The sequence below is a fragment of the Carcharodon carcharias genome, chromosome 25 (assembly GCF_017639515.1).
Source record: "Carcharodon carcharias isolate sCarCar2 chromosome 25, sCarCar2.pri, whole genome shotgun sequence".
Lineage (NCBI taxonomy): Eukaryota > Metazoa > Chordata > Chondrichthyes > Lamniformes > Lamnidae > Carcharodon > Carcharodon carcharias.
In genome coordinates, this window is record NC_054491.1 from 18,800,491 (window position 1) to 18,872,579 (window position 72,089).

Here is a 72,089-nt window from a genome sequence, read left to right on the forward strand (position 1 = left end):
CCAGCAATGGAGTTCAGCCCAAGCAGCAGTGCAGGACCGATGTCCTGGACCAAGGTCTCCGTGGCGGCTGCTTTCCTGCCGGTATTGACCTCGGTGCATCGGCATGCTGGCACTATCACCTCAGGCTGAAGGCAGACGGATTCCTCCATTATCCATTGCAATGTGAGGAGTGCAGCGGACATCCCTTCCTGATGTTCCCATGATTGTCTTTGCAGCTTCAACAGTTGATTCAGGACCGAGTCCACAGGCTCATCATCTGACTCGGACTCAGCAGATTCCTCACCTCCAGTCGACCTCCGAGTGCCGATGAACTAGGATGCCCTGCCTCCGCCTGCTGTGGAACAGAGCGTGTGCTGTGCTCACGAGATTGTGATTCCAAGGCTGCTGGACATCTAGGTCCCACGAGATGTGTGTCATTGCGCTGGTGGAGCATATGGATGTGTGCTGTAATGAGTGGTGGAGCCCTCAGGGTCTTCGTCCGAGGTGCTCTTGGCGCTGAGATCTGGGTTAAGGTTGCCTGAGGGCGATGTGTCAGATGTGCCTAGGAGAGAAAGTGGAGATTATTAGTGCTTGGCAGCTGCATTACACACAAAACAGTGGACTCAGAGCAACATTGAGAGAGGAATGATGTGGTGTAGGATCCTCACATGGATGCTCACCACCAACCTCACAATCATCACAGGAAAGGTCCATGTGCTCTCCGGCCAGCTCCAACATGTGACTCTCGAATGAAGTGAGGATCTTGATGCCTGGCACTCCACCCCACTGTCTGGGACCTCACCCAGTGATTGTGTGTGATCTTGTGCTGCATAAAGACAGATGGAGAGAGTGTCAGCAAGGCACATGCCAGGCCAAATGAGAAGAATGCCAGGAGTGCGTGTGTCCTGAGTGGAGCCTTGGAGGGGATGTGGAGGCAGTCTCCAGAGGAGATGAGGCCAGATGGAAATGTGAGGGTGTGTGTTTGAGAGAGTGAGTGGTGAAGTCCCTTGAGCTGGCAGTGAGTGAGATGCCAGCGAATGTGTGATGGGCCTGTGAGTGCGTGAGTTGATATTGATTAGATGGTTGACTTACCCTGGAGATCATTCATCTGTTTCCTGCACTGGATGGCTGACCTCTTATGTGCAGCATTGGCACTGACCATCTCTACCACCGCCTCCCAGACTGAAGTGGTGAGACTGAAGGGCTGAAGGGCCTCCAGTGGCCAGGGCAGGGGTAGAGCACATCACAGCGGGTCTCCACAGTGTCCAGAAGGCATCCCAGGGATGTGTCACTGAATTGGGTGGGGGTGAGCTGAACTCTTCTTGGCTTTTTGGGCCATGTCTTCACCAGAGCAGTCCTGGGCTACAAGCATTGAGAAGTGTGTGCACTGCTGCAGTTTAAATATAGCACCCGACATAACGTGTGGCAGTGTGGCAGGCAAATCGGAGGCCAGCGGCCAGTGAGCCGGTGTGTTTCCTGTTGCTGGATCATTTATGGGGCCGGAAAGGGACGATATGTGATGAAAATTTGCCTTTGCAGCTGGCAGGTAAATGTCTTTTCTCACACCTGTGACCACACTTCTTTAGACGATTGCACAAATCTGGGTATATGCTGCCCAAAGAGTGGCAAAATTTTCTGCTTTGGGGTCTGATAACCCCCAACCTCATGCAAGAGGAAGAAGGAATGTGTAGATAGCACAAAGGGAGCAAAAATAAAAAACAATACAATGAATGAAGCAAAATAGATTCAGAGCTTGAGGTTTAAGGAGAGCAGTAATAAAGTGTGAAATTGCAAATTTATTGCACTTGACTCTGTGCTCACATATCTAGCTGTTCTCCTATTGAACTGAAAAGCATTACATAACTCAAAAACTCAACCACCATCCTCGCCTCCTTCCCAGCTGATCAGTGTTCAATGAATTATTTCTAACTTTACCGAATCAGAATTCTAAGCTTTTACTTAGCAGCCTCTGGTTTTAGCTGTAGGGAATAGGACAGGCACTTTAAAAAAAATCAATAAAATCCACATAAATAATGCATTTCTCAATGGTCATATTTGTACAGTGTGCACTTTAATGTCTAGCCCCATAACCAGCACTTTTACTCCCAACTAGATATTTGTCCACAAGCAAGATGCTGGAAACCTGAAATAAAAATGGAAAATTCTGGGAATATTCAGCAGGTCAGGGAACCTTTGTGGAGAGAAAAACAGAAAAAGTTTCAGGGTTGATGACCTTTCAACAGAACTGGAAGATGTTAGATTGGTAACAGGTTTTAAGCAAGTACAGATGTGGAGGAAAGGTGGGAGGAACAAAAGTGAAGGTATGTGTTTGGGGTGGAGGACAGGAGAGGTTAAATAAGAAAAGGGATGATGCAGCAAGGCAAAAGGGGGTGGTAACAGAAGAAATAAAGAAACAAAAGGTGTGTCTAGAGGAGGTACAACTGGCAACAGAAGAAGCTTTACAAACAGCTGCTGTCTGAAAAAAAATGGGAGTTGTGGTTGACAATGTTAGAGATGCAAGTCCCTTTAAGAATAAACCAGGACAAGCTTCAGAGTGAATTGACAGCAGGTGATGCTCATTGAAGCCTGTATTTAAGAGCTGGGTTTCCCAGGTGGAGGGGGTTTTGCTTCTGGGATCCTGTGCCTGTGCCTGTGCCTGTGCCTGTGCCTGTGCCTGTGCCTGTGCCTGTGCCTGTGCCTGTGCCTGTGCCTGTGCCTGTGCCTGTGCCTGTGCCTGTGCCTGTGCCTGTGCCTGTGCCTGTGCCTGTGCCTGTGCCGAACTCTGTTGTTTTCTTTCTTGGGGTGTGAGCATTGGTGGCTGGGCCAGCAATTATTTCCCATCGCTAGTTTCCCTTGAGGAGATAGTTGTGAGCCACTTTCTTGAGCCCTTGAAGTCCCTGTGATGTATGTACATTCACAGTGCTATTAGGGATTTTGGCCCAGTGACAGTGAAGGAGCAGTGATATAGTTCCATGTCAGGATCATGTATGACTTGAATGGGAGCTTACTGGCGGTGGTGTTCCTATGCCTCTGTTGCCATTGTCCTTCCAGGTGGCAGAGGTTCAGAAGATGCTGTCAAAGGAGCCTTGGTAAGTTGCAGTGCATCTTGTAAAGAACCCAATCAAAAGGTGAGGTGCTCTTCATTGAGCTTCCATTTAGCTTCATTGGAATAGTGTATATGGCCAAAGACAAAGATCAGAGCAGGAATGGGACAGAATTAAAATGGCAAGCGACTGGAAGTTTGGAGTCAAGCTTGCAGACTGAACTGAGGTGTTCAGTGATAGATCACTCAATCTGCATTTGGTATCTTGACTGTGTAGTAGAGGGCATTCTTAGCAGCAAACACAGTATACCAAATTGAAAATAAATTGACTTATCCGGGTTCTACTCAAGGAATTCCACAAGGTAACATCTGTTGCTATTGTTGGGAAATGTTTCCACATTTCAGCCCATAGCTGTTGAATAAGACTCTGCTCTTCCCAGGGTTTGGATTTGGTAGATCCATCACATTAGGGCTTCTAATGGTCACAGGATAATTGCACATCAAATGATAGCATGAGAGCCCTCCAAGGCTAAAAAATAAGCAGATTTTATGGGAAGAAAAAATTATTTTGCTCTGTAATCAAACTTGTACTTAAACCCACATCTTTAGCTGGCTGCCCAATGTTTAAGTTAAGCAGTTGCTGGTCATGAGTGAGAAGTGAACAGCTGGTCGATTTTGGCAAGCTTACTTCATTGTCATAAAATAGTTGTCTAGTGTTCACCTGATCATTGCTTTTAAATAATTTGTCTCACACAATAATCATTAGACCATAAGACACAGAGCAAAAAAGCGTAACACCATCCACTGAGCAGGTTCCTTCCTTATACAATATACATCCTGTGTAATCCATCATTTAAATTTAGTTTTGGTTAGTTAGGTGGCAAACACGGATAGGAATCTATCACCACTCTTTAGAATTCCCATGTCAAACTTCTGAGAAATGCACATATGTTCATTTTCCATCTCCTCATATGGCATACAAACTTTCCTTCTGCAAGGACAGACTTCACTTACTTTAGATACAGGCTAAATAAAAGTTGAGCCTGAAAGGCTGCTAAGTATGTGTATGGATACTGCTAGAAAAGACTGCTATTTATCAGCACCGAGCACTGGTATGCTTTCCACTGCTTGTAGTCATCTGGGATTGAAAGAGAAAGTTCCTAGTCTGTAGTAGCAGGAAATACTACGGACTACCCTTTGTCCTGGTCCCATCAATCAGTAAAGCTGGGAGGTGATCAACCATTAATAACCAAGTGACATATTCTAGACATGTCTGGCTTGGGGATCTTATCTTGCTAAAAAGAATTGGATTGGTTCTAATCTCCCATTGCCAGATATTTCTTATTGGGGGCAACTCCCAATAATGAGTTAGTCATCCACATCTATCATAGACTCCAAGGAGAAAGCATTGGCAATATTCTTTGAGCACCTTTTCAATTGTTAGAATGGGATTTGAGATTTTAATTAAATAATTATCTTGCAGTCAAACTCAGTCAAACAATTGCCTCTGGCTTCTGTCAAAACAAAATAGCTTATGTCTTCTGTATGTAACATACACCTGTTTTTAAAAAAAAAAGTGATGAAAAACTGCAAAGGAACATGGAAATCAAACTCTACTCCACAGTCAAACCCCAGAGCTCAATAAAGCAAACAGACATGTTTGGTCTCCTTGTTGTTGATAGGTCATGTTGGGGGATTTTCGTTTGAAGGATGCCTTGGATATTTTTAATTAAATTACAATAGGAGCCAGGGTCTAGAATATGGATGACAGATTGTGCAAAATATCCTTGATTGTGGAACATCAATTATTTACAATGGCAGGGAAATGTATATTGGAATTGTGGCACAGAGCAACCTGTTTGACCAGACCTCAAACAGATACAGACAAACCACACAAGATAATTGGTCCCTCAATCAGTAAGCAGCTCAATATGAAGTGTAATGCTGAATGGAATGAAAATTGATTAGGGCAAGGGAAAATAACAAGATCTACAAATTAATTTGATAAATTACAGATGTTTCCAGCTAGATAATGGAAGACCACATAATGAAAGCAAGATACTTAACACCAAATATGGGAAGCATTATTACTCAAGAAAATCTAGGAACTTGCAGCGTGAAAGATTCTGATTCACATGGGGAAAATGTTAAAATCATCAAAACTTTCAGTACAAGAGGAAGCCATTCAGCCTGTTATGGCTGTGCTAAGAGCATCATATTACATCAAATAAGAGCAAGAGTAGATCATTGAGACTGTGGAGCCTGCACTGCTGATTGTGGCTGATCTTCAGCCTTGACTCCACTTTCCCACCCGCTCCCATATCCCTTGATTCCCTGAGAGGCTCCATGAAATGACAAGGGCACAATTATTAGCCAGGCTGAATTGTTTCGGCAATTAAGTATTGACTTCCAGTTAAAGGGGACTGCCTTTGCGAAATAGGATGGAGGATGCTATTATTTTTATTTGTATTGCTATTGTACCTCACTGCTTTTTAGAGCTTGTTCCCAGGTTGTGACCATGCTGACAAGGACACATTTATCAGCGAGTGCAAAGTTGCCTTGAGAAGCTGATGGTGAGCCTTTCCATTGAATGATGTAGCATCCAGGACTTTGACCCAGCCATGTTGAAATATCCCAAACTGCTTCTGAATTCCAATTACTGTTGTTATGCAGCAATGTCCAACAAGGACGTTGAGATGAATGGTCAGTTAATCTGTTTTTGGTGGCATTCATTTGAATGTTGGCCAAGACTCCGGGAGAACTCACAACTCTTACCATTTCATCATAAGTGTGTTATTATTAATAAAAGATGGAACAGCAACAAATACTTATCTATTTTCTATAAGGAATTTCACCTTTGAATTTGAATAATTTTATGATTGTGTTTTTTGTTTATAATTAGGGTATTTTCATAAGCTAAATATGAAAGCATTGAAAACTGAAGAGTTTTAATCCAAATTTGTATGAATTTGCCACCATGAAGAGTAGTTCAGACAGACTTCTTTAAGGGGAAGTTCAATAGGTACATGAGGGAGAAGGGAATAGAAAGATATGTAGATAGGGTGATGTGAGATAGGCTGGGAGGAGACTTATAACAGTTTATAACTGTGGGTGGAATAGTCCCAGATTTGCATTGTGGTAGCAGACAGGAAAAAAGATGCTTTACCCGCCAGCCACAATTGTGGGTTTTCATGCCAAATCATCCCAATGCCGGCGCATTTCGCCTCATTCATTATGATTTCGCAGGAAATACACCAGATTGCTGGCGGGGTGACCTCAGATTTGCCAGCCCTGCCATCACCTCAGGCCATCACTAATCTGGATGCCATATTTAAAAGTCATCCAAGCAAACAGCCAGTTCTCTCTAAGGGGTCGGAAGCTGCTGCAACGTCATGGCTACCAAAGGGAGGAAAAATGCTACACTCAAATTTAACGACGCCTCCTTTGGGCACCTACTGGAAGCAGTGGAGGCTTGCCATAAAATCACCTGAGCAAAGACCAGCAAAGAAGGTCACCAATCCAGCATGGGAGGCAGTGGCAGCGGTGGTCAGTGCCTTCAAAAGAGGACAGCCACCCAGTGCTGAAAGAGTATGAATGATCTCCTCTGTTCTGCCAGGGTGAATCATCATTCTCAAATCTCTCACTCAAACCCATCACAAATCCACAGGGCTCTCACTCACTGCAGGTTAAGGGACATCATCATTCACGCTCTCACACAAACCTTCATCTGACCTGTGGAATGTGTCCTCATCCTGTCCATGGCATCACTCACCACCCACACATGCCAGGCATCCTTCTTATCTGGCCTGGCAGGCACACTGCTTACACTCTCTCCATCTGTCTTCATGCAGGACAAGCTGGCACACAACAAAAGTGAGATGCTGCAGGCTGGTGGAGGAATGTCCAACATCAAGGTCCTCACAGACTTTGTAAAGAGAGTAATCCAGCTGACCAGCGAAGGTCTGGACCACTCCTATGCTGACAATGAGTTCGGTGACGCTCAACAAAGTGAGGATCCAGCAGTGCAACGTCCATCAGACAACCATGCTGAGAGTCCGTTCCCCTGTTCTGCAGCCCCCTGCCTTGCACTAATTATCTCTCTTTGCTTTTGGAGGCGCATCTGGGAAGCAGCCGAGTGGGTCCACGAGCCAGGCCCTCGACTCAAGCCCTGAAGACACCTCAGAAGAAGAATCTGATGGCACCTAATTGAAAACTTGTCACAGCGCTCACCCACACCCTCCTCCAATGCAGAGACACACACCTCAGTGGGGCCTAGGTCTAAAGTACCTTTTGGGGTCACAATCTGGTGAGCACAACACACTCTCTGATCCACAGCAGGTGAAGGCAGGACTTACCAAGTTTCTGGCACTTGGAAGACTGCTGAAGGTGAGAAATCTGAGTCTGACTCAAAAGAGGAGCCTCTGGACTCGGTTATACCTCAGTTGCTGGAGCTGCAAAGTCAAGCTTGGGAACAGCAGGAAGGGATGTCCACTACACTCCTCAGATTGCAAGGCACAATAGAGGAGTTCATCTGCCTTCAGCCTGAGTTGATAGCACAGGCATGCCAAATACACCGAGATCAACACTGGCAGGATGGTGGCCGCCATGTACACCTTGGTCCAGGACATCGGTCCTGCGCTGCTACACGGGCTGAACTCCATCGCTGACGCCATAGTTGACCGCCAAAGGTGTCAACACGAGAGGGGTGCGGGGCAGATTGATCTCATTTCTCCTTCTCCTCAAGGAGTCAGCCGGGGCCCTCGGGCACCCATAGGAAGGATGATCAGCATGTGCACAACCTGGGACCATCCACCCAGGTGACTCCGGGATTGTCCAGCCCATCCAAATCCCCTCTTCCTGTGACCCCAGCAGCTCCAGCTCCATAGATTGAGGAGTGTGCCACTGCTCAAAAGCAGACTGGGGCCCTCCAGGTCTTGGCCCTCCAGAGGATGCCCGCCAAGGTCATCGCAGACAGGGATTGGCAATAGGCTGCCTCCACCTCTGCTGTGGATGTCTGGGGAGCAGGGTTAGGAAGGTTAAGAAGATGTAGTTGCACAGCCTGAGCACGACTGTTAATCACTAGTTCATAATGTTCACTATTATAAATAAACTCCCAAGAATGTTTCCTTGCCTATGGCTCCTTGTTCTGATGAGCAACGTTTGTGTCACTCTCAGACGTGGGCAGTAAAGTGGCAGATGGATTTTAACATAGAGAAGTGTGAGGTCATACATTTAGGGAGGTCAAACAGTTACAGGGATTACAAAATAAATAGGAATATACTAAGAGGGGTAGATGAAGTGAGAGATCTTGGCGTACAAATACACAGGTCCCTGAAGGCAGCATTTCAAGTAAACAAGGTTGTAAAGAAGGCATATGGAATGCTCTCCTTCATTGGCAGAGGTATAGAATATAAAAGTAAGAATATAATGTTGGAATTGTATAAAATACTGGTGAGGCCACAACTGGAGTATTGTGTGCAGTTCTGGTCACCACATTACAGAAAGGACGTAATAGCTCTGGAGGGAGTGCAGAGGAGGTTTACAAGAACGTTGCCAGCGTTAGAAAAGTGTAGCTACAAGGAGAGATTGGATAGGTTGGGGTTATTTTTCCTGGAACAAAAAAGACAGAGAGGTGACTTGATTGAGGTGTACAAAATTGTGAGGGGAATAGATAGTGGACAGGATAAAATTGTTTCCATAATGGAGGATTCTAGAACCAGGGGACATAGATTCAAGATAAGTGGCAGAAGGTGTAGGGGGTACATGAGGAACTTTTTTACGTAGAGGGTAGTGGGTGTCTGGAATTCGCTGACCAAGTTGGTGGTAGAGGCAGAAACTTTAAACTCTTTTAAAAAGTACCTGGATCTATACTTAAAGTGCTGCAAGCTGCAGGGTTATGAGCTGGGTGCAGGAAGATGGGATTAGAAAGGGGTATCCTCAGGCTGGCATAGACAAGATGGGCTGAATGGCCTCCTTCTGTGCTGTAACTTTTCCATGGTCCGATGGTTCTATGTGAAACCTTAGTTCTTGCACCAGATAAAGGCAGGTGTCTCAGTCCAGGGCTGTGCAGTGTGCAGCCTTCACACTTACTGGACACATTACTGACGCCTGCACCTCAGTGGTGCTTGTCATTGTTGCCAGAATGTTGTGGACAGGTGTCGCAGAGTTCTCTCAGCACCTTTGAGCTGGAACTGGCCCCAAATCCCTTCAGCACTTGTGACTGGTGACACTCTGCTCCTGAAGGGGTCAGGTGCTGAAGACGGACAATGGATCAGATGCATCTAAAGTTTCACAGCTGCGTCTCCTTGATATGATCCTGATCACAGAGCACAAGCAAGCTGCCCTCATTCAGATAGGAGTCAGATGTTCAGAGGCAATGTGAAAATCTATGGAGTGTCCTCACTGCATGTCGTCATCATCCTCCTGGAATCTAGCAACAGTTAGGGTCCCTGCTTCATCTCCATACCATGAGCCTGAGAACTGAGGGTACGTGCGCTGCCATCAGCCATACAGGAGTCAAACGTTCACAGATGCCAGGTGAGGATGTCAGGACTGTCCTCACTGTAACTTGTCATCATCCTCCACGAATCTTGCGGCTAAGGGCCTCCTGAGAACAGCTGCTTCATCTGGCCAGTGTGATGTCCTCATCACTGAAATCCTTACCTTCAACGACCTCATCACCATCCCCTTCAACAACAACCTCATCGGAGGAGATGTGCAGCTCTTCCATCTCCTCATCAGCCAGATCCTTCCCCCCATTGCAGCGCTACGTGTGGAGCATGCAGCAAGCATGCTGATGAGCAACGCCCTCGGTGGACGGTATTGCAGTGCTCCACCAGACAGCTCAAGGCACTGGAACCTCATATTTTCAAAGTACCTATCGCTTGCTTGACCAAAGTCCAGGTTGCAGCATGAGCCTCTTTACACCGTCGCTCTGCTACAGCCTGAGACTGCAGCACAGGTGTCGCCAGCCATGTCCTCTGTGGGTAGCCCTTGTCCCCGAGGAACCAACCCTTCAGCCTCTCTGGACCCTGGAAAATGTCAGGGAGGACATAGGAGTCACAGACAGTCCTTGGGAATTGTGTGCTGACCTGCAGGATGTGTAGTTGCACACCAGCTGAGCATAAAGCAAGTGGAAGTCATTGCAGTTGATGTAGTTGACTGCTTTTTTGCCATGGAGATCTAAGTGAGAGCAGTTGATGGCACCCTTCACCTGCGCAAAACCAGAGACTTGCGCAAATCCCAACATTCTTGCTTCCTGGCTTTCCTGATCCCAGGGGAAATGCACAAAGTTCTGTGCATTTGTGAAGATGACTTCCTGAATGCACTTGTGCATAGAGGATTGCAAGATACTGCACAGGTCACCTAAGGAGCCACTGGCATAAATTGAGTGCCACAGTCACTTTCACAGCCACTGGCAGGGGATGCCCTTCATGTCCCCATGGTGCCAAATCCTGCAGCAGGCAGCATATGTGACTGACCAGTTCCCTAGACCTGCACAGCGTTTGGCGAGACTGGTTCTCAGTCATCTGCAGGAATGACAAGTGCTGTCTATTGACCCTGAGCCTATGAGCGACGGCTCTCTGGATCTAAAGCAGCGTGCACAGCAGGCCCTGCTGCCCCTTCATCTCAAGGGAGGTGCTTCTCCTTTTGCCAAGCCAGGTGCCTCCATTACTCTTCTTCTCTGCTTCCTGTAAGTCATGAGGCATACTGCTAAATCACCAGGTTCTGTGATCCTGATGTTTTTCTCCTGCAGGATCAAAGAGACACATGGGTTAGCATATGTGTCCTAAGAACCACTTTTGGTTAAATCTGAAGGCCCCTTCACACATGCCGCACCCTTAGCCAAGTTGTTCCAGCACAGCTACAACACCGGCATCTACCCAGCTATGTGGAAAATTGCCCAGGTATGTCCTGTACACAAAAAGCAAGACAAGTCCAACCTGGTCAGTTACCACCCCATCAGTCTACTCTCCATCAGTAAAGTAATGGAAGGGGTCATCAACTGTGACTTGCTCACTGATGTTCAGTTTGGATTCCGCCAGGGCCACCCAGTTCCTGACATCATTACAGCCTTGGTTCACATATGGACAAAAGAGCTGAACTTCTGAGGTGAGGTGAGAGTGACTGCCTTTGACATCAAGGCAGCATTTGACAGAGTGTGGCATCAAGGAGGCCTAGCAAAACTGGAGTCAATGGGAGTTAGGGGGAAAACTCTCCACTGGTCGGAGTCATGCCTAGAACAAAGGAAGATGGTTGTCATTGTTGGAGATCAGTCACCTCAGCTCCAGGACATCACTGCAGGAGTTCCTCAGGGTAGTGTCCTAGGCCCAACCATCTTCAGCTGCTTCATCAATGACCTTCCTTCCATCATAAGATCAGAAGTGGGGATGTTCGCTGCTGATTGCACGATGTTCAGCACCATTCGCAACTCCTCACATACTGAAGCAGTCCATATCCAAATGCAGCAAGACCTGGCAATGTCCAGGCTTGGGCTGACAAGTGGCAAGTAACATTTTAAGCTACACAAAAATGTCAGGCAATGACCATCTCCAACAAGAGCGAATCCAGCCGTCGCCCCTTGATGTTCAATGGCATTTCCATCACTGAATCCCCCACTATCAACATCCTGGGGGTTACCATTGACCAGAAACTGAACTGGACTAGACATATAAATACTGTGGCTACAAGAGCAGGTCAGAGGTAGGAATAGTGCGATGAGTAACTCACCTCCTGGCTCCCCAAAGCCTGTCCACCATTTACAGGGCACAAGTCAAGAGTGTGATGGAATACTCCCCACTTGTCTGGATGAGTGCAGTTCCCATAACACGAGAAGTTTGACACTATCCAGGACAAAGCAATCTGCTTGACTGGAAGCACATCCAGAAATGTTTACTCCCTCCACCACCGACACACAGTGGCAGCATTTACAAGCACTGCAGCAATTCACCAAGGCTCCTTCGACAGCACCTCCAAAACTCATGATCACTACCATCTAGAAGGACAAGGGCAGCAGATAGATGTGAACACCACCACCTAGAAGTTCCCCTCCCAAGACACTCACCATCCTGACTTGGAAATATATCATATATGTTCCTTCACTGTCGCTGGATCAAAATCCTGGAACTCCCTCCCTAACAGCACTGTGGATGCACCTACACTACATAGACTGCAGTAGTTCAAGAAGGCAACTCACCACCACCACCTCAAGGGCAACTAGGTATGGGCAATAAATGCTGGCCCAGCCAGTGAAGCCCATATTGCATGAATGAATTTTAAAGAGTTCTGGACACCGCTTGGATGGCCAGTGTGCAGTGTCCTTCATGGCTGTCCAGAACCCCATCCACCTCAGTTTCACACCACTTGACCGATTGGCAGCAGCTTCGGCCATTGGGCTGCATGCTGTGCTCTCAGCTCAGGTGCAGGCATTCTCCGAACCCGCACCGCAAGGCTTCACTGTTAGCTTGAACCATGAGGCATACTGGTCCAAACCTTAATGAAGACACTGCAAGCGGCTGTGTGCACCTCCACCAGTAACTGCACCATACAACTTGCCCAGTCAGGCAATTATTGTGCTGTCCCCTAAAACGTACATTAATTTGCAGTCTGAGCCCAAGGGGTGAAAAGTTCTGGAGTATTTGGTGGCACTTCCATGCTTTTGCATTGCTTGAGTGGGCAGAAAAGCTTCAGAGGCCCGACTTCAAGCGTGTCAATGGAGCTTCAGTCTCAGCTGCGGAAGAATGTTCACTTCTTTGACAAGCTTTTCCAAGTGCGGCCTGCTTCCCTCACTCGTCCCGACATGTGCTTAGGCACTTCCCATTGCCACTCCATGGAAGTTACGGACAATTGTATCTTGAATGTAGTAAAACGTCCCAAGGTGTTAGAGTAAAGGGTTAACATGGAAGCCTACATGTTGCTGATGTAATAATGATGTCAGATCACATGACTGAGAAATAAGCGAGATCTGACAGGAGGAGAAGCTCCAAACCTCATGTAGAGATCCAAATGGTAAATACTTAAATAAAAAGCAATGGTTTTGAGAAATGACAGACTTGAGCAGCTTGCTTTAGGAGAATAGACAATCCCCAGAACCCCTGCCTAGACCCTGACTACACAATAAAACACAGGAGTGTAGTCTGATAAAAAAATTAACACTGAGCCAAAGAGGGAGACAATAGGACAGGTGTCAAAAAGTATGATCTATGAGGTAGGTTTTAAGGAGCACCTTCAAAGGGGAGAAAGAGATAGATGTAGAGGTTTAGGGAGGAAATGCCAGAGCTTAGGACCTGTGGCAACATATAATGGGAGATTAAAGGAGATGCTCAAGAGGCTAGAATTGGAGGAAAGTAGAACTAAATGCAAGAATGTCGTTCTTCACTTTTATTTGTTTATATGGTGGAGTGGGTGGGGGGAGGGGGGAGATAAATAAAGGAAGTGGGAACTGGAACAAAATTCTAATCTTGTTCATAAATAATAGGGTCACAATTTTGCTACACTTGGTCACAGAATAAAATCGTTGTTTTGGAAACATGCTTTCCCTTTGAATATAAAGAAATATTAAAATTCCATTCAGATATTCACAGACCATCTATCAGCCCTAAACCTGTACAAGTAGATGGTTCATCTTAAATGGATATTACTGGCTTAATACTAATACTTAATGCAATTATCGCTACTATTATTACAGCACAGTTTTCCTGCTTCTATTTCAGATTTATATGAAGCTGATATGACTACAATACAATTCAATATCAAGCAGAGATGATACTGCCTGATAATGTCTCCTCCCAAGGTAAATTGCTAGCCCTGATTTTTCTTTTCAGCCAGAAAATAAGCTAATGAGATTCCACCAATTGGTTTTATAAATAGAGGTATAGAGTACAAAAGCAAGGAAGTTATGATGACCCTTCCTAAAGACTGGCTTGGCCTGGACTGGAATATTGTGTCCAGTTCTGAGCACCAGGCTTCAGGAAGCATGTGAAGGTTTTAGAGAGGGCACAAAAAAAGTTTTCCAAAAATGGTTTCAGGAATTATCACAGAATTGTGGATAGATTGGAGAGGCTCCTTAAAGAAGAGAAGGTGGAGAGGAGATTTGGTGGATGGAGGTGTTTAAAAAATCATGAGGGGTCTAGACAGGATGGATAGAGAGAAAGAGCTCTGATCAGCCAAAGAGTTGAGAACTACAGAACACAAACTTAAAGTCATTGGCAAAAGAACCAAAGGTGACACAAGAAAAAACTTTTCTTTGCAGTAAGTGCTTAGGATCTGGAATGCACTACCTGAAAGGATGGTGGAGGTTGATACAGTTATGGTGTTCAAAGGGGAATTGGATAACCACCTAAAGGGAAAAAAACCAAGGCTATGGGGGAAGGGTGGGGAGTGGGGCTAGCTAGAATTTCCTTGCAAAGAGTTGGCACAGACTCGACTGGCTGGCCTCCTGCTGTGCTGTAGTCAGCCTATGATTCCATGCTGTTATGCTTCGCATATCATTGCTGTAGCTATCAAAGTGCTCTGAGATTGGCACAGGCTACAACATGCTTCTCTTAGAAAAGAGACCCTGTTAGAATTTGTAAGTGGAGAACTGCTTTTTGGACCAGTAGTGTTGAAGTATTTAAGAGGAAGCTGGAGAAACACATGAGCAAAGAAGGAATGATGGGATATATTGTTAGGAATCTATTGAGCCAAATGGCCCACTTTCATGTTGTGAATGCTGTGTAACTATGAAATAAGCCAGGGTGATCCGATCATATGGAGATAAATATGTTAGTGTTTGTACATTGGTATGGTAATTCTATTAATTTTATCTTTAAAATCTGGGATTTATAACAGCTGAACTCAGGGTGATGCAACTTTATTCAAACCTCCTAACAACATTCTTAAAACTTTTGTTTTCCACATAAGACAACAAACAGAAGTATTTTGAAATATCAATCCTGCCTCTACAGGCATTTCTAGGCCTGGATTTTCGCCATGATGTAGAGCCTCTTCATTGTGGCAAAAATGGCAGAAGTGCCTGAAAATTGTAAATCACGCCCCCTCTCCCCACCAGCCCCCCACCACCTCACCCAACACAGCAGGGCAGGAATGGGGACCGTTCACATTTCACATAGGGCATTTCACAAATGCAGCTGTCCCTTTAAATCATCAGCTGTTTCCACTCAAGCCAGATTTTGGTAGCCCAGGAGTGTGAAACCTGAAGTGTGCAGATTAGGCTGGGTAAGAGCAAGTCTGAACTTTGTGAATTTCTTTGAATAGCCAGGGCATCCTTTTGGAGGGATAAGGTACCGGGACACCTTTAGGAGGAGGTGCACTTGATGGAGCCCTTTGGAGAAGATTGTGTGGCTTTTTGGACAGGTAAGGTGCCCTTTGAAATTGTTAAAAGTAGGTATAAATGTGTGTAAAAGCTGCATAGACTCATTAATTGTCAAGCTCACTGGTAGTCAAAATCAACTGTCAAAAGTCAAGAGGACCTGACAAAATGTCAAGAGGAACTATCAAAAGCACCTGTTAAAGGAAGCTGAAAAGCAGTTAAAGCATTTAAAAGTCCTGCCCTTTAAATATTTGGCAGTGTTTTTAAAAAAAAAATGCTTGTTATTTCACTCTGCCTGATATCATAAGCCTGGTGGCTTCCATTACTGGATTACTGCTGCATGACTGATTTTCCCAACCCTCCATTATCGTATCAAAGTGTATGCCATTGCACAGGCTGATTGACAGCTGCAAGTAGTTACAGACGCTTTGAAATGGGACTATGAATCCCAATGCTTGTTGTTATAAGGCTTTATGTAGTTAAAGGAACAAAAATGTAGTAAATGGAGTTTTTAATGAATGAGAGTCTTTTCAATATAGTGAAGCCTGCAATGGACACTTAGAACTTTATTTTATAGAACTTTATTTTATCTCATCTCTGCATGAATCCTGAGGTCTGCCCATGGATAAGTTGGGATGGTAGGTGTAAGGGCAAAGGGTTGTGAATGAGGGACATGGGTTGGCATGAGTTGGCACTTAGTTGGCATGGGGGCTATAAAGGCAATGGGGATGGGTACAGGGGTATTGGTTGGCATGGAGGATATGAGGGGCCATAGAGGGTGAGTACAGGGCATGAGGTGGCATGGGTTTTCATGGCTGGGGCATGGAGAGTAGGTGTTTTGGGGGGATGAAGGAGGTTGAGGGCTGGAGGGACATTTCATAATTTAAATCATTTTTAAAACTTTGGAAACAGTACCAGAGCCCCAAGGCAGGCCTTCTGCCCACCGGGCTGCACATCTGACATCACCCTCAGTACCTCAACTGCCTCCAACTTCTAATATAGACCATCCCGTCTCCTGACCGAAAATCTGACATTCCAGTAGCCATTTCTAAATGTCTGTTTCACGGAGCCAGGAGTTCTCCTGACTCTGTGCACCTACTCACATTCAAAAATCCAGACCCTGGTCTTTACACTGTCTACTGTGGCTCAGTTAGAAGCACCTCTGTGTCAGGAAATTGTCGATTCAGGTCCTATCAGAGACTTGAGAATATAAGCTAGGATGATGCTCCCAACGCAGTACTGAAGGAGTGCTGCACTGTAGGAGGTGCTTTTTGAATGAGATGTTAGACCGAGAACTTGTCTGTCCTCTCAGGTGACTATAAAAGATTCCACAGCATTATTCTGAAGAACACTCTCCCTGGCAATATTCATTCCTCAAACAATCTCAAAAACACAACATAGTGGCTTAAACATGGTAAAACATTCCAAGACTAAAACAGATTATCTGGTCATTACAACACTGCTTTCTTGTGGGATCTTGCTGTGCAGAAATTGGGACCTGCATTTCCTACATTACAACAAGTGATGGCATGTCAAATGAACTTCAATGGCTCTAAAGTACTTGAGGTGTCAAAGCACCGAAGTTGTGAAAGGTGTACAAAAGCAAGTCCTTTTTCATGCAAACTAAGTCAAAGTTGGGCAAAGGCCCACTGTTTTGGGTTCCTGCTTTTTTTCCCCTTTATTCTTTCATGGGATTTGGAAAACACTGGCAAGGTCAGCATTCAATGCCCATCCCTAATTGTCCTTGAAATGAGTGGCTTAGCCTCTTCAGAGAGCAGTTAAGAGTCAACCACTGATGCATTTGTTATCAATTCTAAAGAGTTTGCATCACATTTCCATCATGGGATAGTGGCTCTGACAGTGCAGTGCTCCCTCTGGACTGGACCCAGGACTTATGTACTCAAATCACAACCTTCTGACTCATTGGCAAGACAACTGACTGTGATGCCAGGCTGACACATGTAGGCCTTTGCTCTCCTGACAAGCTATCCGCGGCAACTGTCATGCACATCCAAAGACATTACTGCATTTTGATGGAGCAAGGATGGACGTGGATAAAGTGTACAGTCACGGGGTGTCATGTACAGGAAAAGCCTGGCTGTAATCTAGGAGCAGAGCCCAAGAGCTCCTGTCACTGCGTCTGTGGGAACTCATCCATGAATCAATAGGTTGCACCCCCCTGTTGAGAAATTCAGCCGATCTGATGGATCACATTTCGCACAACAACCAGCAGGAGAATGATGACAGACACCATTCTATGAGCTACTAATTGTATTTTGACATGAGGTCTGTTCATGCAGCAAAATCAATGAATGATTTGACAATGCATGCTCAAGTTAACAGCTACGTTTATTAGCAAATAGTGTCACACATCAATACAGTTGAAATGGTAGAGACCAAAGGAGGGGAAATGAAAACCTATTCAAAAACCTTTAGGGAAAAACAACTTGCATTTGTAAGCACCTTTCATGACCTCAGTGTCCCAAAGCATTCAACAGCCAAGATGTACTTTTGTACTGTTGTAATACAGGAAATACAGCAGCAAATTTGCGCACAGCAAACTCCTATAAACAGCAAAGTGAAAATAGCAAGATAATCTTTTTTTGTGATATTGCTTGAGGGCTAAATATTGGCTAAAACATCAAGGAGACTTCCCTGTTCTTTTTTAAAATAGTACCATGGGATATTTTATATCCATCCGGGAGGGCAAACGGGCCTCAGTTTAACATCCTATCTAAAAGAGAGCACCATCAATCATGCAGCACTCCCTGGAGTGGGACTTGAACCAAAAACCTTGTAACTCAAAGGCAAAGATGCTACTAACTATGCCATGGCTAGCACTCTTTAAAGCAGCGACCATTAAGAAGAAATTTTATAAAGATGTTCACAATCATGTATGGTTTTGAAAAGAATAAGGAAAAACTCTTTCCAGTGGCAGAGAGCCAGGAATCAAATTTAAGGTGATTGGCATAACTTACATGACAGAGAGAGCACCGAGTGTTTTGTTTAGTTAAATTAATTAATTATCGATGAATACAGCCTGATGGAAAATGTTGAAATATCCCTTCCATTCTTAAAGCTTTCTATCATTTCATGCAGACCACGCATATTGCATTGACTCACCCATCCCACTGTTATTGCTTTGAGGATTCTATATGCTTTAGTAGATTATTGGGAATATAAGATGATTTAAAATAATGCTCAGGGAACAGTCCTCCTGTGATTATCAAAAGTATCCAATCAGTATGTTATTCCAGTAGACTACTGTGATTCTTGGCACTGTCTGTATGCATTATTGTGAGAATCTGTGTTGTGGATTTAATTTACAAAAGTGCGGTGGAGTATTGAGAGTTTTCATTTGCTTTTTTTTTCTTGTCCCAGGCTTTCCTTGAAATTGCTGACTCATACTGGGATACAGATTTATGGAATCACCTCTCCAGGTCTCTCATTCCTCATGAGGCTATGAAGGTTGACAGACTATTCCTTAGTGGGTGAGGGAATGAAAGCCAAACAGCTGAGTCCAAGTCTTACTAAATTCAGTTGAACTCAATTTTCCAGAAGTATCCCTTCTGCATTTCCCAATGGTTTTGCGTTAATTCTTGAGACCATTACCTCACCTCTTTCATGACATTGGATATTATTAGCTCAAATAGCAAAAGTTCAAAAATGCTCTACAGCACCACATCAAGACCTAACATTAACTACCTGATTCCTATACTTCAACATAACAGAAAGAAAGTGCAATGTTATCCACGAGAAGATTAAACTATTCAAGGCTATTTTATATGGCTACATAGTCAGGTAGTTCAGATGTCAGATCTCAGGTTCTCAAAGCAGATCTTCTTCTCCCAGGTCACTCAGGGCAGACACACCAGAGGACAGAGGGAGTGTTTCAAGGATGTGCTGAAAGCCAACATTAAGAAATGCAACATTGACATCAACTCCTGGGAGATTGTCGCTCTGGATCGAATCAGATGATGGCAGAGTCTGTGAGAAGGATCCCAGCATTTTGAGACCCAAAATGAACAACGACAAAATGAAGTGAAAAAATGAGAGTGGTGAAAAGACACCATGACATAAGTTAATAATACAGGAGAAGACATCCCACATGATGACAAATGCCCGACGTGCCATAAAGTCTGCAGATCCTGAATCGGCCTGATTAGCCATCTTCTGACTCATGCAAGGGATAGCCAATAATATGGCTATTGTTACAGCCTGACTGATTTGTTGACATTTATAGGTAATCAATCACTCAGCAGCTACATTTGTGGTTGTTTTAATACTAAGCATCTTTCACCACTTTTTATTCATGCATTGAATGTGGACATTGCTAGCAAGGCGGGCATTTATTGTGCCTCGCTAATTGCCCTTGAGAAAGTTGCGGTGAGATGTCTTATGAGAGTGGTGAAAAGACACCATGACATAAGTTAATAATAATACCGTTATGGTGTAGGTACACCCACAGTATTGTTAGGGAGGTAGTTTCAGGATTTTGACCCAGTGATAGTGGAGGAACAGCGATATATTTCCAAAGTCAGGATGGTGAGTGGCTTAGAGTGGAATTTGAAGGTGGTGCTGTTCCCATGCATTTATTCCCCTTGTTCTTCTAAGTGTAGAGGTTGTGGGTTTGGACAATGCTTTCATGCTGCCTCAAGGGCTTTACAACCAATGAAGAATACCTTTGAAGTGTTTTCACTGTTGTAATGTAGAAAACATGGCACTAATTTGTGCACAGTAAGGTCTTACAAACAGATAATCTGCTTTAGTAATGTTGGTTGAGGGATAAATATTGGTCAGGATCCTGAATTCAGAGTCAACATGCATGTACTGTCAAATGAATAAGAAAAGATACTGAGATCTTACAAAAGGATGGCTTCTCTTCAATTTCATTGTTAAAAACAGAATATAATACTAACAGCTTACATTTATACAACACTTAGAGCATAAAAACATGCCCCAGAGTTTCACTGAGGCAGTGTCAAAAAATGGACGGCCAACAAACGAAGAATGTATTAGGAAGGGTGACAAATGCTTGGCCAGAGAGATGGATTTTCATGATGGGCTCAGTGGAGGAGAGAGAGAGAGGTGGAAAGGCAGAGTTGCTGAAATTTGGCGAAAGCAAGAGAAATGATGGGGAATAATTTCTGAGGTCTATGTATGTGTGAGATTGCGATTCTGAAAAGGCAAAACAGAAGCTCAGGAAAATTACTTCCTAAATGTAACGTGAGAAGAGAGGTGATCTATAACAGAAATGACCTAATGTTGGTAATCATGCGACAGATGCTTCCATTTCTTTGCATCCATTCTATAATGTTTCTTGTGGATAAGGGATGGAAGGTATCATAAGATAAAATGACTTTATCAAAAACGCTTCTTAGCAACTGAAGCAGGCCTAAATAAAAGTCCAATTACAGATTGATTTAGTTCATAGTACAAATTTATCCCTGGTTCGCAGCTTACCTCAAGAGGGTAGATTTATATCTCTTGTGTGCTCTGCAGTGTCCCTTGATTTTCTATGACAAATCAAGTAGTTATACAAACTTTCTGCAGGACCAGCAGTCTTGATGGGCTGAATGACCTATTCTCAATCTCTGCTATGTTCTCATGCCCAAGCTTATCAGTATGAGTCAATGTGAAATGTGGTTTAATAGTGTCAAATAGTGACAGCAAAATTGGAAGGCCAAGTCAAAATCCACCCCAATAAATTTTGGAAGGTATAAAATTTGGGTGACGTGCATCGGAGAGCAGGTCAAGCATCTTGAAACAGGAGAAACAAAAGAAGAGTGCGACCAGAGACTGACACTTTTTCAGGAGGCCTTTATTGCTGACAGAGAAAGGAGGCTCCTAGGTCTTCATCTTGCACTGATTGCAAACCTTAGACCTGAACAGAGAATCTCTGAAACTAGTGCATCTCTCAGGCCAGTAAATCTCAGTTGCAATTACAAATAAAAGCCTTTTGTAGTAAAATCTAAAAACCTTCCACATAAGGTTGACAACTCTGACTGGATGTATTCCTGATCACATGACCGCCTCTCACCAACAGCTGACCTCTACGCTCCCCTCATTGGTCACCCAGCCTCATGGTGCAACAGCTTCCCCCTGGCCAACTGGAATGTGAGCGGACTCTTCAGTACCTGGTTGGATGATCCTTGATTGGAATCTTTTCTTTCTCATTACCAACATTTCTCCAACTAATAAAAGTGTTGAAAGAAAATTATTTTCTTCCACGCCCCTATGATTTTCCTCCTGTATTGCTCCCAGTAGTGTCCTTTGGACTAATCTCCAATTCCTAGAGACGTCAGGGAAATTCTGGAGGCTTGGAGATCCAACCCTATACCATATTTTTAAAAGTTCACCTTCTTTAGATGGCAGACATTTGCCTCCTAACATTCGGTGATCATAAGGTCCATCAGTGATCTCTCTCAAGCACCTGGTGACTCTTATCATACATATGTTTAAAACTCATCTCACTGAATAATGAAACGTTGGATCATTATTACAGTTCAGTACATGAAATGAGAGAAATCATGAACATGTTTGACAAAACAACAACTTGCATTTATGCAGTGCCTTTAACATAAAATGTCCAAGGTGTTTTACACAGGCCCAGAGTCCTTCAACTTTCTAAATAAAACTATGGCTCCATGAAAATAGACTCAGAATTGCAATTACTCCATTAAGTAACATTAACATTTAATCTTGCTTCTAATTTCTCAGCAGTTACTGAGGGTTGATGATTATATCAAATGACAACTTGCTGTAAGTAACTTGAGCTAAATGCACACCTCATCCATGTTGGGATTCAACTGACCAAGTTCATTCTCACACATAGTCCTATTCCATTGTATTCCAGTGGGACTCAATCACTTCCTATTCACTCATGTAGCATAGTGTTCGATTAAAGCAAACCACTTTTTACGCAATCTGTTTGGATGGGATTCATGCATTGGATTGCCATACATTATACAGAATTCCAGAAGTATGGAAAAGCATTGATTGGAAATTCAAATTAAATAATTATTTCTCCCTCAATTTCCGGTTTCAATGCTCGGTTCACTGAAGATGGCAGCTTGTACTTGGAATCATTGTTCTCATAAAACATACTTCTCCCATTTCTGTTGGTTTCTGTGTGGATTGAATTACTAAATAAGTACTTAAATGCGCAAATTGTCTCTGCAGGGTATAGGCAAATATTCATCGCACTATTTTCTATTCCTTGGCAGCCAGTTCTATGTGTGTTAGAATAATAATGTACATGTATTGACTTAGTGCTGGGTAACCAAGAGCCCATACGATCTAATCATTACAGATGATCATGCTACTTCTTAGACTGAAACATATGAAATGAATATATCCTTAATCTCAAACCATGTCTGGTTCTTGTCAACAAGAATAGGGTACCAATTGATGTGGCCTCCCTTTCCAATACTGATTCCAGAAAAATGTCTTAAGAGACATATTAGAGACCGTGAGGTTTTTCTTAAATGACTTAATCAGCGTCTGCAAGCAGCAACACATTAACTGGTCTCCAAGAACAATCCTATGACAATGCCATAGGGTTACAATGTAATTTCTGGGTTTACCAGCTAAGGTACATTAGAATGATTAAAGCCTTCCAAAGGCTCACACGTATAATTGCCATTCGTCAAGCACCAGATTTCCATTTTTAAGTTGCCTCCAGCATCATACCTCCTCGTTGAACATGATTGCTGCAGAATTCCTGAAGTTAGGGAAAACATCAATTGGAAATTCAAATTGAATAATTATTTCTCCCCCAATTTCCAGTTTCAATGTTCAGTTAAATATTCATTTGGTTATTGAAATATTAATTTTATCCCATCAGCTCTACAATATAAGTGTCAAATGAACAAAAATCCAAAAGTGCCTTTTCCTCAAGAGTGTTGATAGTCCAATACATTTATAAAATAATTTTCTTTCATGTTTCAGTGTTTGAATTACCATACATTGCTGCAGCGAGACTTTGGCTTAGTGGTAGCATTCCCGCCTCTGAAGGTGCAGGTTCAAATCCCACCCTAGATGATCCGGGTAAGTGGATACTGGAGCTTGGCTCTCGTTCATATCCAGCATGGGCACAGACATCAGATGGGATGTGCATCTGTAGGACTAATCTGCTCTATAGGACTAAACACCTTATATAAAGATGGCTACGGCCATGGGAGAAGGGATCGCATTGTGGCCTAACAGGCTGTTAATTAGCCTGCATATCATTCTCCATAGGAAAATAAGAAGATATGACAAACATTACACGTTGATTTATAAGGGTTTATGGTGGGTGTGATATCTTGTGCATATTTCAAACTGACTTGTAACAGATGTCCCTGACAGTTAACTGTGCTAGGGGTAGTTTGCGGCTGCATCAGGCCTCTGTCAGTGCTGAATCCTTAGGTTTACCTTGGAAAATTTAATCTGTGCATTTCAGAAAGTGGGAAGTAAAGTAAGCAACTTTCTTGTATTTGACTTGCTTTTCCTGTTTGCGAAGCACAACTCTGAACAAATCTGCTGCAACTGCTATACTTGCCAAATTCAAGAATAACCTACATAGGAGATATAGAAAGGAAAAATTTTTGATACAATAGCTTCCAGAGATTATCATTGTAGACTTGAGCTACGCTTTAACTCTGGTTCATAGTTCTAGCATTAGGACTCTTTAGGACTGCATATGCAGTGCTGACGTTAGCTGACCAGACTGTAGCAGATATGAGCTAATTAGTCTTTGAATTATAAACAGGGAAATAGAGGCTGCTAATCTGTTGTGGGTATGGAATGCAAAATTACACACAAAATATAATGAGAACAACAGAAACAAGACCGATTTACACCAACTAACAGATTAGTAGTTAATAGTAATAAAAATTAAATCGAGGAATTTACATGCATTCCACTGAACAGGAAGCAATCCTAACAGGCAAACAAAGACTACGTTCAATTTAAAGTTGATTTTAATCCACTTGCTTATTTCGTTTAATCAGAAGTGAATGTGTGGATTCCAATATTCACTATGGAGGGAGAGAGGAATAAGGAGACAACTAGAAAAGCAAGGCCTAAGGGGCTGAGTAAAGCAATGACTTCTTCCAGCTTAAAGAGTGGGATTTTGCACCTGACCTTTTTTCAATGGGATTAATGTCAATTAGACTATTAAAATGATGCTGTCACACATTGAGCAGTTTATATCAACTAGAAAGCCTACCTCAAAATTTATACACATTTTTTTCGAGCAAGGACACAGCAAAATGGATTCTCCTCTACTCTCCAGGCAACAGGTGCTCATTTTGGGTTGGTTCTAATATTTACACCAAGTGGAATTTACGCCCTGAAGGTGGCTGAAATGGAAAAGTATGGAAAAGTGCTAACATCCCTTAAAAAACTTGCCCTTTATTTAGAGCTTGCTTTCTTTATATAGCATCTTTTAACAACCTTAGTGTGTCACAAAATGCTACGCATCCAATAAAGTACTTTCAATGTGCAGTCACTAGTGTAAAGAGCACAAGGAAAGTCCATATTATCACAAAGGAAGTGCACTTCTTACCTCAGAAGGAAGCACCAGTGAAAAAGGTTTAGATCCTGAAATTCTGATGTGAAGAGGTGTTGCTTGTTGTGTTGGATGTTTCACTGACAGTCAGTTCTTGCTTTTTCATTGACAATGCTGCCAGATTCAGAGCAACTTTATACCCAGTGCAAGATGTACTTGGGCCAGAGATTAACACTGCCAGAATCCAACAAACATTCAGTTCCCTGTTGACCCATAACTGTCAGCAATGACAGCTGGATCTTCATATGCTGCTATGGAAAGAGTCAATGAAAGGGAAAGCACAGTTTGCCAGCAATCATTAAAGCTAATATTTAGCGCATCTCTCTGTCAGCTCCAGTTATTTTACACCCATGCTAAGCTAAAAAGATTAATGGCAGTGTCAAAAATTAAACAAATCTACCTACCCTCCGAGATCTCCGCACGCTTCCAATTCTGGCATCTCTTGCATCCTAATTTTAATAACTGCTTCAACCACCTTGTCCCTAAGGTCTGGAATTACCTCCCTAAAGCTCTTTGCCCCTCTACCTTTCTCTCTTCCATTAAGATGCTCCTTAAAACATGCCTCTTTGACCAAATTTTTGGTCACCTATCCTAATATCTCCTTACGTGTCTCAGTGTCCTATGAAGAATGGTGTGATATTTTACTGCAATATAAATGCAAATTATTGTCATACTCAACAACAATCACTGCTCTGCAATGTACTTCCTAGTAGACAAAGCACTTTGAGATGTTTCTGAAAAACTGAGGGTCAAAATTAACCTAACCTGCCCACTGGGAAATTGATGAGGTTGGATGCAATACTGATTATACATCCAGCCTGATTTTATTCCCTATTGAAGTTGATGGGGGATGATATAAAACTGGCATTCCACCTAAACTATGGGTTTCCTGCCTGGCGACTTAGGTTAAAATTACCCCTGAATCTCAGACTGTTTAACTGAGCAACAGAAATGATTAACTTCAGCCAGAGGCATTTGATTTCACACAAACTGTCGCTCGTTTTATATTCTCATTGCAATTAGACGACAATGTCAACTTATTAACTTTTTATTTACCCCAGTTGATGTTTCACTTCAGAGTCATACTCTACAGTATGGCACACGTTCTGACTCCCCAAAGTCTGTCCACCATCTACAAAGCACAAGTCAAGAGTGTGATGGAATACTCTCCACTTGCCTAGGTGAGTGCAACTCCAACAACGGTCAATAAGCTCAACACCATCCAGGACAAAGCAGCCCATTTGGTTGGCACCCCATCCACAAACATTAACTCCCTCCACCACCGATGAACAGTGTGTACCACCTACAAGATGCACTGCAAAAACTCATCGAGGTTCCTTAGGCTGCACCATCCAAACCCACAACCGCTACCATCTAGATGGACAAGGGCAGCAGATAGATGGGAACACCATCACCTGGAAGTACCCCACCAAGCCACTCACCATCGTGACTTGGAAATGTATCACCGTTCCTTCACTGTTACTAGGTCAAAATCCTGGAACTCTGTCCCTTTTAGCACTGCGGGTGTACCTACACCACATGCAGCAGTTCAAGTAGGCAGCTCACCACCACCTTCTCAAGGGCAATTAGGGATGGGCAATAAATGCTGACCTATCCAGCGATGCCAACATCCTGCAAATGAATTTAAAAAAAAGAATAGGAGACAGGTCTGTGTCTGTAATTTTCTCTCAAACAGCGAATTTTTCATTTTAGTCATCACTGGGGTAATTGGCAAATGGATGCTAAAGAGCTCCTCACAGAGAAAGACAGTCTACAGGGCTACTGGTGTTGGATAATTCCTTTCTTATCCTTCAGGTAGGTTAATATAACCAGAGATGTTTGTTAATTCACTTCATTGATTACTGACCAAACTTTAATCTTGTAACACCCTAAGCAACCATATAGAACAGCACACATTGGCCCTGTATCCAAGACTTAAGGTAAGTAGGCTTAATGAGAAATTGGAAAGATGGTTTCTCCAAGCTTGCTCATGCCAAAGAGTAATTGAATGCTTTCTTTCCTTCTTTATAACTGAGTAAATCATACCATCTGTCTTTACATCCTTTTGGTTGATGGATTTCCACTGCTAAATGCAGCCTTTACCTCATGTTTTGCCGCTAGCATTTTGACTGGGATTTTCCAGCCCTCATGGTGGGACCCACCGCTGGAGATTCAGCGGCCAAGCCAAAAGTCCACTGACTTTCAGTGCCACCGGCCGACCCCAACAACAGGCCGAGGCAGAAAATCCCGTCCTTTGTTTCAAATAGTTTACCAAACAGAGAAGGGAGGCCTCATGCTCTTTTCACGCCTGACTGTCACTCTCTACTTATTGCCCCTTCCCCCACCCCACACACAGTCCCCTCTTAAACCACCTCTAAAGTACCTGTGGCACTCCCTGCTGTGGTAAAAGCCTGTATTTCAAAGACTCTTCTTGTCAGCAGTACTAAGGAGATCTTTTGAGAACAGACAGGAAAAGACAAGCTTTTTCAAGATGATTTAATCAAATCCTTTCCAAGTAATAATTTTATTTTTAATCAAAACAAAAGCATTATAAAAACATTTCACTATTGGCATGCCCAATAAAGGCAATTCATATTCACAACTTTACACATGGACTGAGTTCATGTGGAAGCTTCCAGAACTGTCTTTCATTTGTTTAAAATGGACACTGATGAACTGCTAAGATGGATGACAAAGGGTCAGGAGACCTTTGCTTATTCAACACAGTCTATCAAGCTTCCAGAAAGTTCTGACCAAATAACCACAGGTGGGGTCCTCCCCCTGGAATGGACGTACTGAGACAAATGTTATCTGTGGAATTCACACCTGCCATTGTTCGAAGTTTACTCAAAACACAGGGTCAATGGATCCTAGACTCTATGGCCCGAATCTTCCATTCAGGATTGGAATCCCTATTTCCGAACCCGATCTGACAAAATAATACACGCTTAGCTTCCTCCAAATTTTCCGGCCTATCTTCCAATGGAGGATGCTGTAGAACTCAGTTAGTGCAGGAAACCTCAGAGGGAGTAGCAAAGAGAGTCCACACAGAAACCATACTTTTTTTTTGTTCATTCACCGGATGTGGGCCTTCATTTATTACCCAACCCTAATTGCCCTTGAGAAGGTGGTGGTGAGCTGCCTTCTTGAACCACTGCAGTCCATGTGATGTAGGTACACCCACAGTGCTGTTAGGAAGGGAGTTCCAGGACTTTGACCCAGCGACAGTGAAGGAACGGTAATATATTTCCAAGTCAGGGTGGTGAGTGACTGGGGGGGAATTTCCAGGTGGTGGTGTTCCCGTCTATCTGCTGCCCTTGTTCTTCTAGATGGTAGCGGCTGTGGGTTTGGAAGGTGCTGTCAAAGGAGCCTTGGTGAATTCCTGCAGTGCATCTTGTAGATGGTATACACTGCTGCTATTGTGTGTCGGTTGTCAAGGAAATGAATGTTTGTGAATGGGGTGCCAATCAAGCGAGACTACTTTGTCCTGGATGGTGTCAAGCCTCTTTAGTGTTGTGGGAGCTGCACTCATGCAGGCAAGTGGAGAGTATTCAATCACACTCCTGACTTGTGCCTTATAGATGGTGGACAGGCTTTGTGGAGTCAGGAGGTGAGTTACTCATCGCAGGATTCATAGCCTCTGACCTGCTCTTGTAGCCACAGTATTTTTATGGCTAGACCAGTTCAGTTTCTGATCAATGATAACTCCCAGGATATTGATGGTGGGAGATTCAGTGATGGTAATGCCATTGAACATCAAGGGATGATGGTTGAATTCTCTCTTGTTGGAGATGGTCATTGCCTGGCACTTGTGTGGCATGAATGTTATTTGCCACTTGTCAGCCCGAGCCTAGATATTGTCCAGGTCTTACTGCATTTGGGCATGGACTGCTTCAGTATCTGAGAAGTCATGAATGGTGCTGGACATTGTGCAATCATCAGCGAACATCCCCACTTCTGACCTTGTGATGGAAGGAAGGTCATTGATGAAGCAACTGAAGATGGTTGGGCTGAGGACACTACCCTGAGGAACTCCTGTAGTCATGACCTGGAGCTGAGATGACTGACCTCCAACAACCACAACTATCTTCCTTTGTGTTAGGTATGACTCCAACCAGTGGAGAGTTTTCCCCCTGATTCCCATTGACTCCAGTTTTGCTAGGGCTCCTTGATGCCACACTCGGTCAAATTCTGCCTTGATGTCAAGGGCAGTCACTCTCACCTCACCTTGGGAGTTCAGCTCTTTTGTCCATGTGTGAACGAAGCCTGTAATGAGGTTAGGAGCTGAGTGGCCCTGGCGGAACCCAAACTGGGCGTCAGTGAGCAGGTTATTGCTAAGCAAGTGTTGCTTGATAGCACTGTTGATGACCCCTTCCATTACTTTACTGATGATGGATAGTAGACTGATGGGGCAGTAATTGGCTAGGTTGGATTTGTCCTGCTTTTTGTGTACAGGACATATCTGGGCAATTTTCCACATAGCCGGGTAGATGCCAATGTTGTAGCTGTGCTGGAACAGCTTGGCTAGGGGCACGGTAAGTTCTGGAGCACAAGTCTTCAGTACTATTGCCGGAATATTTTCAGGGCTCATAGCCTTTGCAATATCCAGTGCCTTCAACCATTTCTTGATATTACGTGGAGTGAACTGAATTAGCTGAAGACTGACATCTGTGATACTGGGGTCCTCCAGAGGAGGCTGAGATAGATCTTCCACTGGGCATTTTTGGCTGAAGATTGTAACAAATGCCCTATCTTTTGCACTGATGTGCTGGGCTCCTCCATCATTGAGGATGGGGATATTTATAGAGCCTCCTGCTCCAGTGAGTTGTTTAATTGCCCACCACCTTTCATGTCTGGATGTGGCAGGACTGCAGACCTTAGATCTGATCCATTGGTTATGGGATCGCTTAGCTCTGTCTATCACTTGCTGTTTATGCTGCTTGGCATAGAAGTAGTCCTGTGTTATATCTTCACCATGTTGACACCTCATATTTCAGCATGTCTGGTGCTGCTCTTGGCATGTCCTTCTGCACTTATCATTGAACCAGGGTTGATCCCCTGGCTAGATGGTAATGACGGATATGCTGGGCCATGAGGTTACAGATTGTGTTCGAGTACAATTCCGCTGCTGCTGATGGCCCACAGCACCTCATGGATGCCCAGCCTTGAGTTGCAAGATCTGTTCGAAATCTATCCCATTTAGCATGGTGGTTGTGCCACACAACATGATGGAGGGTATCCTCAATGCGAAGGCGGGATTTCACCTCCACAACAACTGTGCGGATGTGAGGTGGGGACTAGTCGGGGGTGGGGGGGGGTGGGGGGGAGGGGGGGGTGTTGCCGGTGGGGAGTTTGGCAGGGGATTTGTGGAGGAAAGTTGGGCAGATATCCAGGGAGGTCAATATGAGTGATACAGGGGTCAGTTTTATACTTAGCTGGGTGTTAGACTAGCTTTTCTTCTGTGTAACATTTCCTGGCTAACTATTCAGGTCGGAAATTTCTAACTCTAATTCTAAGTTGGAGACTTTTTTGGACGGTCCCAGGAAGCAGGGGAATTGCAAATTGGAAATTCAAACGTCTCAGGCAATTCCTACAGAGTCCTTGCGTTGGGACTTCTGAGAGGTCTCATAGCATACCTTGCAGGGTATGTCCGGTCTCCGACCATCCAGAGATCAGGAAGTTTGGGTCTGTGTCTCCAGGTTTGGAATTCAACAAAGGAAAGCTGATGAGACCAGTTATCTGTCAGTTATCCTATGGCATATAAATGGCTATTGACCATGTGACCGAAACTGACTTCTTACAGTGAGATCCTTTATTATCCCAAGACTAAGAAGAAATTGGGTACACTACAATAGAACATAACAACAGCTACAGAGAAAGACTGTGCCATTTGCCCTTGAAGAACCATTGTCAGCCAGTCTGAAAGCCAGAATCTGAAACTAGCTGCAAGTCATCAAGCAGCCAAAGTACTTAACCTGTTCCAGTTTCAAAGTTTACCTGAGAACCAACCTTCTAGATATTCGACTACAAGCAACCTCATAACTGCAGTAAACCTTTCATTTTACCAGACCCTCATTTCAATTTCAAATCATCAAATCCATTCAAGAAACCATAGCCTGCCACATGGGAGACTGGAAATTATGAGACACTGAATTAACTGTAATCTGTTAAAGTGCGCTATCTTTATCTATATCCAATCTTTGTGTGTGTGTGTGTGTGTGTGTGTGTGTTTGTGTTTTAACCTCGTGAAAGCTTGCTGCTGAATCATTTAGTTGGAATACACACTCCTCAGGCAATAAAAGATATGTATTTCGCCATACAAAACATCCTGATCATGGACAGTAAGACAGCACATACATTCTGTCCGTGACACCAGCCTTACAAATGGTTCTGTTAAGTAATTCTATTTTGATTGGATCCTTTTGTTTACTCCATGGAAACTGGGACAACCCTGGCTCCCAATACCATCTCCTTTTTATTTACTGCTGACCAAGATTCGGCAAATTTGCATTCAGTGAATCCCAGCTCAGTCAAATTCCCACAGCTTGTCTATAGGCCATGAACCTAGATCCACCAATAAAGGAAGGAAGACTAGCATTCATTTAGCACCTTTCAGAACATCCCAAAGCATATTTCAGAACACCAGGGAAAACGCCTCCACTCTTCTTCCAAATAATACCATAGAATCTTTTATGCCAAAGTGGGCAGAAGGGGCCTCAGTTTCATGCCTCATCTGAGAGGAAGCACTTTCAACAGTGCAGCACTCCCTTGATATTGCATTGGGAGTACCTGCTGAGGTTATGTGCTCTAATCTCTGGAGTGGGGCTTGATCCCACACCCCTTTGATGGAGAGATGAGGGTGTTACCACAGAGCCACTGTCTTGCCAATGTCCCTGGTTGGATGTTGCGAAGCAGAGGGAACATTAAACCTCCCAAGTGGAAGCGTTCATCCAGTTTGTGAGGCTCTTTAGAAAGATTGTTCCTAAGAAGTTTAATACCACTGTAATGAGCCAAGAGGCTCCCCACCAGCACCCCGCTCCCCCACCCCATCCCATCACCACCCTTTCACCGTGATTTACCCTGCCCAGTGGTGTCTCTGATTTTAGCCCTGCGTGTTTTTTTATAAAGTGGCCCTTCAAGCTCTGGCACATTTCAAAGCAAAATACTCCCCCTGCATCCAAACACAGCCAGAGTATCCGTGCTGATGGATTGTTTCCAATTGGGACAACAGATGGAATGAGCTAATTAAGGGTAGAAAGCAACCACCCTTAATTAGCACATTCCTTAGATAATATCACCACTTTCAACACCTCTTTGTCCTTTTGTCTATGACATCTTTTGGTTATCTCCACCTATCACTGGCCCTTTATCCAGCTCTACTTGTCTACTATAAACCAGCTTATATTTCACCTCTCTTCTATTTTTACTTAGTTCTGTTGAAGAGTCATGCGGACTCGAAACGTTAACTGTATTCCTCTCCGCAGATGCTGTCAGACCTGCTGAGTTTTTCCAGCTATTTTTATTTTCATTTTTGTTTTGGATTTGTAGCATCCACAGTTTTTTTGCTTTTATCTCAGTTTCTCGATCTTAATTATATTTGCTGAAGGAGATAGGTTGCCAGTTCCATTGTTCACTAAGGGCCAGGTTGCTCTCGCCATGTCATTATCAGCTTACATTTCCAGCATGTTACAGTACAATTGTGTTCTAACCTAACTAACCTTGCGTGCCCTGAGAAGCACCCCTTCAGCAAGATCCAGCCTAATAAGAGAGATGATGTCTGACATACTTGTTTGTTGAGTGTGTATCTTAAACTCTGGTTCCATTCAATTATTTATTAGGCACAAGTTACTACCCCAGATCATTCACTGCAACCTCTGTATAATTGTGAACCAAATCTCTCAAGTACTGCAGCCCCGGGACCTGAAACATGAAACATTTCATCAGGTCTAAAAGAATTTTGTTTTCTGCAGAAGGAAAGGGATCAAATGTTGTTTTAATTAATACACAGGGGCAGTGCTCTGATATTTTTTTAACCCTCTTGATATATCCATGAAGATTTGAGCACAGCTCCATGCAAGGTTGATGAGGTCCACTTGTATATCACTCAGTGCTCCTGGAGTAGTGAGTTATCATTGGATGCATCACATTACATTTACTCAGTAAATCACCTGACAACCTGCAATTTAAACTTTGCCTTGCTGATTAGCAGTTGCATGCTGTAAATCCGTCAGTGTGTAACATATGGGGCTGCATTGTTCACACTCCCTTCCACGTTACAAATATCAGCTTCAAACCAAGCGACTGAAAAAAAGCCGGCCTCACAGCAATAACACCCGCGGGGGGGCAGACTAAACAAGCTCACAGCGGAAATTCTGTCCCTCGGTGGGAGGAAGACCATCCCGTGAGAGCTACCGGCCAATGCAATTGGCTGGCAGCTCTAGCAGCGCCAGAGCTCAGCTGTAAGGCCCTGGGATGAAGAGAAGATTGACCCCATAAGACATAGGAGCAGAAATTAGGCCATTCGGTCTATCGAGTCTGCTCCACCATTCAATCACGGCTTATAAGTTTCTCAACCCCATTCTCCGCCTTCTCCCCATAACCTTTGATCCTCTTACCAATCAAGAACCGATCTATCTCGGTCTTAAATACACTCAATGACCTGGCCTCCATAGCCTTCTGTGGCAATGAATTCCATAGATTCACCACTCTCTGGCTAAAGAAGTTTCTCCTCATCTCTGTTCCAAAAGGTCTTCCCTTTACTCTGAGGCTGTGCCCTCGGGTCCTAGTCTCTCCTACTAATGGAAACATCTTCCCCACGTCCACTCTATCCAGGCCTTTCAATATTCTGTAAGTTTCAATCAAATTCCCCCCTCATCGTTCTAAACTCCATCAAGTATAGACCCAGAGTCCTCAAACGTTCCTCATACGTTAAGCCTTTCATTCCTGGGATCATTCTTGTGAACTTCCTCTGGACCCTCTCCAGGGCCAGCACATCCTTCCTGAAGTACGGGGCCCAAAATTGCTCACAATATTCTAAATGTTATCTGACCAGAGCCTTATAAAGCCTCAGCAGCATAACTCGAAACGGTAACTCTGTCTTTGTCTCCGCAGATGCTGTCAGACCTGCTGCATTTTTCCAGCTATTTTTGTTTTTGTTTCAGATTTCCAGCGCCTGCTGTATTTTGCTTTCATTACAGTAACATCTCGGGGGTTTGGTAGGGGGTTGGTTGCCCCCGATATGCACAGGGCAACCCCAAAGGACATACCCCTCCCTCTGTCCTTCCCTTTTACCAGTTGGGTTAAAAATAACAGCCTGCCCATGCCAACCAGACAACGGAGTGGGGCAGTGTAATATCCGGGTCAATTGGCCTGTCAACAAGCTCAATTGCCAATTAATTATTTGTTTTAAAATGGTGAGCTGGCTGCTGATTTCAGCACCTACCTTGTTATTGGGACCAGGTTGAGTCTGGGCAAGAAGGTGGGGGTACTTGCCACCTGTTATATTTTACATGCCCCCCCCCCACCACAACTGAAAACATGACTGTAAGACCCAGTCCATGGACTCTAGTGAGACCAAGAGGAGAAGTTTGTCAGAAATTAGTTTCTGTGCTGTCTTACCTGTAGTTGAAGGTAACAGCTTGTTACACAGAGGCAAAATAATGAGCTTATGTAGAATGACATAGAATTTACAGCACAGAAACAGGGCATTTAACTAACTGGTCTAAATCTGTGTTTATGCTCCTCTCGTCCTACTCCATTTAACCTTACCAACCTTTTTTCCCCTCATGCACCGAGCTAGCCTACCCTTAAACGTATTCATCCTTTTCTCAAGTGCTTTGTGATAATGAGTTCCACAGTCTAACAACTCTCTGGGTAAAGAAATTTCTCTTGAATTCCCCATTGGATTTGCTGACTATCTTAAACTTATGACTCCTAGTTTTGGGTCTCCCCATATGCAGGCACATTACCTCTACATCGACACTATCAAAGCCCTCCAGAATTTTAAAGTGTCCATTAGGTCACTTCACAGCCTTCTCTTTTCTATGGAAAACAGTCCCAGCCTGTTCAGTCTTTTCTGATCAACATAACCTCGCAGTTCTGGCATCATCCAGGATAAAGCTTTTTTGCACCATCTCCAGTGCCTCAATATCCTTTAGTAAACTCCTCATTACTGGCAATCTTATGCAGTCTTTATCAAACAACATAAACTGAAACCTGTAACTTTGTGTCCCTAGACACAAGGCAGTTTTGACTTTGTGAGATAGTCTAAAATGATATTGAATCAGCAGCTGGCTTTGCATCCTTATTTAAGGGAGGATGTAAATGCATTGGAGGCGGTTCAAAGGAGGTTTACTAGATTGAAACCTGGAATGAATGGGCTGTCTTATGAGGAAAGGTTGGACAGGCTGGGCTTGTTTCCACTGGAGTTTAGAAGAGGGAGGGTGATTTGATTGAAGTATACAAGATCCTGAACGGCCTTGACAAGGTGGATGTCAAACGGGTCTTTCCTCTTGTGGATGGGCCCAGAACTAGGGGCACTGTTTTAAAATTAGGGGTCGCCCTTTTAGGACAGAGATGAGGAGAATTTTTTTCCCTCAGAAGGTTGTGCAACCTTGGAACTCTCCGCCTCAGAAGGCGTTAGAGGCGGGGTCACTGAATATTTTTAAGGCAGAGGTAAATTGATTCCCTTGCCTAACAAGAATCTAAGGTTATCAGGGGTTAGATGGCAATGTGGAAATCAAAACACAAGAAAATCAGCCATGATCTTATTGAATGGCGGAGCAGGCTCAAGGGGCTGAATGGTCTACCCATGTTCCTATTCATTATGTTCTAGTCTCTCCAGATATTTGTTTCTATTGAAGTCAACAAAAATAAAATTGGGTGGAAATACAAAACAGGTGACTCACTATCAGCCTCTTTACACTGTTGTAGTGTCAGAACTCATCTCCCAGATTCCAAACCCAATAAGGAAGATGGAGCATTGTGAGTTGAACACTGTTTAAACACCGAAGCTTGGAAATTACTGTTGGGTGACATTAGTGGACTATTGCTTAACTGGTTCTCCTGCAATCTTTGTGTTAGTGGCAGCATCAACTTGTTCCTATTAAACAAATTAACATCTAGATTAAAATAACAGAGAGAGGAGCTCCAGGTGAACGTGGTGGATATGAAATGACAAATTTCTTCACATCATGCCTCAACTTACTTACGTTGTTTCCCAAAATGTTACTTTCTAAAAGAGCCCCATCTAATGCACATTGACATCTACCAACACAAACGTTTCCATTGGCTCCTCATGGGAGCCTGGTTCATAGATTGGCCTCTCCCTCATTGAAATGAGTAAATCTTATGGTCCCCACTGACAGATTTGCAGGCTGGGAGGACAGGCCTGCAAAACTCCCTGGCTGACCTTCCCACTGCCCACCCCCGACCTGTCCACAATTTTAGGTGAAGCAGGTGAGGCCTAGGGCAGCGCACCCCAGATGAGGCACTTAAGTGGCCAATTGGCCATTTAAGGGCTGCTTCCCATCTGGCCTCAATTTTGAAACTGGCAGGAGGTCAGGCCAGGGGGAAAGCCCAACAGGTCACCCTGACCGGGCCTTGAGTGTGAAGGGGGATTGGGGCACCTCTGTCAAGGGCCCATTTCCACACTGGGCAACCCCCTCTTACCAAGGTCTGCCCTCCCCTTCCCCACAGGTATCCCCTCCACCAACCGCCAACCCCCCACCACCCCTAACGAGCCTCTCCATCAAAACCCTAACTCCGCCTTCGTTGAGCCTCACCTCCAAACCATACCCCCCACCCAATCTGAGACCAACAGCACCCCTTCCCTGCACTTACCTTGTCCTGGATTCCACAACTTAGAATCTGGGGACTGTTTCTAGTCCCAGTCCTGGCTGCTGCAGCCACTGAGGCTGCAGAGCTGATCGGCTGACAGCTCTCCGAGGAGACACCTCTGCCCAGGTGAGGGCTAAATAGCTGTGGGGCTGGTGCGATCGGCAGGGTTGCATCCCCTGCCAACACTTCAGGTGGCGGAAAGGGTGGGAAATCCTGCCCAGTATTTCACTGGATTATTTTTGAATTTATCCTCCTTTCAAGTGCAAGCTGACTACCAACATCCCAGCAGCAAATTAACTGATCATTTATCCTATTACCATTTGTGGGACCTTTGCTAAGTACCGTTTGGCTGCTGCGTTTGCCAACAAATCAATGCCTACACTTTAGAAAAGTAACTCACTGGATGTAAAGTGTTTGGGACGTTGGAGAAATGTGTAATATAAATGGAATTTTTTCTTTGATTTACCTTAAATTTTACTGAAAGTCTTTCGTGTCATCTTCAGAGATCAAACAGACACACAAGTGTTTGCTAAACCTTTTATTAGTTGGAAAAAGGAAGCAAGCAAATTGTACAAGACATCGTTAGTCATAACAATTATATGCAATTATATGTTCAAATGTCATATACACCATTTGTTTATAATCAAATTGCAAAAAGGCTATCAAGAAACATGTAATTAAGGCAGGTAAGCGTTGAGGAGGTACAGAGCGGCAATGATCTCACTGAACAGTGCAACAGGCTCAAGGGGCTGAATTGCCAAGTCCTATTCGTCAAACTTTTTCTTCCAGAAAGTTGCCTCCTTAACAGAAGTCAAAGTGGCATCATATTCATCGAGTAAAAACATGGACCACATTTTCCCGGTCCAGTCACCACAAGAAATTAGAGAAGAAATTATAAAGAAAAGTTACAAATTTCACTTTCTCAGCAGTTTATCGAACTGGATTATTCTGACACATTTGATCCAGAATTTTGTTATAAGGTGGTTTGGGATAGGGGGAAAAGAGAAATATCTGAGATTGAAGAAATATTCCTGCCCCACCACAATAGTCACAAGCCATCAGTTTATAATTTGACCACTTAACTGTTTCAGCATTACAATAAAACACATCAATTTGGTCCAGCATAGTTTTTGAGGGCAGAAAAGTAAAACCCTCAGAACAGTCTTACAGGGGAAACAGTGGCAGAAGGGGATTCTCTACAAACTCCTTAAAACACACTTTATTGATATCCATTGACTATCCTTGTGAGCCAGATTCTCCAGCTTCCAGCTGCAGGGTCCACTGTATTGCTCATTAGTAGAGCTGGTGCTGACACAATGGGCCAAATGGCCTCTTTCTGTGCTGTAACAATAATAATTCTGATTCTGTGGCAATTCAGAGAAGTCTTAGGCCGGGATTTTCCAGCCCCGCAGTGGCGGCTGCAGAGTATGCAGCGGGTGAGACAGAGGTCCATTGACTTTCGGCGGGACCGGACAATCCCAGTGGAAAATCCCGCCCTTAGTTTCATTCGTGACCCCACACCCTCCTCCTCCAAAACCAAAGCCTGAGCTAATGCTGCCAATCAGAAATACCAGGGGATAAGCAGTGGTCCCTCACCAATCAGGAATTCCAGATCTTGGCTACAGATAGAGATAACCATTCTCCCAAGAGAGTTGTAGTTTAAGTATGGCTGAATCCTTTCCTCTCAGCCCAAAAAGCTGATGGAGTTCCTGCAGAACTTTACAGAATAAGAAATGAATGAACTCTCTTGTTATGGGTCACCTTCTAAGCAAAACTTAGGAATAGTTACTGACTCACCTGATAGAAAAAAGATTGCAAAATGCTCTTTCTGGTTAAATTAATATTCAGCTAATTAGATACATTTCACTTTTCAGCTAATTTCCTGCTTCCTTAATACGTAATTTAAGTGATAATTGCCTATTCATGTTTTAATTAATGGCATTACAAAGATTGTACAGTTTTGAAATGATTCCTACCACTCGTTGCACTCATCGCTATCTTGGCAACACCTTAATAATTGTGTTAATGGGAAACCTGGTATAATTCTTACCAAACAGAAAATGCTGGAAACTATCAGGTCAGGGATGGGGGATTGATGTTGCAGCTTGACCTGATCTGCTGAGTGTTGTAAACACTTTGTTTATATTTCAGATTTTCCAGTGTCTCTGATGGTTCACTTATTATACATACTGGTGTTTCCAGCAGCCAACGTACTGGTGTTTCCAGCAGCCAAGCTTGTTGCTATTACTTAACAGTTTGCCTCAGTGTGTTATCACTGAAGCTGTGAAAGAGGGTTTTCCTGAAAAAAAAATCCTTCAATTTTTATTTCTCTTTAATATTTTTATTTATTTCTAAGCATTCTGCAGCTAGTGGCATAGGAGCCCCATTTTTGACATAGTTCCTTAGCAATAATTCTTGTCTAAAAGCTTGAAGAAGAATAAATTTTATGACTCAGCTCACCCAGCAAAGAACTTCATGTGATGGGAGCACATAATCAGAAATTTGGGTACCAAGGCATCTGCAGCCCGTGAATATTTCCTTCCATCAAAACTAACGGAAGGGGGAGTAATTTGGGCCTCGAATTGGAGCTCCTGAAAGCTGAAGCTTTATGTTGGTACTGCTAGATCATAAAATTTACTCTAATCCTGACCGTTCTAAACTGTAATCCTTCCCTCATGTATTCTAGGGTGGAGGCTCCAAAGCCAGTGCGTTATTTTTCCCTGTGTTTATAAGGCAGCAGGCAGGATGGACAGGTTCTGTAAATGCAACATCATATTTGTGTAGCAGAGTTATACTATCAGCGACAGAGTAAAATGATACAGAACCACCGTCAAAATTGAGACACACCCTGATAGTTGGAGGTATCACCCATGCTAATTTATATTCTGCATTATTGTGCCAAGCTGAGAAATAATAGTTGCTGTTCCACTGTATACACCATGATTTTTCAGTTTGACTGAGGCTAACTCCTACATTGATGCTTTTGTAAGCAATCCCAATTGCCCAGCCAGTACTGTGCTTGGTGGAGATGTCCCAGTAATAACAATCCTGAGAGAACTTCTGCGAGCACAGCACTTGGATGCTGTTAGTGAATCTTTCAGGATTATTGTCATAGGACTGTGCATAATCACACCAAAATATCTTCCTGTTTCCTTCTGACAAAGCGACCTGCCTGTGTGCTGTCTTTGGGTCAAAGGTGAGTTCACAGAATTCTGGAATCAAAAGAAAGTAGTTTGAGAACAGGTGGTACTATGACATTAATATTTCCCGAACACAACCATTTGCACCCTCTGGTTAAAGGAATTGATAGATGAGAAAAGATCAAGGTCCATCTAGTTTGTCTTATGTCTTTACCAAGATTGTAGAATGAGCTTGAATTTATATAGTGTCTTTCAAGACTTTAGGTTGTCACAAAATGTGATACAGCCAATGAAACATTTTAAGTGTTGTAATGCCAGAAACACGGCAGCCAATTTGCAGATAGCAAATTCCCACAAACAGCAATGTGATAATGACCAGATTATTTATTTAGTGAATGCTGATCAATGTATAGACATTGATCAGGGCACAGAGGATAACTTCCCTGGTCTTCTTCAAAAAATTGTCATGATCCTTTTACATTCACCCTGTTTAACATCTCATTCGAAAATGCAGCACTCCCTCAGTACTGCACTGGAGTGCCAGCCTAGATTTTGTGCTCAATTCTCTGGAATGGAATCTGAATCCATATCTTCTTAATCAGAGGTTAAGGATATTATCACTGGGCCACAGCTAACACCTTCATTGATTAATAGCTGCAGATGGTTAGACTCTGGCTTAGGAGAGACTGGATTCATTTTAGAGTACACATTTCAAAGACTAGTTTCCTCAGTAAAAGTATTCAAACCAGCATTTACACTGTAATGAGTGCAAGGAAATAAGAATTCTAACCTCCATACTTGAATATCTCCTGCCAAAATTTGTCCAGTTCAGGTTTGAGATTTGAGATTAGCTTTAAAGCGTATTTGCATATGAATTGTAGTCTTCTGTTGTATGCGTTTACGGCTTCTCCTGGATTAAGAAGATGTGTGACTTGATTGGGTATTGATGAAGTGGCCTAAATGAGTATGTAATTAAAGGAACAAATTATTAAAATAGAATTCTAATGTGCCAGCTTTGGTTTTAATTAATGTTCAGGGGCAGAGTTCACCCGCTCCTTCTCTACAACCCCCACTGCCACAGAACTTTGTTTCCAAAATGGATGGGAAATCCTTTAACAGGCTATGGGCCTTTATTGTGGAATTCCTGAAATGGGAGAAGCTCCCTCCATCACACAGCCCACCACCACCAACGCCCCCCCCTACCCCACCCACCCCCAACTATAATTTTCACCTCAAACGATTGATTGCATCTTTCACATCTTGCTTCTCATTGACCAGCTCTGTGACTGCTGTCAGTTCCTCTTCAAAGTCAGGCAAATAGAGACATGAGGTCCCATCACACAGGAACACCCCCATCTCATTTGCCTGTCTTGCTCCCTTTGAAGAAGGCTCCAGACATACTACTTGTGCAATTTACTATCTAGAAACTAATAGCAAGGCCCACTTGAGTGGATACACTGGCGCTGAATATGTAACTCATGAACTACACAAGTATCAGGCACATACTCCCCACTGGACTGGCCGAATGGGATTCTGTTCTCACCAGCCACCACTCTGTAGCGTAGTCACTCCCTAGATCACAAAAGCAAAAAGGAGACCCCAATCACTGCCACAGCATTGCATGATTCCCTTTCTCACTCAGGGCACTAAAACCTAGACAGATTCCAGATCAGATATCTCACTGACCAGACCACTTGCCATCAGCTGTCTGCCTCACAGGGCCAGCAGCTAAGACATGCACAAACTCTCCTGAAAACATGAAAATATAAAGGGCTACTTTTGCTATGGGTCTACTCACGCCCACCAGTCATCTAATGCAGAATGACACATTCTTTTCACTGGATAAGACAGTAATTAAGTGTCCCATTAACTGGCAAGAAGTTACAAAAGTATGCAACTAAAATAGGATCTCTCTGGAAAAAAAAACATACTGCGAAAGTTAGAATGGAACACAATATAATAAAGGACAGAGAAAAACTACCTGTCACATGCAGAGTACAATCTCTCCAACCCCCGTTTCACACAACCTCCTGAAGTTAATGACTCTTCTTACTTAACCTTGGTATCTAAGCTAACCTGTATTTTAGTCTTTTATACTGATATTTTCCAGCTCGATCATCCCCATCTAGCTGAAATAACTAATCCATCTGCTGAGAATCTGCTTCGTTCATCATTGCAAAATCTTCATAAGAGCAGAAGTCTGTGCTTCTTCACAAAAAAAAAGCCCAGGTTTCTGAATATCAAAAAGATTCCTAAGACCAGGTAGCACTCTAGACGTTCACCAAGACCTTGATATAGATCCACATTGAACTTCCTCATGAAAAATGTTTCTCACTCAGAATCTTAATCTGAAGTTGGTAAATTAATATTTTACTTTGGCAAATGAGTACACCTCAGCATAAGACAACTTCATTATAAGCTGAGGTACGTTTTACCTTCAAGAACCTCCACTGGTCCTTCTCCTTTGCCAAAGGTTCGATTTGACTTTTGGTGTTGCTGAGTTCTTCAATATGTTCAAGAATTTGTCTTGAAGCTGCTTCAAAGCTTATCTCAATTTCCATGTACTCTTCATCTATTAGCTTCCTCATAGATTCTTCTTTTGTTATAAGAAGCTTTTTGATCTCCTTAAACTTTTCTCCCATCAATATCTTCATCTTGGATGCAGTTTCCTGAATGTCATCAAATACGGTAAATATTTTTTGTTGACTTAATTACAAAGATATATAGATTACTGGGAAACAAGAAAAATGGCATTTTAATGTCAATTGGGAAAAATGAGAGGTGCTCTGCTTTTAACATAATTTTTGTTTGGTTTACAGATCTGTCAGTGTAGCATGTTGTCAACATGCCAAACAGAGTACTGGGATATATGTCCATCCCCAGGGATTCACAGAACAAAACCCCAAACTGGAGAGTAAAGACCAGATGCAAAACTGCAGGGAACCTTCCCAAATCTGCTCTAGTAGATCAGCTGATTGGACAAATAGCTGCAGAGGTGGACACTTAGCAGAACACTTGCCAGATGCAATTTGGAAGTAGAGAGCCGTGGGGAGAGCAATGCAATTTTTTTAAAATGCTGTCACGACATTTCAGCCCAAGGGAGCAAACCAATAGATATTTTAGCAATCCGTTTGGTACTTAGTGATTTTCGTAATTTGTTCCGCTATAAATATTTACTTTAAAATCTTTGAAATTTCAATGTCACAATGGCTAAACATAATTACTGCCTTTGTTCCCCTCCAATAGTCCTTACTCCTGGTTCTTAGATGAAGCCTTCCTCTCAAAGCTTCTGTGAATTCTCCTTCCTTTCTCTCTTCCATTTTTACTCACTCTTTGGTTAAATAAAGCTCTCAGAGTTCAAGTAACGGAAGCTGACCTTTTTTTGCTCATTTTTTTTCCTACAGCTCTACGTAGGTAAGGAACACTCACTGCCCATCCCATCACCTGGCTCTGTGAATCCCCTATCACAGGCAGAAGAGCTTCTACTTTAACTTTGGACAGACATGGGGCAGAGGTGGGTGGCAAACTTTAACCACTATTTAGTTGATGGTTATCTTCTTATTTTACCCAATGGCTGTTCTTCTTGTTGTCCTCCTCGATCCTCGTTTCCATCCATTCCCTCAATGCAAGGGTTAGAAGGGCAAAAATTAACACTGAGCCACAAGAGGAAACATTAGAATACGTGCCCGAAGGTTTGGTAGGCGTTAAGGAACACCTTAAAGGAGAGAGAAGCATCGAGCTTTAGAGAAGAACTTAACAGAGCTTAGGACCTAGACAGCTGAAGGCATTGTTGCAATGGTGGGGCAAAGTAAGCTGTGCCTTGTCACATCCTCGAGATTTCTCAAAGTGCTTCTGGGTCACCACTGTTATAAATTAGACGTTAGTGGCTCAGATTCCCTGTCCTTGCAGAACTAAGGAGAAGAGGATGAGCCAATTAACCATTCCCCCACCCAGGCACACAATCTCCTTGGAGAAACAAAGAAAAAAAATATGTTTTGGCCAACCAAGAATAAACTGGGAAATTCCTCTCTGACCCCTAAAGGCACGAAAGACAGGCCACTGGAGTCTGCAGTTATGAATATCAATCATTCCAATCACTCCCCCCAACCATTTTCTATCAGTTGACTTCTCCTTTACTTTCAGGGATTCATCCAGGTTCATTTTGACTCTGTAACGCTCAGTGACATGGAAATTTCATGTTGCTCAGAGCAGGTTTGTCAATAGTTTTCTTAACAGATGTGTTATTTCTTGTTGTGGGATATTTACAGGGAACCTCTTCAGGCTGTCAGCCTAACCTAGATTGCCAATTCCAATTTCGACATTATTCCCAAATTCAATGACACTCTAAACTCTGGTTCAAGTTCACTGTCCTTATCCTTCACTGCCTAGCAGACCTCCACAGATTCAACTCCATGACCACAGAAAACTTGAGTGGTACTTGGAACAGAGACCTGGACATTAAGCAATGTGGGTAAGATTAGGAAACACATGGGAGACAAATATCAATGGACAGTTTGCAAAATGTCTGAAGGTGCAAGTGGGATACATACTGCACCCCACAGAAAGTGCATATTCCATCTTTCCTTGAGAACCTGCTGTCGGAAGGGTTACAGCTTCTGCCAGTTACTTCCAAGGCATGTCTCCACATCCAATCTATCTGGATTTTAATGCAAGAAGGCAGAGCTGCCTTGTCAGTGTTGTGAACTCACAACTGCATCATAATACAATTTCAGTAAATCCACTGAGAAACCAGATTGTGTAGATCTCTACTTACTTTGACAGAACGGTGCTCATTTGCCAAAGAATCAAGTTTTCCTTCTGCTGCTTTTATTTCATCAGATATTTCTCCAAGAATACTTTGAACATTCACCTTAGAAAATTGTGAAATGCAACAATTATCTTGATTGATTGTACACATAACAGGTTTCCTTGGGTCAATCTGTAAACCTTTGCATCCACTTTCTCTCCTCCTATGTGATAGTGTAGGTATTGAGAAACTATTTCCTTTGATGGGGAAATCAAGAACTTGGGAACTTGTTGGGGGGGCGGTGTGTGTGTGTGTGTGTGGGGGGTTCGGGAGTCCGGGGGGAGTGGGGGTGTTCGGATGTCGGTGGGGGGGAGGTCCGGAGTTCGGTGGGGGGGTTGGGGGGTCTGGAGGGGGCAGGGATCCAATGTCAGTGGGGTTGAGGTTGGTGTGAGGGTGAGGTGGGGTTGTCGGAGGTCAGAGGGGGAATGGGTCTTTACAATAGTTACTCAGAAGTTAGAAGAGGTTTTCATTCTTCTAATTTTTTTCTGGGTAGCTATTGGTATAACCCCACTGAAGCCATCTAAAATTTGCGATTTAAATTGCATTTTTGGATGGTTCCCAGTGCAGCACAATTGTCCAGAAGAAGTTAGCACTTCTGGGCAATTGCCTTGCAAGACCTTATCTGGGAACCCCCCAAATCTGATGCTGGGGAGCGCAGAAGTTACGGGCCTTTCTTTCTTTCCGGGTAGTAATTCCCACATTCTGTCCTTCATCCATTTAAGCATTGCTTCATTTACATAGCACCATGCTCTACCTCAAGGTATCCCAAAGTTGTTCACAGATCATCGAGTGAGTCTGAAGTTTCTATTGTAATAGAGGGAAACACCCCAGCCTCTTTGCACACAGCAAAATCCCATAAACAGCAATGTGATAATGACCAGATAATCTGTTTTAGTAATGTTGGATGAGGAATGCAAAAATAAAAGTCACAATTACTGTCCCCATCCTCCATAGTCAAAGATTTTCAATTCCAGAGACTTGAGCACATAATCTAGACGGACATCAGTGCAATGCTGAGGGAATGCTACATTGATGGAAGTGCCATGTTTCAGATAAAACATCAAACCATGGCCCTACTTGCTCTTTCAGATGGACAGAAAACATCCTATGGCATCATTTTGAAGAAGAGTACGGGAGTTCACTCAGTGTCATGGCCAATATTTGTCCCCAAATTAACATCACACAAAAAATTACCATTGCCACATTGCTGGTTGTGGGATTAAGCTCAGTGTAAGATTTGCTGCCGAATTTCAACATCACAACAATAGCTACACATGAAGTACGTCATTGCTTATAAAATACTTGGGAATATCCTGAGATGGTGAAGGCTACTAGAGACATAAAAGTCTTTCTTTTACACTCAGTCTTGACCAGTGCTCCACCAGCAATTGGAAGGTGGTCAATTGTGGAAGACTCCTTTCTTTGTGCTTTGCCCCTCTGTGTGTGCAGTTCGTCCAAACGCTAGAACAAAGATCAAGGATGTGTGATAAAGGAACAGAAGGGGGTCATTTAGCTTCTGAAGCCTGTTCCACCATTCAATGATATGTGATCTAACTCGATATATTCGCTTTTGCCCATGTTCCTTAAAATTTTGGTTAATTGAAATCCATCAATCTCAGATTTAAAATTGACAATTCATCTGATATCAACAGTTGTTTGTGAGAAAGTTCCAAACTTCTATTACCTTTTGCATATTTTCCTGACTTCACTCCACAAAGGTCTAGTTCTAATTTTTAGAATATGTCCCCTAATTCTAGAACTCCCCAATCAACAGATATAATTTATCTCTATTCACTGTATCCATTTATCTTAATATCTTAAATTTCAATCAAACCACCCTTTAACCTTCCAAATTCTGCGGAATACAATCCTAGTTTGTGTAATCTCTGACCTTTGATGTCTAAGGGGATTGGTACTGAGCTCTTTCATACTGCCAAACTGGATGAAACTGGACATTAGTAAATTCCTACTAACACTGCACATTCCTGCGAAAATAGTCTTACCTGTTTCTCTTTACACTGTTCCTCTAATGAGGTTATTTTACAGCTTATATGTGTAGGCTTACAAGAGTCACACACAAAAATGCTGTGTGTTGTACAAAACAACTCTTGGATCTTTCTGTGCTCTTTGCATTTCCTTTTTTGCAGGTCCCTGATTGGACTTGTTATTTCATGATCCTGGTAAGCAGCATTCTGAATGTGAGGCCTCAGGTGGGAGAGACAGTAGGAGGCCATGCACGTCAAACATGTCTTTTCAGCCTTGAGAACCGTCTCAAAACACCAGTCGCAGGGAACATCGTCACCATCTCCCGAAAATTCTGCTGGCTCTTGGATGAACTGGTCGATGAGAGCAACCAAAAGTATGTTTTTCTTTAGCACGGGTTTCTCGGTGTAACGATGCCTGCACTGTGGGCACTGAATGTCCTGATTTAGACTTCTAGCTTCACTCCATACCTCCTCGAGGCATTGAGAACAGAAATTATGGCCACAATTTGTGGTCACAGGATCATTCAACAACTCCAGACATACAGGACAGGCCAGTTCTTCCTTCAAGCAACTCAAGGCAGCCATTCTCTAGCGTGTGGCCACCAACAACGTGGCCCCTTCCCGGAAGTAGACTGTGAAATAAAAGTGAAACTGATCTCAAACAAGTTAAGCAAAACCATTGCTTCTCCGCAAATCTTCACTATGAGGCAACAGGAAATCCTGGTTGGAAAATGACTCCTTTGGGTTTACTATGCAGTTGAAGTAATAAAGCACTGCATGTGGCAAAGCGTGTTTACAGGGTATTGATTTTTAATTGATTTTTGGGTTGTTCAAACGGGGAACGAGCAATTTTTTTTTAAATAAAGGCAAAATACTGCGGATGCTGGAAATCTGAAACGTTTTGTTCGCTAGTGATGGTGAAATCACTAACTTGTACTTGATTTCGGCTATGTCGCTAGTAGAAGCCAAGGTTAGGAGGAAAACCCCATCGGTCTGAGATTCGTGCTCCAGCAGAATAAAACAGGTCACGAATTCTTTAAAGATTTCCCGACCGCTCGCGGTCCTGCAGCAGGTAGCTCTTAATATTGATTAACAGATGTGAAAATACATTTAAAAAAAACTAGAATTCGAGTCTTAGTTCTAAACAAGTAAAATTTGGCAGGTCTCTGGATGTTTTCTGCTGATACTTCATATATTACAGGGTGACAATTATAACCATCCTCTGGAGTTGTTTCATTCTGGTTTTCCCCTGGGGGAGATTTAGGAAATTGTTTTTAAACCAGTTCGTTGAAAGAGTCAATACAGAAGTGGAAAGTGGTACAAACGGATCCGCAGAACGGTCTATGACGGAAGAGGGGGAAGGGGGAGAGAGACGGAGCAAGAAATGGGCGGAATAGAGAAAGGGGAGGACGAGGGAAAGACAAATAGTTGGAGAGTAGATGGGAAGAAAAATAGTCATTTTGCCGCGTGGTATTAATTCGAGTCTCTGATGCAGGTAGCAAAAGTTCATGTGTTTGAAATTAAGTGTTGGTGCTCAACTACACAGCAGCATGATATTGAAAATAAATTGATGTTTTGTGTTTTAACTTAAAACTCTCATACTTGTTGACAGGGCTCTTGATTGTTTACAAAACCATAAGATTTAGAACAGAAGTAGGCTGATCTGATAATCCTCAACTCCACTCTCCTGCCTTTTCCCCATAACCCTTCATTCTCTTACTGATTAAAAATCTTTCTCCACCTTGAATATACTTAAGGACCCAGCCCTCTGTGGTAAAGAATTCCACAGATTAACTACCCTCCAAGAGAAGAAATTCCTCCTCATCTCTGTTTTAAATGGGCGACCCCTTATTCTGAGATTATGCCCTCTGGACCTAGACTGTTTATTGATGATGTCCAATTTTTCCATGTGTGAAATATCTCATTCAGGTAATTTCTGATGAGTTCTTCCTATAAGTCTTCCTATGGTTACCAAGACCCATGACTGAGCCATTCTACTAAATATTCTTCAATTGGAACATTTGCAATGGTAGGATTTGGAACTGAGACTATAGCAAGGATAGGTTGTTCCCTGATCTGGTGAGAGGTGCATCTTGCCTGTTACAGCCTTGGGAAGGCATGCTTCAGTTATTGGCTGACTCTTGGTCATAAATCCCACACCTGAAATTGGCCCTGATTTTGACACTTCCATTCAATTATCCCCCTTAATCTGGAACACTGTTTCTAAGAATCTCTGGCATGCCACATTCAGCAGAACTATCTCTTCAATCATGATTTGGACGTTTCTTCTAATTCCTATCTGTCCATTACCTCCTTTGTTGTACATTAATCCTCCTGGATTAATTTTACTTTGTTGAATACACAAGTTTGTCTATATGGTCCTCTGATATTTGGACTCCTCACTGTGACAAGCAACTGGCCTGAATCAGCTGTTAAGTTTGGGAAACCTCAATGTTCCTCCTATTTTAATGTAAATAAACTCAAATTTTCTTAACTTTTATGTGTAAATTAAATTCCTGTTAATCAGCATCATCTTTCATTGCACATCTCTTGTTTACTGTTGAAGTGAAACTATGTGATCCAACTTGTGTCCCTCTATTATGATCATAGCATTGGATTGAAAACACATTATTCTGGTTCAGATTTCCAGCATCTGCAGTATTTTGTTTTTAAATGACTGGTATATCTCGAAACGTCAACTCTTTTCTTCTCCGCCGATGCTGCCAGACCTGCTGAGTTTTTCCAAGTAATTCTGTTTTTGTTTTGGATTTCCAGCATCTGCAGTTTTTTTGTTTTTATATCTGGTATATCTCCATCCTTGCCTGTTGATGAGCTAATGTTTCCTTAACTGAAATGTCATGATACTGTCTAATCCTTGTTTCTATGAGGCCATTGCCAAATAGCACATTGTACACAAGAACACCAGATAACAAGGTCCCTATTCAATTCATTGTCAGCAATTTACTGAATTGTAACATTGACGTTGGGTTTAGTGCTGCTGTTTTGGGTGCAGTAAATAATTTAATTCGAGAGATATTAAAACAACGGAGAATCAGGCACGACAGACTGACTCAATCAATTATTGTAACTGTGAATTTTATGTTCACTACACTGAATGCAAATTGAAAATTTGAGAGGAAATCAAACCACCACAAATAATGTTTCTTTTTTTGCTTTGATTGCTTTTCACCTGGTTGACAGACATTGAAAGAATTCAAAGCAAAAACCTCTTTGTACCAGAAACAGGCTTTCTTCAGGCCCCATCAAGTAGTTGATAGCAGTCGTTCACAAATTGCTGAAATCTAATAACCACATCGTTAACTGTGATTGCCACAAACAAGTTAATTTTCTTAATGGAGCTCAAAGCAGTCGGGTTATCTGATTAAAGTCATTTGTTAAAAAAAGTTTTTTTGGTGGCAGTAAAATATTCCATTTTATTTGAAAAAGAGACTTGTGTTTATGTAGCACCTTTCACAACCTCAGGATGTCTCACAGCAGACAATCACTGTCATAATGTGAGAACTATGGCAGCCAGATTAAGCCAATGCAACTTAGCTGCAAAGATGACCCGCAAATATACGTCCCACATATGTGCACTGATCTGCAGTATGGCTTGGATTTTTTTTATTCATTCATGGGATGTGGGCATCGCTGGCTAGGCCAGCATTTATTGCCCATTCCTAATTGCCTTTGTTCAGAGGGCATTTAAGAGTCAACCACATTGCTGCTGGTCTGGAGTCACATGAAGGCCAGACCAGGTAAGGGCAATAGATTTCCTTCACTAAAGGACATTAGTGAACCAGATGGGTTTTTATGACAATCAGCAATAGTTTCATGGTCATTATCAGACTTTTAATTCCAGATTTTTATTTAATTCAAATCTGCCATGGGGGGATTTGAACCCAGGTCCCCAGAGCATTTTCCTGAGTCTCTAGAATATTAGTTCTGTGACAATGCCACTATGCCACCACCTCCCCAAATACATCAATCACCTTAATTGCAGGGCTGATTGTGAACTGCGGTGTTGAATAAAAACATGTGTAATTCATCATTAAAACAGGGTCCATCTTATTAAAATTTTGGTATCAGGGAGATCAGCTAGACAAAGTAATTTTTCAATATCCTTTTCTCCCCACCACCAAGACATCCCAAGGACACAGGACCCTTACACACAGGATATAATTCTGCTACAATATGTTTCAGGCATCAAGATGATGGACCATAATACATTTAGTACTGAATAATTGGGATAGACTTAGTTCATAATCTAATTTATTTGAAAAGGAGAAATGTAATATCCTATATTACAGCTTTAAACGCTGTAGGTTCCTGCCGTCCCACACCCACTACCATCTGCCCCCTCGCTCACTCCAGTTTCGGAAACTTTGTTCTATCGGCAATGAGGTTGAAATGGGAAGAATTCCCATTCATTTCTGTACACTGTATCTCCTGATGTTTTTTTTTCGCAAATGTAGACCTGCCCTAAAACCGTAAACATAGCAGAGAAACACTAGAACTGCGCTTGCGCTACGTTGGCAGCAAACTCAGCCATGTTGGTCGAAGGATTAATATTGAGGGATGACTCCCCTGCTGTTCTTCAAAATAGGTACATTTCCTTCCTTCTCTGATCAATTCCAATCCTTGAGTAACACCTGAAGAATCTTAAGACAACACAAAGGTAGGTGGAATGGGAGTGGAGAGGTGCAAATGGACATTGATGGAGTAAGTGAGCATGAGAAATTGTTGCAGATGGAGTTCAAGTGTGAGGTCACCCTTTTCGGACTTATGACAAATAGATCAAAGAACTTTCTAAATGGCAAGATGTAGGAATTGTGGATGAGCAGAGAGAATTAAGGGATCAAGCGTAGAGATCACTAAAAGCTAGTGAACAGATGGAATAATAAATTCATATGGAACGTTGGCCTCTGTCTCACAAAGTCTGGAATGCAAATGGGTGAAAGTTATGTTACAGCTGTACAGAACCCTGATGATACCTCAACTGGGGTGCTACTTTTGCTTTTGGGTACTGTACATCTGGAAGGATATATTGACCTTGGAAGGGATGCAGTGCTGAGTCACCAGAATGATACTGGGGTTAAATGAGTTAAATTATGAGGACAGGTTGTAGAGACAAGGCTTGTTTTTTTCCCCTTGAATATAAAAGTTTAAGGGGTGGTCTAATCCTTGCAATGATGATGGCATGATTAACTCAGTACCAACTGTGCTGAAGCTGGCTCATTTCTCTTTCAAATTAACAAATTCCTCTTCTCTTCAGCTGGTATTGGTACATTGAAGAGCAAGGAGATAACAGGCTCGTATTGCTGTTGCTTACCCCCACGTGCACTTGTAGTTGGTAATAATTCAAGTGCCATAAATGAAAAAAAGAGTATGATAATTCAAAAGTGAACATAGCATTCTGTATCATAGGTATAACGTCAATCTGAAACAATTTGCATAGAAAGATGATGATTAGAACCTCACTTGCCCTGAATATTTTTCTTCAAGGCGTTGAGTAATTAATTGAATTGCCATTTCAGTCAAATTGTGTATAGGGCTCTGTACACTGTAGCAGGGTTTCTTGGTTTCCCTGGATGCCCATGCATCTTTTTAAAAGGGAATTGTTTGCCTGCCATATGCAATGTGGTTATGTTCCTTGCTCCAGTTTAAATGCCACCCTTGCAGCCTGGTTTCCATCAGGAGTTAAGCTCAAGCCCAAAATGTCAGCTTGGCTCAATAGTAGCACTTTTAACTCAAGATGGATTCGATTCAAATTCTACTCCAGAGACAGAAACATATATAGGGTCTAGAATTTTGCTGTGCAGTGCTTGTTTTTCAGATGCCAAATGGCCTTTCTAAGCCTCCATTATGGTGGGTAGGAAGCACACATGCAATACAAGCCAGAATGGTGTCACCTTTCATTTTAGCATTCAGTGGCCTTTCCTGAAATAGGTGTTAGACACATTCAATGTGCAAATGAAGAATGGTTGATCAGTGCCATCCTGCTTTTCATTGGTACGGATGCTGAGGTTTAATATTTGATCAGCAAGTTCATTAAATACTTTTTGAGATTAAATAAGTAAAATAGTGAGCTGCTTTACCTCTGTAGAGATTTTCTCTCTGCATTTTACGGATGTTTAATGTTTTATCAGTATATTCATTAAAGTCTAAGAGTAAGGGAGTGAAATAATGAACCGCTTTAATTCTAGAGATTCTCTTGCTGCATTTTTATTTTGCAAAATCACATCATGGAGCTATTTATGAGGTTTTGGGATGAGGTGTTAACCATGGCTCAGAAGAAGCTATCTCACCCCTAGATCTAGGCTAAGACTTCGCTGCAGTACTGAGGGAGTGCTGCATAGGCAGTGGTGCCAGCTTTCGGATGAGATATTAATTGTGGATGAGGAGCCATGTGTGCCCTCAGGTTGTCTTAAAAGATCCTATGACACTATTTCAGAAAAGAGCAGGGCAGTGTCTCCCTCGTGTCCTGACCAATATTTATCCCTTGACCAACAAATTGTTTTGATTGTTATCTCATTGCTATTTGTGGGAGTTTGCTGTGTGCAAACTACCTGCCGCATTTCCTACGTTACAACAATTACACTTCAAAAGCATTTCATTGGCTGTAAAACACTTGGGGAAGTCCTGAGTTCATAAAAGGTGCCCTAAAAATACAAATTATTTCTTTAATTTGGAGAACAAACACACTACCCATGGTAAGTGTAAACATTTGGGTGATGTTGCGCTGTGAAAGATCATTTACCCTATTTCATTGACTTCTTCTTGAAGTATTCCTTCAGTTTAAGTAGCTACATAATGATGATCAAGATCAAATTCATAACTACTCCTCTGTATTCCAGTAGCCCTGTTGGTAAAGATGGGACTTATTGCTTGCCAGTTGAAATATAGATTGATTGAGGTAGCAACTCAGTACATTACTTTCTATTAATGTCTGTAAGTTTTTATGGATTGTTCAAAGTTTATAATTACTCTCCTGCTACTAAGTAATGAAAAATTCAGAGTGTGTGTTACACTGAATCTATCATAGTTTGTCACTGGGTGCTCAGCCAGCAGAGCTCTCCTTTATGGTTAGCAAGTTCTATTTGCAGCAGCTGTCACTGCATCACCAGAAAGCTGTTTCTCTGGTTTCCATCTGTGTCTGTTTGAGTAGGCTAAGAGAAACACATTAAAGTGCGAATAAAGATCAAACCTAATTTAAGACGTACGTTACAGACTTAGTGGAAAATTGAAAGGTGAGGAGGTGCACCCATTGAGCAAGCCTCTCGAGAACTAGGTTCCCCTGCTCCCTGTTGTTTTCCAACCATTCATTTTAATGGTTAGAGAACCATGACCATCATGTATGTATACTCTTGATGGGCATGGATTCCCCTCACTGATCTGATTTCACAACACTAGCTTTTACTTTATCCTTTTTGCACCTTTCCCTCTCCTTCATTAAAGGCAGTATCTCTCTTCTGGAAAATAAGCAGCAGCAATACCCTAAGTGACTATCCTTCCATGAACAAAGCACATGGGTTATCGTTACTGGGAACAGGCACAGGCCATTTAGCCCATCGAGTCTGTTCTGCCATTCAATTTGGGTCATAGAACGGTTAAAGCACAGTAAGAGGTTATTCAGCCCATTGTGCCTGTGACAGCTCTTTACAAGAGCAAGTTAGTTAGTTCCATTCCCCAGCCCTTTCCCCTTTGGCCTGCAATTTCTTTTTCTTTGTGTGCCACTCCAATTTCCACTTGAAAGCTATGCTTGAACTTGCCTCCACTACACTCTGGGGCAGTGCATTCCAGATCCTAACCGCTCACTGCATTAAAAAGAAAGTATTTCCATGGTTGATATGTACCTTGACTCCAGTTACCTGCCGTTGTAGTATATCCATTAATACCCTTACCCAACAACAATCTATCAATCTCAGGTTTGAAGTTTTCAGTTGACTCCCAGCCTCAACAGCTATTGTTAGGCTGGGGAGATGAGGGGAAGAATATCAAATTTCTGCTACCAATCGGGGTCATTGCACACAAACCCAATTTGTCCTCATGTTCCAGCAAAGCTGGTGGACTCTCACTACAGAGATTTCAGCAGCACAAATGCTGCCTGATTTTTCTCTCCTTTATTGTTTTGGAATTTTAGTAGAAATTGATCAAACTTTGAATCAAACCTGGAATCATGCTGTTTCCCATGACATTATACCAATTGATGCATTTACGCATTCAGGTATCCGTAGAGTTTCCAACTCCTTATCTCTGTTAAGAGAGGTGGTGGCATAGTGGTATTTTCACTGGGCTAATAATCCAGAGACCCAGGGTAAATGATCTGAGGATCTGGGTTTGGATGCCACCACAGCAGATGGTGAAACTTGAATTCAATAAAAATCTGCAACTAAAAGTCTAATGATGACCATGAAACCATTGTTAATTGTCTAAAAACCCATCTGGTTCATGAGTCTGGCCTACATTTGACTCCAGATCCACAGCAATGTGGTTGACTATCAAACACCCTCTGAAATGGCCTCGCAAACCACTCAGTTGTATCAAACCACTACAAAGTCCAAAAGGAATGAAACTGGATGGACCACCCAGTGTCAACTGAGGCAAATTCAGCCCTGTCAACCCTGCAAAGTCATCCTTGCTAACACCTGGAGGCTGATTATTGGGTGAACTGTCTCAATTCATGGAACCATACCTTATCAATAATGCCCCAGACACCACCATCACCATCCATGATGCCAACCAGCAGAGATGGCGGCACTGTGGTATACAGTTGGAAGGGAGTTGCCCTGGGAGTCCTCAACATTGAATCTAGACCCCCATGAAGTCTCATGGCATTGGGCCAAACATGGGCAAGGAACCTCCAGTTGATTATCACAGCATCATCCTTCACCCCCCGCCCCCCCTCAGCTGATGAATCAGCACTCCTCCATGTTGAACAGCACTTGGAGGAAGCACTGATGGTGGCAAGGGTGCAGAATGTACTCTGGTTGGGGGACTTCAATGTCCATCACCAAAAGTGGCTCGGTAGCACCACGATGGACAAAGCTGGCTGAATCCTAACGGACATAGCTGATAGACTGGGTCTGTGGCAGGTGGTGAGGAAACCAACCGGAAATAAAAACATACTTGACCTCATACTCACCAAGCTACCTGCTGCAGATGCATCTGTCCATGACACTATTGATAGGAGTGACCACCTTACAGTTCTTGTAGAGACAAAGTTCCATCTTCAAATTGAGGATACCCTCCATCGTGTTGTGTGGCACTATAACCTTGCTAAATGGGCTAGATTTTGAACAGATCTGGCAACCTAGTGGTGCTGTGGGTGATCAGCAACGGAATTGTACTCAACCACAATCTGTAACCTCATGGCCCACTTCTCTCCCACTCTACCAAGACCACCAAGCCTAGGGATCAACCCTGGTTCAAAGAAGAGTGCAGGAGGGCATGCCAAGAGCAGCACCAGGCATAACTAAAAAATCAGTGTCAACCTGGTGAAGCTACAACATAGGGCTACTTGAGTGCCAAACAGCATAAGCAGCAAGAGCTAGACAGAGCTTAGCAATTCCACAAACAATGGATCAAACTAAGCTCTGCAGTCCTGCCACGCCCAGTTGTGAATTGTGGTGGACAACTAAACAACTCACTGGAGGAGGAGTCTTCACAAATATCCGCCTCCTCAATGATGGAGGAGCCCAGCACTTCAGTGCAAAAGATAAGGCTGAAGCATTTGCAACGATTGTCAGCCAGAAGTACTGAGTGGAGGATCTATCTCAGCCTCCTCCGGAGGTCCCCAGCATTGCAGATGCCAGTCTCCAGCCAATTCGATTCACTCCACATGATTTCAAGAAATAGCTGAAGGCACTAGATACTGCAAAGGCTATGGGCCCTGACAATAGTACTGAAGATGTGCTCCAGAACACGCTGTACCCGCTAGCCAAGCTGTTCCAGTACAGCTACAACATTGGCATCTACCTGGCTATGTGGAAAATTGCCCAGGTATGTCCTGTACACAAAAAGCAGGACAAGTCCAACCCGGCCAGTTACCACCCCATCAGTCTACTCTCCACCATCAGTAAAGTAATGGAAGGGATCATCAACAGTGTTCTCCAGCGGCACTTGCTTAGCAATAACCTGCTCATTGATAATAAAAACAAAAAAACTGCGGATGCTGGAAATCCAAAACAAAAACAGAATTACCTGGAAAAACTCAGCAGGTCTGGCAGCATCGGCGGAGAAGAAAAGAGTTGACGTTTCGAGTCCTCATGACCCTTCGACAGAACTTGCGTTCGAGTCCAAGAAAGAGTGACTCGAACGCAAGTTCTGTCGAAGGGTCATGAGGAATCGAAACGTCAACTCTTTTCTTCTCCGCCGATGCTGCCAGACCTGCTGAGTTTTTCCAGGTAATTCTGTTTTTGACCTGCTCATTGATGCCCAGTTTAGGTTCCGCCAGGGCCACTCAGCTCCTGACCTCATTATAGTCTCGGTTCAAACATGGACTAAAGAGATGAACTCCTGAGATGAGGTAAGAGTGACTGCCCTTGATATCAGGGAGCATTTGACCGAGTGAGGCGTCAAGGAGTCCTAGCAAAACTGGAGTCAATGGGAATCGAGGGAAAACTCTCCGCTGGTTGGAGTCATACCTAGCACAAAGAAAGGTGGTTGTGGTTGTTGGAGGTCAATCATCTCAGCTCCAGGAGATCACTGCAGGAGTTCCTCAGGGTAGTGTCCTCGGCCCAACCATCTTCAGCTGCTTCATCAATGACCTTTCTTCCATCATAAGGTCAGAAGTGGGGATGTTCACTGATGATTACACAATGTTCAGCACCATTCACGACTCCTCAGAAGCTGAAGCAGTCCATGTCCATATGCAGCAAGACCTGGACAATATCCAGGCTTGGGCTGACAAGTTGCGAGTAACAGTCTCGCCACACAAGTGCCAGGCAATAGCCACCTCCAAAAAGAAAGATCTAATCATCACCCTTTGACGTTCAATGGCATTACCATCGCTGAATCCCCCACTGTCAACATCCTGGAGATTATTATTGGCCAGAAACTGAACTGGACTAGCCATATAAACACTGTTGCTACAAGAGCAGGACAGAGGCTAGGTATCCTGCGGTGAGTAACTCACCTCCTGACTCCCCAAAGCCTGTCCACCATCTACAAGGCACAAGTCAGGAGTGTGATGGAATATTGTCCATTTGCCTGGATGAGTGCAGCTCCAGCAACACTCAAGAAGTTAGTGGAGTGCCATCTGGATCAGTGTTGGGGCCTCAACTATTTACAATCTATATCAATGACTTATATGAAAGGACTGAATGTATGGTAGGTACATTTGCAAATGACACCAAGGTAGATTGGAAAGTAAGTTGTTACGAAGAAGTAAAGAGTCTACAAAGGGATATAGACTGGTTAAGTGAGTGGGCAAACATTTGGCATATTATGTATGATATGGGAAAATGCGAACTTGTCTACTCTGGGAGAAAGAATAAAAAAAAGCAGTACACTATTTAAATGGAGAAAGATCACAGAACTCCGTGGTACAGAGGGGTCTAGGTGGTCTGGTACATGAATCACAAAAGGTTAGGATGCAGGTACAGCAAATGATTAGGAAGGCAAATGGAATGCTGGCTTTATTGCAATGGGAATATAAAGAAAGAAAGTTTCACTGCAGCTGAACAGGGCCTTGATGAGATCACAAGAGGGGTGCTGTGTACAGTTTTGGTCTCTTTATTTGAAAAAGGATATAATTGCATTAGAAGCAATGAAAAGAAGGTTGAACAGGTTAGGCCTTTACCCATTGGAGTTTAGAAGAACGATAGGTGATCTTATTGAAACAAAAGATCCTGAGGGGACTTGATAGGGTAGGTACAGGGAGGATGACCCCATTTGTGGGGGAGACTAGAATTAAATGACGCAGTTTAAAACTAAGATTTTTTCCCTATTAAGACGGAGACAAGGAGAATATTTTTTCTCTCACAGGGTCAATGGTCTATGGAATTCTCTTCCCCAGAGAGCAGTGGAGGCTGGTCCATTGAATTTATTCAAGGCTATTAGACAGATTTTTGATAGGCAAGGGAGTCAAGGTTATGGAGGGCAGACACGAAAGTGAAGTTGAGATCGCAACCAGATCAGCCATGATCTTCTCAAATGGCAGAGCTGGCTCAAAGGGCTGAATGGCCTACTTCTGCTCCTAAGTTGTACATTCATGAACCGAGGCATCGTCTAATGAATGTAAAAGGATCCAGGCAGATGTAAAAAAGAAGTGCGATTACTTGGAAGAAGATCGGGGGAGTTCTCTCCTGTTTCCTAGTCTCTTCAACCACTATCACTAAAACAGTCTGGTCATTTATCGCATTGCTTTTGTGGGAAATTGCTTTACCTAAATTGGCTGCTGCTTTTTCTAAATTACAACAGTTACTGCACTTCAATTGGTTGTAAAGCACTTTGGGTCATCCTGTGGTTGTGCAACATATAAATACAAGCTATTTTTTCTCCAACTTGATGCATTCCTTCTTCCAATTGAAATGAAACTTCTGTGAGGATCAGGAAAGGCATTGATATTAACAAGAGAGTTGTAATTCTGCACCTCCCTCTTAATTCTACATTTAACGTCAGTTTAGTAATCTGCAGTGCAATAAATAAAGGGAGATCAGTATCTCATTACATTCCCTTGGTACAGATACCGATGTTTAAGCACTTGATCAGTGAGTTCATTAAAACTTGAAGTGAAAAGGAGTGAAATAATGAACTGGTTTAACTCTCCAGAGTTTTCTTGCTGTGTTTTTATTCTGCAGAATGTTGTGCTGAACTATTTTTCAGGACTTGAAAAGAGGTGAGAATCTACCATACTCCAATAGCAACACAAGCTTGAAGTGACAAACATTAGCTGTGCGAATCACTAAAAATATTTGTTTTGAGGAAGTAGATTTCATCAATCTTGATGCATTCAAATAGATGGGTTATGTTCACAGTATGGCTGATTTTAACTCAGCAGTTCCAATCAGGAGTTTCTGTCAGAGGCTCAGTGTACGAAGGAAAGGCATCCAGCAGCGAGGTCGCTCAAGCTGTTCCTTAGCCCCATGATGGAACATTTTTTAATCTACCTTAGAGGGCCTCCCTTTGCTCAGACCTAATTGGCAGGGACCTGCTCAGCATTAGGTTAATATGCCATTGAAACTCCATGTACATCTTTGATTAATGAGGCTCCCACCAGAGTCCGATGGGAACCTCATCATCCGCTGAAATCAGTGTTGTATAACTGGAGAATTGGCAGGCCGGGGCCGAGAAATGGAGCAGATTCAGTTTGACAGTTTCCTTCATTCCTTTCTTACTAATTGGGGAGAGTTACTGACTATGAAATTAATGGGTGCTGACAAGGGTGTGAACATCACAGAACCTGACAAAGCCTGGGACCTCATTAGAATACTGTTGGATTGCCTCCCACATGGCCAGATGGACAGCCCAGCCAGCAGGAGAGAGAAACACTAGAGGCTGGAGGTCAGAATTGGGGAAAGGTCCCAGTGGTCAGAAGAGGGCATCAGCTCCAGGCACACAATTAGGAGGAGAGGGGGAGGGAGAGATGAGAAGCTCTGGACAATGATCAGTATTGGGTGTTCCAGATAATGTTCTGGACTCATGGGGACCAAAGGCTTTTTGCAATGCCTGTGGAAAGAAGCATTCCTTCTCCTATTAGCCTACAGGAAGTGCTGAAAGAGCCAATCTTTTGTACTTACCTTTTGGGAGTTGGCAGCCAACACCAAAGCAGCCAATAGCTTGGCCTCACCCTTACTTCCAGTTAAAGTTAGATCACAGTGCCAATGAAATCATCAGGCTGTTACTTTGCAATTCTATTTGGGCTGTCTCGTTGTTGGCTTGACTTCTGTTTTTTTAAAATTTAAAAGGATTGGTGGGTCGGGTTAGTTGATCCCCTCCCACTCATGGGGAAGGTTAAAATTGAGGCTAATATTTGCCCTTTAGAAAATATAAACTGCATGGTGCAGTGGATTGGGTGCTGGACTTGCATCTCTGTTCTGGAGTCGTAATTTAACCTAGAATATGAGAATGAAAGTTTCTTCTGCAGAACTAGGTGTAAGCATATGTGCAATACATGTGGGTAGTTTTGATCCAGTTCCTGTATGCTTGCAATACAAAACTTTCCTCATTTGATGTTATTGATAGCACTTGGACAGGTTTGTATAGAAAATGGCAAAAAATAAAGAATATCAGTGTGGTAAGTGTTCTTATGAAGGTTAGAGCTTATTGGCTGAAATGTGTTGGTGGGACAGGCTGGTGAGAGCTTCATTCAGCATCTTGTCAGATAGTTGAATATGACGACACTTGATGCTGACACTGGGATGCCTGAAATGGAAACTGTTCCATGCTCCAACAGCAACATCCCTCACATAAGGGTGCAAGCAGCTCTTTAAAAAATCTAAAACTGAACTTTATACTCACACAGTTGAATGGCTTCCAATTAACTGTTCAGTATTGATATTTTCACTAAATCCTATAGACAATACTCCATTCAAAGTTTGATTAAAACTCAATCAAAAATTACAGCCTATAAATTCATTAATACTGCTCCTCACTTTATAGGGGTATAACAAGAGATTAAATTATTTGTACGGAATTTCATTATAAATAGGTTAATGCCACTATTATAATCGAAGATAGATCAATTTGGCACCATTGTATTAAATATTCTTACATTAACCTTCACAGAACCCAATTTGCAGGTCAAAGTCTGTTTCTCCAGTTGTTTCAATATCGAGTGGAGCTGTTAGATATTAAAGGTTTTCAGTGAATTTTCATCTTCAACATTTGAACATTTTTTTCAGGATGTGGGCATCATTTATGTTTCTTTCCAGAAAGTCAGTTGGTGAAGGATAGTACTAAAGCCAATCCTTACTAAGTCTAACATTTATGTACAGATTGAAACATTAGAAGCAAATACCTCCTACCTCAACCATCCCACGATTTCAATGAGTGTCTTTGTGTGCTCAAGTGAAGTCCCAGTTAATGCCCATCACCTGCAAACAATTAAACACAATTAGTATACAATATACAAACCCAAAACCGCTACCACCTAGGAGGACAAGGGCAGCAGGCACATGGGAACACCACCAATTAGAAATTCCCCTCCAAGCCACACACCATAATAATAAAAAAAAACAATTTAATCTTTGCCTTTGAGAAGATGCTGGTGGACATTTTTCTTGAACAACTGCAGTTCATGCAGTGAAGGTGCTTTCATAGTGCTGTTAGCTTGGAAGTTTCAGGGTTTTGACCTGGTGACAATGAAGGAAAGGTCGATTATATGTCCAAGGCAGGATGGTATGAGGCTGGAGAGGAGCTTGGAGGTGCTGGTGTTTTAATAAACAAATATATCCAAACCACCCAATCATAACCTGTACACTTAGTGCGAATAATTTTCAACTCCATTGCTTGGTTAGTAACCTGGCAGTGCAGATTACCCACTTTCCATAGTAATCATACAATTATACAGCACAGAAGGAGTCAAACTCCCCTACTCTTTCCCCATAGCCTTGAGTTTTGTCCTTTCAGGTATATATCTAATCCCCTTTTTGAAAGTTGCTATTGAATCTGCTTCCACCATCCTTTCGTACAACACATTCCAGGTCATGACAACTCATCGCATTTAAAAAAAAAGTTCTCCTTATGTTGAAAATATTGTTGGTTCCACAGCAGGCTGATTCTCAGTAACTCTGGGCAGAATTTTACCGTCGGCGAGCAGGGGGCGGGGCCCACTCACCGACATGTAAAATGATGTGGGATGATGTCAGGCGGAACCCCCGACATCATCCCGCCCCATTTAAATTTTCAGGAAGGTGGGGGCGCAGCAAAATCAGCTGCGTGCCCGCCGACCTGTCAATTGCCAATTGAGGCCATTGACAGGATCATTAAAACAATTAAAGGACCTGCCCGACCAACCTTAAGGTTGGCAGGTCGGCCAGGAGCCCCGGCGGCAACTAGAGAAAACATGAAACCTCATCCACCGGTGGGATGAGGTTTCATGCAGGGTTTTAAAAATTTCAATAAAGTTATTATGTAAATTATGAACATGTCCCATTTCATGTGAATTTTCTTTTCTATTTTTAATCTTTTTAAAAGTGGAAGTGATCTCCCTGAGGCTGCACTTAGCCTCAGGGAGATGTACCCTCTTTCGTACGCATGTGCGGAAGAGCACACTCTCGCTTTTGGGAAATCCCCCCTCCCCCCGCCTGCACAGGGAGCGCCTAGCGCTTCCTGCTGGACGTCACGCTGAGTGGGCCTTAACGGCCCACCCACGTAAAATGGCGGCGGGGCCCGCTTCTCTGGCAGGAATCGGCTCTCTGCCCGCCGGAGATTGGGTTGGGCCCGCCCGCCCGACAGGCAGAAAATTCTGCCCTCTACGTTGGTGAGGAAACCCCTTTCAGCACAGTAGCTGTCAGTTCAGAGTGCAGTTGAGTTTCCTCAAACAGCTAAAAATTCATATATATACACAGAGAAGATAAACCCGAAAGATTAAAGTGGTGTTTATTGGTTGTATAATAATTTATAAAAATAGAAATAATCTCCCATGTCCTCTAAAGCCTATTTAAACACTACAGATATCAGTGATCTTCATGAATAGATATGAACATTAATCTCAGTGATTGCCAGGATAATATTTTATGGCACTTAGTAGAAATTTGCATGCATTGTTGTGCAATTTGAATTGTATTGGTCACTGGGTAAATTGTCAAATAAAATTGATGTTATTGGTGCCCAGAATGTTGTGGGCCTGTTTTGCATACAAAATTACCATTGCATAGGCCAGACTTAACTCCTCCCTGTGTGTAATATTACATGAACTATTTAAAATGCAAGAGAACCTCCCCAGTGGTAAATGTACCACTCATTTAAAATAGACATGGGGCTGATTCAAGGTGAGGGGCAGGAGATTTAGGGGGATGTGAGGAAAAACTTTTTTACCCAGTGGGTGGTGACGGTCTGGAATGCACTGCCTGGGAGGGTGGTGGGGACGGGTTGCCTTACATCATTTAAAAAGTACCTGGATGAGCACTTGGCACATCATAACATTCAAGGCAATGGGCCAAGTGCTGGTAAATGGGATTAGGTAGGTAGGTCAGGTGTTTCTCACGTGTCGGTGCAGACTCGATGGGTCGAAGGGCCTCTTCTGCACTGCATGATTCTGTGATTCTGTGATTCCAGAACTTAGGAGGTTGAGATATGAGGAAATATTGTTCATCTTGGAACTTTACTCTATTGAGGGAAAGAGAATGAGTGAAGATTTGTGTTAATTTTTTATTCATTCTTTGGATGTGGGCATTGCTGGCAAGGCCAGCATTTGTTGCCCATCCCTAATTACCCTTGAGAAGGTGGTGATGAGCTGCCTTCTTGAACCGCTGCAGTCCATGTGGTGTAGACACACCCACGGTGTTGTTAAGGAGGGAGTTCCAGGATTTTGACCATATTGACCAAGATGATCCAAGGTTCAATTCCTGGTCAATACCAAGTTAGTTAATCTCAACTGTTGTGTGTTATGATCCTAGGCCAGACCCCCAAGATTTTGGTAAGATCCAGTTAGGGACCAATAACGGTTTGTTTAAAGTAGACAAAGTTTGAGATTCAAGATGCCTACTAAATGAATAAAGCCATAAGATTCCACGGGTTTTCAACAAAGAAAAATAAATTTTACTACACAAGGTCAGAAAGTTAAAACAATTTACAAACTCTATCTTATACCTCCTATTTACCTTGAATTTAAGTGTACATGTGAATTTACAGACAAATTATGACTGAGCAGACCACACTACACGATAAATGCCAAATGTGACTAACACAGATTCTCCGGATTCCTCAATAACGCACCCAGATGTCAGTGACGCTGTGAGTCAACAAATCTCACTGAAACTCTGTTGCTCTCTCCTGAAGGATTCCAATCTTCACCTTTGAAGATTTCGCCTTGGAATTCTCTCCAAAAGTCGCTCTGACTCAGACAGCTTCAACAACAGCCAACTCTCAGGGTTTCAATCTCGTCTCCTGAGATTCCATTCCCATTGGATTCCCGAGGCTACACAAAAGCACCAACTTACAAGCACAGTTTCAGCTCTTTGGCTGTGCCAGGCAGAACACTACTGCTCCAAAGTGGTGCCTTTGCCTGAATGGCCTGCAGCATGAGTCCTCAATCTTCGGTTGCCCTCATGGATCTTTAGGGCTTCTTCCGAGCCCTCTTCAGTTAAAGTCTGCCAGCTGCAGCCCTTTTCTTATTTGGAGCCTTTTTTCTCTGTTCCTCTCTTTCTAACTAAACTGGGACCTTTTTTCTGTCACTTACCCCTCTCTGGGACTATTCTTTTGGGACCTCTCCCTGTCCCCTCTCCCTTTGGGACCTCTCCCTGTCACCTCTCCCTTGACTCCTGTCTAAGGCACCACTTCTCGATGGTGCGCCATTCCCAGACACATGACCTGGGTTTTCACACCATTTTCTAGTGCACCGGGCCTAAAAAAACATTAAAATGCTGAACTTCGCATGTGCAGCCTGCTCCCGGTCAGTGTATGTGCAAAAGCTCTGAGGCCCGTTGGGAGTTGAAGTTCCCGACCTCTGTGCTCTCCAGCAAGGTAAGTTTGGGTTTAATAAACATGTTATATTTGACTTCAATTCCACCTAGACTAGAGTAGGGAGGGGGAGAAATCAGCCAGTTCACACTCCTGAAGGCTTACCAATGACGTGTTCTACTGGTATCAGGTAAGGACAAGATTGCACGTGGAGGATTCTACCTTCACTTAGGTAGAATAACCAGTATCACTTAATATCTGAGCTGTCACATGGATGAGGTATCAGAGGAGTCAAATGTAAACATGACTTCATTCCTATAGGAGAGGAAGGGAAAAAATTGAATAGGAGGAGAAATGATCACCTTTTGTGGGAAGAACTACAGTACATAGTAATACGAGAGCACCATTGATTCATTCATACTCTTTAAACCTCCCATCAGTTTTCTAATCTGATTCTAGAACTAACAACACTGGATCTTATCTTTTTTATATGCATTAATAGAGGCTTTGTCTTCATAGCCCTGTGGTTTTCTGTGCCACTGATAATCTGTTCTATAAAAAAATTTTACATAGATTTTTCATTTCTTTTGGGATTGTCGCCAAGCTCTCGAATCCAGTGCCCAAACAAAATGAACTTTCCCTGGATCCATTTCCTCCAAATCCCTGAAAATTTTAGAAAGCCTCTATTAAATGTCTCCCTCATTCTCCTCTTTCAAAAGATTAAAGACCCAGGGTAGATAATCGTTCATTATTACCCAATCCTGTAAGTTTGGGAACAAGCTTCATAATCCTTGCAGCTCATCCAGAAACTCCCCGCAAATGAAGTACTTTGAATGTAAGATATGTGTTCCAGATGTGTTTGGTGTGGTGGCTTTTCCTTTGTGACACAGAACACAATCCAGGAGGACCTCTGCAGAACATATCTGGTGCTGCATACCCAGCCTGATTCCATGACAATTCTGAGTCTTTACTTCTTAACACAGTTCCTGTGATTTCTATGTTATTTGCATATTCTCACTAGGTTTTAATTACTTCAGATCAGTCCAGAAAACAGTGCTGTGAAGATCTCAGCTCAGGTCATCAAAGAGCACTCTCTTGACTTCCTCCAGAGGCTAAGCACTTCTAAAGAATCATTGAATACTGTTTTTCGCAAGTGTGTATATTATTGAGATCTCATTTCTTTGGTACATGTTGGAACACACAATTTCATTGCACAATGTCCCTCTATGTCAATAATGTCTTAGCAACCGGGAGGCTTTCGGGATCTTTGGGATCTAACTCTGGAGGAAAATCTGCCATCTTGACTCCAAGTTTTGATTGCTGTTCCATCTTATTGGGAGGATTTCATAAGAAATGGGAGCAGGAGCCTGGCCCTTCGAGCCTGCTCTGCCATTCAACAAGATTGAGGCTGATCTTCTACCTCAACCCCACTTCCTGTACTAACCCCACATCGCTTAATTCCCTTAGTGCCCAAGAATCTATCGACGTCTTTCTTGAATGTAATCAACAACTGAGCATACAGAGCTCTCTGGGGTAGAGAGTTCCAAAGATTCGCTATCCTTTGAGTGAAGAAATTTCTCCCCATCTCAGTACTAATACCTTACAGTATACAGTACCTTATCCTGAGAGTGTGACCGCTTGTTCCAGATTCCCCAGTCTAGGCAACATTTTCTCAGCTTCTAAATTTCAAAGGTTGTACCCAAGCGACCTTGCAACAAAAACTATATATAATTGGATTTGGGTAGATGACAAGTTTATTCATTGAGTCAAAAAGAACAGTGTGAAATTTTCTCAGCAGAGGTCTGTAGCATTACTTCAGCCATTAACAGCAACAGGCTTTTGACAAGCCTTTCAATGGGTTATCTGGCTATTCATGTAAAACTGAATTTGGACAAATATTTTATCTCATCTCATGAGGACGTTGAGATTTGAAAGTTAGGACTTTATAAAAAGTCTGCTTTCACGTTGCTGCTAATTAAAATCTACTTTTCTGAGGTGACTCCAAACCCAACCATTGCTATCTTGCTCTCTCCTGTTTATCTGATGCTCTCCATAATCTAATGGGATGCCTTTTGACATTGCAGGGATCCATTGCCTGAATGGCAAACAGCACAGGGACATCATAACAGCTCTCAGCACACACTAATTAGCCGCCTGATGACAATATTACTGTTGGACAGATTAGGCTGGCTGCTTGTATTAAGTGGGCCTTAAGATGGGCAATAGCACAAAAGCCACATGAAAAGCTGCAGGTCCTTTCTAAGTATAGCTGAGTAGGGAGGCTGTGTATTTGCCATTGGTTGTTCCATAATATAGTAAATGCATGTTTAGAAAATACATCTTGCAGAAGTGTTTTGAAAGGAGGGTCAATGGGTATAATCCCGGCATAAATGCCAGGCTATCACCCTGCAATGCCTTTCAGCCCTGACCCTGCTGTAGTTTGCAGAGCCATTGGGGGAGCAGCAAATGTGGGAACCCAGACCTCTACAGGCACATCTCAGACATCTACCTGTCCCATGTAGGCAAAAACACCAACACCTGCCAACTGTCAGGGAAGGGATGAGGGCAGGAAGTCATAAGGCCTCCCCCAAAGATTTCCTTCATCCTGCTATGTAAGGGGTCCAATCCCGAAAATGTTGCTCCATCTGCATGGGTCCTGGATACTTCCTGGCTTGGAACCACTGGCCCACATGTATTCTTCTGGATGGCTTTGTGGATCATCTTCCTTGGAATACCAGCTTCCAGAATTATGCCAGGACCCCATGTAGATGGGGAAAATAGGAGCTCCAATGCACGGAATCCTGGGCCCCTTCTCCATCCACTCTGGCATGACATGGGGAAAAAGTTTCCCCCCGTTAGGGGGGAAGTGCAGGAGCAGGTGCGGGCAGGTGCGCCTCCGATCGGGCGCTGGCATTTTAAGTGAGCAGGCCAATTAAGGCCTGCCCAACATGACATCCGCCAGGAAGCTGCGCTTCCTGTGCGGGCGGGGGGGTGGGGTGGGGAGGAGGGGTGGGGAATTCCTTCAGCTGGGAGTGTGCTGTTTCGCGCATGCACACGAAAGAGCGCACTGATCTCCCTGAGGCTAAGTGCTGCCTCAGTGAAATCAGCTCGGAGTTAAAACATTTAAGGTAAATGCTTAAAAAATTTCCCTGACATGTCCCCTCATGTGACAGCGTCACATCAGTTGGGACATGTCCATCACTTTAACTCAAACCTTTATTAAATATTAAAAAACCCTCACAAAACCTTATCCTGCCTGTGGATGAGGTTTCCTGCTTTTTCTTAAGCCCGCCAGGGCTCCTGGCCTGCCCTCCAGCCCTAAGCTTGGACGGGCAGCCTTGCCAATTACCTTAGTTGGTTTATTAATGGCCTCAATAGGCAGTTGACAGGTCAGCGGGCACGCAGCTGACTCAACTGCGCCCCCGCCGACCTGGAAATGGAAAAGATGCGGGGGGAGGTTGGGAGTTCCACCCAACATGTCATCCCGTGTCATTTTATGCATCAGCAAGCGGGCCCTGCCCCCCCACTAGCTGACCGGAAGATCCTGCCCTATGGTATCGAAAGAAATGGGCGAAGATTATTTCACTTACAAGGCCAAGCTAGAAATGGCCATGGAGGTGGAAACCTAATGTACTCAGTTCCAAGCGACTCCAAGGGACTATGCTGGAGTTATAATGAGTGTTCAGTGGAATAACCAAAGAATTTCAGTATTGTGAAATTTAATCTAATATCTGCTGCAGTTATGCTGCTGGAACTGTCAAAGACAGGCTTAGAATGATGTGTGTGGACAGCATTGAATTGAACTGTCCTTCTTTCCAGTCAAGGGGCTTAACTACAGGCATGGTTCTCTTCTAATAGGCTTCTGACCAATTGTCTAGTGTGAACAAAGTACTGACTATGCCATTGGTGTTTTTCTAATATTAGAAACTTAAAGGCAGTTCAGTGGGTCCTGGGCTCTCTTCAGATTTTCATTTAAATCAAATTCTGCAGGTCAACTGGGACATTTAAAAATATCGGTAGCAATGAAGGGCCTGTACTGGAACAATCGGGGCTGAATTTTGTGCCCAGGATTTCTAATTTGGGAGCAATCTGCTCCTTTGACAAAAATAAAGCCTCTGGTCACAAATTGAAGGAGAACTTAAAGGACTTGCAAGAATAGGAAAGAAACTTTGCAAACAAAACTGTTTGAATTTGATCGTTCTTGGTTGCACTGATTATTGTCTTAGCGGAAGTGAGTTGCAGAATTAGAGAAAGGAAAATCAAGAAAACAAAAACAGGAATAAAAACTGAAAAATGAAACACTTGTTGTTTCATCACTTTTGCAAAGTAGCAATTAATTTCTGCAAAGAGCTGTTGAGTAACAAAAAGGTCAAGTTACTAAATCAAGCCCAAAGTGTTATTGCCTGGGTAACCTCTACTTGCTTGCGAAGTACATCCAATTAAGGAAAAGAACGGGACTGGGTTGTACACAAGAAATGGAGCTGAAAAGATCTGGAGTATCTGGTGAAGAAATTCCAATTCTACCAAGCGGACGAAAGAGCAGTATTGTTTAGGCTGGATCATAGAATCAATGAAATGGAATTAACAGTGAACAGTGAGGGAGATGGCAAAACAATTTGGGTTTAAACTACTTCCGATAAGTGATCGGTAACTATGGAGGCCAAGGCCTTGATTTCAATGGAGAAGAATTGGTCTGTGTGTAGGGAGGAGGTGATGGGGGAGCGGGGCAAGCAACGAGCTCCCACGTTGAGATTTTAACCCAGCGAAATCTGAACTCTCAGGCCCAAATTTAATATTTGGGGTCTGGTTCCTGGCCGAATCCAGCAGGAATCGTTGCGTGGTCAGCGGGCAGGAATTGGAATTTGGGCTGCTCAAGTGGTGGGGTGCTCAGTTAAGTGTTAAGGACTATGAGGGTTGGGTCCGGAGGTGATGGTATTCAGGGTAAGTGGAAGCCGGGGGGTGCCAGGGGAGGAGCGAGGTTGTCATGTGGGTCCCAAAAAACATTTTTAATAATAAAATAAAATGTAAAAACTTGCCAGGAAAGAAAAGGAATGGCTTGCATTTATACAACATCTTTCACGATCCCCGGATCCCCAAAAAGCTTTAGAAGCAATAACTTTTAAAGTGCAGTCACTATCCTACTGGGTCTCTTCTGGCCCTTGCTCCAGCCCTCCACAGGTTTAGTCTAGTGGGGAAGCCCTCAATGTTTCTCCCCTGCTCAGGTTGAAATAGCATTTCGTCGCTAAGTGGCATCTTTAGGTTGAGATGGGTATCCTCTTGCAATTTATAATTGCTCTTGATCAGATCAAGCAATGAGTAGGTAAGTCTCACCCTTTCCTTTTTAACTGCTTCTGCACCTGGCCAGGTTCCTGGCACGTGGCATACAAATGTTGGCCAGTTTTGTTTCGAAATGGCAATCGGTTCTGTGTACATCCTAAGAACATAAGAAATGGGAGCAGGAGTATGTCCTTCAAGCCTGCTCCACCCTAAGATCATGGTTGATCTTCTATCTCAACTCCTCTTTCCCACTCGATCCCCATATCCCTTGATTCCCTTAGGATTCAAAAAACCATTCAGCTCCATCTCAAATATACTCAACGACAGAGCATCCGCTACTCTCTGTGGTAGAGAATTCCTAAGATTCGCAATCCTCAGAGTGAAGGAGTTTCTTATCATCTCAGTCCTAAATGGCCAACCCCTGAGCCTGAGCTATGACCCCTAAATTCTCCAGCACCCGCCCTGCCGAGCCCCCTGGAATTTTATACATTTAATTAAAGTAATCTTTCATCCTTCTAACTTTCAAAGAATTATAGGCCCAAAGTTCATAGGACCTGATTCAGCTGTGGCTCAGTTGCTGAAGCACTTGCCTCTGAGTCAGAAGGTGGTGACCACACCTCCTAAACCTGTGACCTCTGGCACCTGGAAGGACAAGAGCAGCAGACGCTTGGGGACAGCACCGCCTCTCCAAGTCACACCATCCTGACTTGGAAATATATTACCACAGCTTCACTGATGTTGGGTCAAGATCCTGGAACTCCTTGCCTAACAGCACTGTGAGAGAGCCTAGACCACAGGTTGCAGCAGTTCAAGAGCCCAATATTGCCATCTCAATGGCAACGAGAGATGGGCAATAAGTGCTGGCAAAGCTCACACCCTGTGAATGAATAAATAAGACCTGCCTAGCCTCCTTGATTTCGATTTGGGAATATTCAGCCAAATAACTTCACAACTAACTTCTCAAAAAACAACTTAGTGAGACCAAATGGATAATGGATTTCACGGTTTGTTAGGTAATGCACACTGAAGCTTAAAAGGACCAATTTACAAAATGGTATTGACAACCTAAAATAATCTGGCTGCTCCAATTGAAAGCTTAACACACGGTACAGTACTGCAGGACTTGGCAATCAGATGGACTTATTAGATTCTGTCTCACAGTTTAATAGCAATTTGCTCCTTAGTTTGAAGCTCGAGCAATTTCTCACTATCCTGGTAATTACTGTCTATCTTCTCAGGACTGGAGCTTTATGGAAAAAAATCTCAGGTTATTGCATATTCTCTTTCTTCCCCCCTCTCCTTGAAGTTTTCACTTCTTGCAGAACACAGTATACTAGCAGACTTCGCAAGTGGTCCGGCATCTAGCCTCACTTGTGGGCCTGTGAGGTGCCAAGGGCGGCACCACAGCCAAGCAGGGTCCCTTTCCTGGTTCGAACTGCGCTCTCCAGCAGAATGGGTCCCTCATTGATTTATTTTTCATGACCATTATCAGTTGCCTTCAAATCAGCTGAAGTCAGCTAACTGCAATGATTAGGTGGGAGGTGGTCTAAACTTGAAGCCCTGGTTTACTGCTACCCTGTGCAGTGCCTT

At 43.1% G+C, this 72,089-nt stretch overlaps 1 protein-coding gene across 1 annotated transcript; it reads right to left on the reverse strand.

The window, feature by feature from the left end:
* Nucleotides 1–37,246: 37,246 nt before the first annotated feature.
* On the reverse strand, nt 37,247–47,311 carry LOC121269671 (E3 ubiquitin/ISG15 ligase TRIM25-like). The gene is made up of 5 exons (XM_041174469.1): nt 46,674–47,311; nt 44,638–44,733; nt 42,299–42,532; nt 40,654–40,819; nt 37,247–39,935 (listed from the first exon to the last, which is right to left on the reverse strand). Exons 1-5 carry the CDS (start codon nt 47,238–47,240, stop codon nt 39,406–39,408), a joined length of 1,593 nt encoding a protein of 530 aa, XP_041030403.1. The 5' UTR covers nt 47,241–47,311; the 3' UTR covers nt 37,247–39,405.
* Nucleotides 47,312–72,089: the final 24,778 nt, after the last annotated feature.

Bases quoted from the DNA above. Each gene is read 5' to 3' on its own strand.
- LOC121269671 (XM_041174469.1), bottom strand. From the start codon at position 47,240: ATGGCTGCCTTGAGTTGCTTGAAGGAAGAACTGGCCTGTCCTGTATGT. The intron at 42,533-44,637 runs GTAAGTAGAGAT...GATGACATTCAG, and splicing joins ATGAGCACCGTTCTGTCAAA to GAAACTGCATCCAAGATGAA. The intron at 40,820-42,298 runs GTAAAACGTACC...ATACTCATTTAG, and splicing joins ACCAGTGGAGGTTCTTGAAG to GCCACTTCATCAATACCCAA.